This window comes from Carcharhinus amblyrhynchos, chromosome 4, assembly GCF_965287045.1.
Source record: "Carcharhinus amblyrhynchos chromosome 4, sCarAmb.v2.hapA, whole genome shotgun sequence".
NCBI lineage: Eukaryota > Metazoa > Chordata > Chondrichthyes > Carcharhiniformes > Carcharhinidae > Carcharhinus > Carcharhinus amblyrhynchos.
In genome coordinates, this window is record NC_137327.1 from 36,123,183 (window position 1) to 36,195,271 (window position 72,089).

Below are 72,089 nucleotides of genomic sequence, written 5' to 3' on the forward strand. Positions count from 1 at the left end.
CATGTGCATAGATTACAAAAATAGAGTTTAGGTTTCCAGTTCATCTTATTTGGACACAGTAATGGGTCCTATATTGGGAAGGGGGCGAGATCATAAGGCAGAGAGATAATTTAATGCAAAGGGTATTTCAACCTTGTACTGGATTACAATTGCGTTATGTGAATAAGTGCAGCTGTTCCAAACAGAATTTGCTTTCTTGTCTTTTTTCATTTTCTTAGGAAGTGCTCATTTTTAAAAAGGTCATCCAGTAACTGGTAAACTTACACAATAAAGTTTAAACAAAAAACCTAACATTTAAGGCAAAAAAAACAGTGGAAAAATGTTTAAAAAATCCCCACATTTATTATACACACTTTACAGTACAAAATTTCATATAAAATTGTTTGCCACTATTGATTATATCCTTTGAGATGAGACACATTCTTCCTATTTAATAATCTGACATTTCATGTAACAATAGCAACTGGATCTTCACTGAAGCTAATGACTTGTTCAGGCTCTGGCAACTCTGCAATTTCCATCTCCTCCACTGGGTTGTTATTTCTGGATCCTGTTAATAGTAAGTTTATAGTGACTGTTAAAAGCACAGTACGTTGATCTCAAGAAAATAATTCACAGGGAGTGATCAGAGATGAACAGAACTTGTAAATTATCGAACGTGTAGATGATTGCGTCTGGTGGGTGACCTCCATGCTCCTCTCTCACTTTCCTCTCTCCCACACCCCTTGCATGGGTTTCGTGAGCACAAAGGAAACTCTCCCATTCTACAGGAAAATCCACCTTATTGGTTGGTATAAAGACAGTTACTGCCCCCATAGATGGATCATCGTCCTTGTGGCTTATGAACGTGAAGATATGAAAACATTTTGTCTTAGTTTTCTACAGTGAGCAGCGGATAAAGGCAATATTTAATTTAGAAAATTACCCAATCCCTGAAGCAGGAAGATGTGGTAACCCAAAGTTCACTTCACCAGTTAGATAACATTTGATTAGATGATAACTTTGTAGATTTAAACACACAACAATGAGCTCCAGTCGTACTTGGTTCATTTTATTTTTAAAATGGCTTTAGTTGCTGAATGAGCTAAATTAGCCTTGCGAATTCCAATAACGCTCGTGGGCAGAATCTTCCCAAAAAAATTGTCATAAAAGGCTGCAAGTGAAAGTGCTCTACACTGGTCTTTTGGGCGAGTTTGGCACCACAGTCTTCCAGCAGTCAGTTTGCACCAGCATGGGTTGCTGGAGTCAGGACATCAGGACCTTCTCGATGAGTACCCTGACATTTTCCCACCTCCTCTGCCCACTCAAGGCCTCCACTGTGGACATCCCTCATGTCCCTCTCCTGGCATAGCAACCCCCCACCCTCGCCTCCACTGCCGACCATGCTCCTTGCACAACCTCCCTCTGCTGACCCCTCCCCCACCTCACTGCCCCCCCTGCCCCCGCTCCCCCCCACTCCAAAGAGAGCTTGTGAAGATTTAAAGTTTCAAGTTCACTTATTAGTGTCATAAGTGGGCTTACATTAACGCTGCAATAAAGTTACTGTGAAAATCCCCTTCTTGTGAAGGGGCACCATCAATTTGAGTTCCTGCCACTGACAGCATCACTTCCCAAAGAATGAACACGAATCTTGGGCAAAGCTATAAGAGGTTGTGATGCCTACTGTGATCAAATTGCCCGACAGTTGATATGCAAGCCCCCAGATGAAGGAATGTCACTTGGCAAGGGACCACAAAGTCTTCTAGCACCTACCAACTTTACTAGAGCATCAATCAACACTTCCAGTAAAGAAAGGAACAGAGTGCAAGAGGACTTCCACAGCACACACTGCACCCTCCCTCAACAAAATAAATGTAAGCCTTTGAGAGCCAGATGACGATTAATTTAGGATCTCCAATGCTCAGGATATGAAAAATAGGAATAACCTCAATAATAAAGAGAAAAGCTACTCTAGACAGGTGCTTGCCAACGACCCCCATATCCCACTAAAATATTTAGATTGTTTAGAAAACTTATTGCAGACAGGTAGCATCGAAAACAGTTCCTAAAAGGATTGGGCTATTTGCACACTTGTTAACTCTCTGCACTGCAGTTGTATTTACAACTAAACTTTCAATCTCTTTCATTTTATAATTCAGGTTTTAAACTTTACCAATTCATTCCTCCAGAATACTCACCAGATAATGAGTCTGGCAAACAGTTGTCCATCATTTCCGAAGGAATTGTAATTCCCATAGCCTTGCGAATTCCAACAACACTCGTGATGTCTCCGGGGGCTACTTGGCTAGCCAATTCTTTCAGGTTTCCAGTTACCTTTTCAGCTGAACAGACAGAGATTAAAACTTGCTGTTAGTGGCTGCAGGAAGTAGAAAAGTTATGGGCTTAACTGGCTGGATAACCAAACAATTGCAGTGCAGTGGATGCACTGCCACACTGATGTGCAAGTTAACTGAGCAGTTGGTGACAATACTTTATCCCAAGTTTTGCGAGAGGGCAAGATCAACGTTAAAATGTCAATTTAAGTTCAGGTAATTTCACCTTGCAACTTTACAGCTTTTCCCAGATTGAAAACTGTCAGTGAAATTAACAACATTTCACTGTAGTTAAACACAGGGCTCCAGTCTAATAGTAACCAAGACTAAAAATATAAAAGGTCAGTCGTTTACATCAGACTTCCTTCTATGCTTAGTAATCTGAGTGTGGCACGGTAGCACAGTGGTTAGAACTGCTGCCTCACAGCACCAGGGACCGGGTTCAATTCTGGTCTTGGGTGCTCCGGTTTCCTCCCACAGCCCAAAGATGTGCAGAACATACAAAGTCCACAGAAACAGTCACCCAAGGCTGGAATTAAACCCGGGTCCTTGACGCTGTGGGGCAGCAGTGCTAATCACTGTGCCACTGTGCCACCAGTTACTGCTCTCAATGTATCAAATGCATCTTAAAACAATCAACACACACAAAAAAAACTAAACATAGTAAGCATAACTCAATTTAGATTTTGAAACCCAATAACTTTTAAAGAACTTTCAATGCTTTTTCCTCCCAATATGCAACTTTATTTTGCAAAGTCAATTTCAGGCAACAATATTTACTTACTTTATTTAACTAACAGAATTGGACAAGTCACCAATACTTAAAATGAATAATAATTAAATTGTTAAAACCCAAGATATATTCTTTGGAGGAAGGCACATTATATTATTACGGTTACAGACTCAAATCTGGAGCATAGAACAATCAAAGCCAACTGGTAACTCAGGGTGACACAGTGGTTAGCGCTGCTACCTCACAGCGCCAGGGACCCAGGTTCAATTCCAGTCTCGGATCACTATCTGTATGGAGTTTGCACATTCTCGCCACGCCTGCGTGGCTTTCCTCTGGGTGCTCCAGTTTCCTCCAACAGTCCAAAGTTGTGCGGGTTAGGTTGGTTTGCCATGCTGAATTCACCCTAGTGCCAGGGGGAATAGCAGGGTAAGTATGTGGGGTTATGGGAATAGGGCCTGGGTGGGATTGTGGTCAGTGCAGACTCAATGGGCTGAATGGCCTCCTTCTGCACTGTAGGGAATCCATGATGCAGAAAACATGGGAAGAAGACTTCAAAGATATCTCGATTTAACACTAAGAAAGTAAATGTGATGACACTAGCAGGTATGGTCAAATGTTCCTGTAGCTAAAGCAGGGTTTGTGCATTGGTCATAAAAGATATCTAACGTACCGATTAGTAACTCTCGAATAGAAGGTCCCAACAGGCAGAGCATGGCAGATGGGGGTCTGGTGCTGAAACGCTCGTTCTGCGCTTGCTGAAGATCTTGTAATAACTTGGTCGTTTCATCCAGCTTCTTCTGAAACATCCCACACTCTGAAAGCCAGCAAGAGATTTAATAACCGTGATAAATAACGACAACAAATAAACAAACAAACATCACCAGCAGGTCAGCGCTGCCATTATGCTCATTTCTTGCAGCACTACAATAAGACATTTAGGTGATGTGTCTGTCTGCTCTGGTGTGGTTGGCAGTTGGGGTCAAGTCCCACATCAGAGGCCTGAGCAGAAAAACCTCAGCTGACGCTCCAAGGGCAGTGGCAAAGGCTCCAGCTTTCAGAAGTTAAACCTAGTGGAGCTGCTCAGATATTTCTATTTGCTTCATGTTGGGGTTGGTGGGATGGAGGGGATAGATGTGTGTAATTTGCTTCACCGAACACGTCAGCCATTGCATAATTAAGCTGCTATTAAGATATCATTTTTATGCAAGGAAGGGAATAAAGAGGATTCCATTCACTGCCGTACAGCACTTCAGAATGGCAGGAAACAAGTCAGATGTGCTACTTATTATACAACAGTTTAAACTGCATCCTCTAAATTAGTCCTTGATAGTTATCTAAAATTAGGTCACATTCAACTTAAAAAGTTTACTTCATGTAGATATCAGGAGATTTAGGGCAATAGTTATAATATATTAGCCTATAGTTTTCAATTTCAAACAGTAGGTGGCAGAGTGGTTAGCATTGCTGCCTCACAGCTCCAGGAACCTGGGTTCGATTCCTGGCTAGGGTCACTGTCAGTGTGGAGTTTGCATGTTCTCCCTGTGTCTGTGTGGGTTTCCTCCAGGCGCTCCGGTTTCCTCCCACAGTTCAAACATGTGCAGTTTAGGTGCACTGGCCATGCTAAATTGACTCTTAGTGTCCCAGGATGAGTAGGTAGAGGGATTAGTGGGGTAAGTATGTGGGAGTTACAGGGAGAAGGCCCAGGCAAGAATACTGTTGGTGCAGACTCGGTGGTCCAAATGCCTTCCTTCTGAATGGCAGGGATTCTATGATTTCTTAGTTTTAATAAAAGACAAAACAGAACATTCAAGCATCAAACCATACAGTGAGTTCATTTTTAATCTACTTCATTAATTAATAACTGGTTAGAAACAGATTCTAATATTGGTGTTAGTCAAAGACTCATGACAAAGATCAGAGTTTTTAGAATGTCTTATAAGAAATTCATTCATGGGGATGTGGGCGTCGCTGGCTGGGCCAACATTTTATTGCCCATCCCTAATTACTCTTGAACTGAGTGACTTGTTGGGCCATTTCAGAGGGGCAATTAAGACCAGTTAGTAAACCAGATGTAGTTTTACGACAATCGACAATGGTTTCATGGTCATCATTGTACTGATTATTGTTCCAGTTTTCACTGGATTCAAATTTCACCATCTGCCTTGCTGGGATTTTAACCCAAGTCCCCAGAGCATTACCCCTGGTCTCTAGAATGCTAGTCCAGTGACACTACCACTACGCTATAGCCTCCCCTTTGTGAAGTCAGACACCAGATAGAAAATGGATCAAAAGACAGCTCCAAAACAAGGAAGAAGGAATGAGTTGAGGAAAATTTCTCAGATGGATAGAAAGTGGAAAACGCAGACCTGAGTTCCGATCACTGTTTGTTCACCTTATACATAAATAATTTGGTGGCATGGTGTGATAGCGTATGATCACAAATTTAGCGCAACTTTGGGGGTATGGTTAATAATGTGGAGGTTTGAACTAAAATACAGGAAGACAAAACAGGCTTATAGGATAAGCAGTTAAGTGGCAAATGTAATTCAAATAGCAAAGCCTGATGTGCAGGTTAGGTGAAATGGCCATGCTAAATTGCCCCTTCATGTCAGGGGGACTAGCTAGGGCAAATGAATGAGGTTATGGGGATAGGGCCTGGATGGGCTGAATGGCCTCCTCCTGCGCTGTACATTTTAAGGAGAAAACTTTTTTTTTAAAAACTAAATGGTACAAAGTAAAGAAATAGGGCTGACATGGAGAACCTTTTTTCACTTGGACAGTAGTCCTGTGTAACTGGATGTAATTATAAGATAAACAACAAAGAATTAGAAATCATTCTATTACATACAGGGGTGTGGGATGTGGAGTTTATTGTCATGCAGAGTGCTTGAAGCAGATGGCATTGATGCATTTAAAGGGAGATGTTACCTACATAGGAAAGAGAAGGCAACAGAGGCAGAGTGGGAGAAGACTTGTGTACAGTATAAACACTGCCATAGACAAACAAGCTGAATGTCTTGAATTTTTGCTGTAGTTTCAGTCTAACTATAAAGCAGTTCTCAGAGGCTCCATACCTTCTGATTCTGGTTCCCCATTTATTACCGACTGCAGAGAAGCAAAACTGTCAATACGACAAAACCCTGATTCTAAAGGCCGAGGAGACTCAGCTGGGGCAACCTGGATGAAAGAAATGGAAATGTGACACCAAATAAATTCTGCCTGCATTTCATTCTTAGTATGGAGTTAACTGCGCATAAAATACTACAATTGGTGGCAGTTGACCTTAAATTAGTCCCAGAATCAGCTTTTTACAAACAAATGTGAAAATGCATTTTCATGACTCCACTTTGCAGTTCTTAATTTCAATACAGCAGACAATACTGGAGGAGGACAGCCTGGATGTCACTTCCCATCCAGCTTTTCAGTGCACTCTGTGTTTAGGGTCCCCATTCAAATCAGCCAGTCATTAATACGTTTCACTGAACACACACACAGTCTCCCAACTTGCACTGTAACCATCACATCTCTTTGACTGGATCTTCCAGTCAGAGACATGGCTACTCATTTAAAAGTACGATAGAAAAGGGGATCTTTAAAATTCTCAGGCCTATAAATGCTCAAGTGCAACGTACAATCTTTCTCCCTAAATGGTGAAGCTGGACTGCTCCGTACATTGGGCCTCTGTTGCCATGGGACTGGTAAACTGTGTTGACAAGTGAGGCCTACTGGGCTGGGAAGGGTGGGCCAATAGGCCAAGAAGTGCCAGCGGCTAGGGTCGCGCTAGAATTCTTGAGGATCTTTACGCCGGTCAACTCCACATTGCACCGTGTGAATGAAACACCGTGCAAGTTCAGTACTTGGATTCATTCAAAATGGGTCTTGCAGAACCTTAATTAAAATATATATGTATTCTGTCCTTTAAGGTTTTATTATTCATTCGTAGGACATGGGTGTTGCTGGAAAGGCCAGTATTTGCTTCCTATCCATAATTGCTCATTAAACTGAGTGGCTTGCTAGCCATTGCAGGGCATTTAAGAGTCAACCATGTTGCTGTGGGTCTGGAGTCACATGTAGGCCAGGCCGAGTAAGGACAGCAATTTCCTTCTCTAAAGGACATCCAGATGGGTTTTTCCAACAATCAATAGTGGTTTCATGGTCATCAGCCGATTCTTAATTCCAGATATATTGTATTGAATTCAAATTCCACCATCTGCCACAGCAGGATTCGAACCCGGAACATTAACTGAATTTTCTTGATTAATAGTCTAGCAATAATACCACTGGGCCATCGCCTCCCCAGGAGCCAAAGTGTGCTCCTGATGGCAGTGTCAGGCAATGCACCCCTGGCTGGAATCTGTGAAAGTCTCCTCTCGGCCATGTGGGGGCTCGGAAAGCTGGCTAGCTGGAATGAATTTTTAGATAGCCATTTCAGTTGTACTTTTCCAAACACCAGCAGAGCTGTTGAACAGATTCAGCATGTGCAAAGCTGAGGAACTGTGAACCTTGCTGCAGAGCAGGAATGTTTGTGATGCAGCTATCCTGCATTGAGACATTACTGCTCCTTATTTCAGCAGCTAAAAGATGTCAGGCGTTATATGAACGCCAAATATTACAAGATGATCAAAGCCTCCTTAAACCTGTGTTCTGGCACCGTGGCTCCATGTTAACAAGGAAACTGCGCAACTATTCAACTTTCATTGATTGGGATTTACAGGTTAACATTACACTTTAAGAGGATACTTTATGAGCAAATATCATCAGAGTTACCTGTACATCTTCAGAGGTTTTAAGAATATTCAGTTCATCTTCATTGTTAAGTGTGGTCTGCAAGATTTGATTGTGAAAATAAATACTAAATACCAACAAACTGATTTGCAAAATACTTCCAACTACTACTATTGCACAAATGCATGTCATAATTAGTTTAAATTGGAGTGACAGACACATACACTGATACTTGTTATTGTGCCACACAATAGTGCAGCTTCGAGTCGAAACAAAATGCAGGACAGCGTGCTGATTGCAGTCATACAGTGAATGTGGCTGAAACAAGTGATCTCAGCATTGCTGTGGGCAATGAATAAATTGAACTGTAATCTGCTCAACAAATAGCACTGTCATAGGATTAAAATATATAATCTCTATCCTCCCATGCAAAAATTGCTAGCCGCTGATTCAAAATCCTGAAAAGTCTAAACAAAAAGATCTCAGTCATTTCCTCCTCCTCCTCCACTTCTGTGCTCATTTGCCACCCCTATCTCTCCTCTGCCTGCACTTCTGTCTCTCTTGGTGTCCTCTTTCTGCTGGCGCTCCCCACTTCTTGCCTTTGTTGCCCTTCATTTCTCATCAAACAAGAGTCCACTCTAGCAGGGCTGGACAGGTTAGCAAGCTGGTGGCAGACAGCTGAGCTAGGTGGGCAGATAGCTGAGCGTTAGAGAAAGAATCTTAGCTCAGAAAATTAGCACCCCAGGCTGAAATCTGTAAAAGTCTCCTCTCGGCCACATGGAGGTTAGGAACAACATGGATCAGAAAATGCTGATGGACATATTCTATTGGTCCCCTAACAGTAGTTATACAATTGGACAGAACATTAAACAATACATTATTGGAGCATGTAACAAAAGCAATGAATTACTTAGGGACTTTAATCTTCATATAGGCTGGACCAATTAATATGGCAAAGATGATTAGGGAGTTTACAGAATGCTTTTGTGTCAGAGTCATAGAGGTTTACAGCATAGAAACAGGCCCTTCGGCCCAACTTGTCCATGCCGCCCTTTTTTTAAAAACCCCTAAGCTAATCCCAATTGCCACATTTGGTTGGGATCTCTCTATGCCCATCGTAGCCATGTGACCATCTAAATGCTTTTTAAAAGACAAAACTGTACCCGCCTCTGCTACTACCTCTGGCAGCTTGCTCCAGACACTCACCACCCTGTGTGAGAAAAAATTGCCCCTCTGGACACTTTTGTATCTCTCCCCTCTTACCTTAAACCTTTATCCTCTAGTTTTAAACTCCCCTACCTTTGGGAAAAGCTACTGACTATCTAGCTGATCTATGCACCTCATTATTTTATAGACCTCTATAAGATCACCCCTCAGCCTCCTACGCTCCAGAGGAAAAAAGTCCCAGTCTATCCAGTCTCTCCTTATAACCCAAACTATCCAGTCCTGGTAGCATCCTAGTAAATCATTCCTGCACTCTTTCTAGTTTAATTATATCCTTTCTATAATAGGGTGTCCAGAATTGCATACAGCATTCCAAGTGTGGCCTTAGCAGAGTCTTGTACAACTTCAACAAGACATTCCAACTCCTGTATTCAATGTTCTGACCGATGAAACCAAGCATGCCAAATGCGTTCTTCATCACTCGGTCCACCTGTGACTCCACTATCAAGGAGCTATGAACATATACCCCTAGATCTCTTTGTACTGTAACTCTCCCCAGTGCCCTACCATTAACTGAGTAAGTCTTGTCCTGGTTCAACCTACCAAAATTACCTGGAACAATATGCTGTGGAACCAACTAGAGATTCAAACTACTTTAGATCTAGCATTGTGCAAGGATTAATTAGCAAATTTCACAGTAAAGAATTTACTGGCAAATAGTGAACATAATACAATTGAGTTCCTCGCTGAGTTTGAAAATGACACACTTCAATCACAAACCTGAATCTTGAACTCAACCCACATCTAATTACATTGGTTTGATGAGAAAGTTGGCAACGGTTGAATAGGTAAATAGATTAAACGCTATTGTGGTAACTAAACATTGGGAAACACTTAAAGGAGGAATTCAAAATATTCATCAAACATATCCTACTGAAGAATAAAATCTTAGCAAGAAAGATCCATCCATACTATACAAACCAGTTTAACTATAGTATTGTTAAGAAGGAGTAAATCTGATGATTAGGAGTGGTTGCGAAACCACAAAGGGCCACCAGGAAGTTGGTAAAAGGAGAAAAAATGGAATATGAGAGCAAACTAGGAATATAAAACTGGCAAACAAAGTGGAAGAGAGTAGCTAAAGTAAATTTTGGCCTTTCAGAATGAGTCAGAAGAAATTATCAAGGGGAGTGAGAAAAAGCAGAGACACTGAAGGAATATTTTGTGTCCTGTCTTCACAGTAGATAAGACAAGTTTTGTATCAGAAATAGAGGGTAAGCAAAGGCTAATAAAAGTGAAAAGTTAAGGTAATTTCAGTCTTGCTGAAAGAAGAGACATGTTGAAGCTCCCAGCAAATGGCTGTCACTTATTTTGCTTAGCTAAAACAGCTACTATGTGTTTAAATGCCACACATCCTAAAGACTGGCAGGTCGCACCAAACAGCATGTCCCTGCCAATGTTTGCAATGGGCAAGGTACAGATTGTAACCAACCAGTCAGTGCGCGCAAAACTCAAAACACAGCGTGCTAAGAATTACACAGACAAGCAAGACGGTCGGACATTTGCATGCACTGAAAGCTACAAAGACAGGGCTTGTTCTTTGAAGACAGAAAGAACAGGTTCACGTATTTCACCTGTTTCAGCTAAATAAAAGTGTCAGCCATTCGTGGATTCACTTCTCAGGGCATTTCCTTACCCAATTAGGGTCAAGCTACCTGGTATAAATTTCAAACAATGCTTAGCAGTTAACTGTCAGTCACCTGGTACACTCCCCATAGCAATGCCTCCACCAGAGTCTACTTGCCAACCAATCAGCCCTTTCTTGTCGCACAACATAAATTGTCATTTACCCCCGTATCAATATTCTTGCAAATTATTTTGACGAGTGCAAGATGAATAACTTTGACATGTTCCTTTTTTCAGAAGTACTCAAGTTCTGTACTACCAAACAACTATTATTCTTACTAATACTAAAATATTGCAGTTTCTCATTTATACGAGTCCCTTGACTCTCCATTACTTCTGGGAACATTTTAATATTTCCTTCCATGAAGACAGACACAAAGTACTTATATAGTTTTTCTACCTTTTTTTAATCCCCATTATAAAATCTCCTGACACTATTGGTAATGGACCCATATTTGTTTTTGCTAATCTTTTCCTTTTTACATAGCTTACATCTTTATACTTCCTGTTCGCTTATTCTATTTCCCATTATTAATCTTTTTTTTTGGTCCTTCTTAGCTAAAATGCTCCCAGTTATCGGGAATACTATTCTTGTGGCAACGTTGCACACCTCTTCCATTGATGTAATGCAATCCTTGATGTCTTTTCTTGGTCTTGGTTGGGACACTTTCCTTGCTTTTTTTTGTGGACTAAAGCAATATATTTTTGTTGTAAATTATGAGTTGGTTCTTTAAGTGTTTTAGCCTTTGCCTTTCTAACATTATACCTTTTAACAGTTTGCTTAACAGTTTGCCAATTTACCATAGTCATTTTGCTACAGCCAATTTGCCCCTCATACCGTCTTGGTTTCCTTTGTTTAGAATAAAAACCCTTGTTTCTGATTGAACGACATCACTTTTAAATTTAATGTAAAATTCTATCATATTATAGTCACTCTTTCCTAAAGAGGCTACTTTACAACAAGATGATCAATTATCCCTTTTTCTTTGCACAAACCCAGATCTAAAATAGCCCATTCTCTAGTTAGTTAATCAACAAAATGCTCTAGAAAACAATCCTGTGTTAATTTCAAGAGTTCATCCTCCACAAGATTAGTACTGATTAAGTTTACTGATTGTATATGTAGGCTGAAATCTCTTGCGATTACTGTATTACACTTAGTACATGCATCTCTAATTTCCCGATTTATGCTGTGATTTAAGTTACTACTGCCTTTTGTGGCTAGCAAAGAACTCCCACTAATGTTTTCTGCCCCTTGCCATTTCACCGTCTTGATCTTTAAATCTAAGTTAATCTCTCACTATAGTACATTACTCCCTTTCCAGATTTCAGTAAGATTTGTAAAAAATGATCAGAAACATGGATTCTTAGAGCCAGACTTTTAGCAGAGAATAGCACACTTACTATTTCCATCTCTTTCAGTGCTTTAGAATGTTCACCGTTTGTCAGGGAATCGAGTAAATTATCAACCATGTTCACACTGTAGTCTTCATTGCTTGCCAAGAACTGCTGAACACTGGGAACAAACATTCCGAGATGCTTTGATTTTTGGCTGCCTTATTTATAGGTAATTTTATACAGCCATTCGGTCCCACAAATATTAAGTTAATTGAACTACACACAGGTTTGATCACAAGATATTCTCATTTTTTTAACAAAAAGACAATTGTGCTATAGTTCATTTCATCAACTCACCTAGCATTGAAAGAGAGAGTTCTCATGTTATACACCTGAAGAGTGTACTTCTTGGCAGCCCATTTCTATTTTAAATATTTATCTAAAGTAGACACAGCTAATTATGGGAAGCAACAATATTTAGTTTGTCCCATGTTGGCTTATTTCACAATCAGATAACTATCCAGTGCTATGAACTGTGTTAGCCATCTGAATGAACGCATTATACACAGGAGCACAACTGTCAAGTCTAACAACACTGCTCTGATGATGAGTGCAGAAGTACACAAGCCAGTTTTCACTTAGGTTTCTTTATAGAATCAGTGTTAGAACTCACCTGAAGGAGCCGGAGAGGCCTGACTCATCACCGTATGTTGAATACACCAGGTCAGAATCCTCTTTGCTGAGATTAGCACAGGTAGAATCATAAACTGGAGCATAAGAACTGAATGGTCCATAATTCAAGTACGTCACTGCAGCAAAATATAACAGTATGAAAAGTAAAAACAGATCACTTACAATGAAAACCTCTACATCAAAGCAAGAAGCTGGGGTCATGTGAACAGGCCTCAGTCTAACAACTGAATGTTTTATTTAATTCTTCTATCATTTGTTAAAGAAATACTAGTTTAAATATTGAAAATCAGTTCCCACTTCAATTTCAGTTACATCCACAAGTTAAATGTAGGCATTAATAGGCTGTTGCTCTCTCTGTCATCCTCAGCTTTGGAGAAGCTCTGTCGAACAGCTAATGGATGCTATGGAGTACCCAACCCTGCTGGAATTAATACATTTGCAACACTGACCTGGAATGACTTTATTACGTTTGTCCTCCTTAAATCCTTGAAGGGTATTGATTCCAGACTGTAATCTGCCAGTTATCATACCAAGCTTCACCTGACAGTAATTTGGGTCTGCAAAAAAGCAACAGCATGGTTTACAAATACTGCACTAACTGAGCTGAAAAAACATTCACTCAGAGGATGGTGAACCTGTGGAATTCTCTACCACAGAAGGTCGTGGAGGGCAGTCAAGTCACTGAATATAGTTAAGGTAATCGACTCAAGAACAGCTTCTTCCCCACTGCCAGACTTTTGAATGGACCTACCTTGCCCTAAGTTGATCTTTCTCTACACCCTAACTATGACTGTAACACTTCATTCTCACTCTCTCCTTCCCTTCTCTATAAACGTTACGCTTTGTCCCTATAGCATGCAAGAAACAATGTTTTTCATTGTAAAACAATACATGCCTTTTACAGATGCACCATAGAAAGCATTCTTTCTGGTTGTATCTGGTTGGTGTGCCCAAGGAACTACAAAAGGCATCACACAAACCAGCCTCCCATCCATTGATTCTGTCTACACTTCCCGCTGTCTCCGCAAAGCTGCCAGCATAATTAAAGGACCCCACATACCCTGGATATTCTGTCTTCCACCTTCTTCCATCAGGAAAAAGTTACAAAAGTCTGAGGTTATGTACCAACTGACTCACGAACAGCTTCTTCCCAGCTGCTGTGAGACTTCTGAATGGACTTACCTTGCATTAATTTGATCTTTTTCTACACCCTAGCTATGACTGTAATAGTACATACTGCACTCTCGTTTCCTTCTCTATAAACGGTATGTTTTGTCCGTATAGCGCAAGAAACAATACTTTTCACTGTATGTTAATACATGTGACAATAATAAATCAGATCAAATGTCATAATAATAAATCAAATCAAAAGGAAATAGATATATTTCTAAGGTGTCATGGGGTATAGGAAAGAACACAGGATTATGTGTTGAGATAGAGGAACAGCAATGATCATGTTGAACCCCAGAACAGGCTCAAGGGGCCAAATGTTCTATTCTTGCTCCTGTTTTCTATGATCAAATCAAGTGAAATGACAATGATGGAACAGTGAATGGTAAAATTGCCCTCATTTTTAGGACTAGCTTTTGAATACATTCAAAAAAGAGTAGTCTCATTTGGCTACCAACTTGAGGGGTATTAGCAGGTTCTGCAGTTCCAACCCAACTGCGAATAAGCTCACGTCCACGGCACAAAAACACTCACAACTCCACACAAATTGTCCATTCCTCTGACAGATCACCATATGCTTGGCTAAACCAAAATGTCAATGTATACCAGTTAGGATGCTCCTCTAAAGCTGGGGCCAAGAGTTTAAAGTTTATTTACTAGTGTCACAAGTAGGCTTACATTAACGCTGCAACAAAACTACTGTGAAAATCCCCTCATTGCCGCACTCCGATGCCTGTTTGGGTACATGGAGGGAGAATTGAGCACGGCCAATGCACCTAACCAGCGTGTCTTTGGACTGAGAGAATGCTGACTATAAACAATGTCTAACCTGTGGTCTGTGAGCTGGAACGGATAGATGCCATAACGATGAGGAAAAATACTGAACTATGGCGAACATCAATTCCTTACCCGGATGAAAAGTTACTTAACCTCACAAACATCTAACATTGATAAACCCAAGAATAAGCAACCAGTTGTGAAGGGCAGAAGAAAAGATGCCTGATGTGTTGGGCTTGAAGAGCACCATGCAACAGGAGTTTAAAGTCTGCATCACACATTTAAGTTCCTATTGCAGTCAGACTGCAGGAGCTGATGTATGCTGAAAGATTGTGACACCAGTGTGACTGCCTTTCACATTCTCCTCTTACCTCCCAGGTCAGGTTCCACTGGATTAAGAATTCCAAGGGTAGTCGTGCCATCAACTTTTCTTCTCTGGAATTCAAACTAAAAACAAAAGTAAAAAAAAAAGACAACTTTAAGCCTTTGAATTTTTCCCCCTCTTCCTTTTTCTACTACACTGGAGGGAGGATATTTTTCCAAAGGAACTGGAAACGCACTGAAACCTTACCCTGTGCTTCAATAGGTCAGTGACTGTTATTAAAGGAAAAGTCACTTTTTGTCAAAAAGGCTGAAGAAACCCTCAAGCAGCACAAAAATCCAACATGTTGACACATTATTTCAACAAAAAAAGGAAGCTGCATTTACCTTGCTGTCTATTTTACGCCGAGTGAGTTTTCCAGAAGATTCCTCAATAACACGATCAACCTTTTCCAGTTCCCTGTCAATCACATGATTGGCACTGCCGGCTGCATCCTCACCAAAATCCTTTTCCAGCCTGTGTAAATCATTCCCATCGGAAAATAATTAATGAGCACGCAGCCTATTCACCGTCTCCTTGACATTATTGAGACACAGCCTCATATTTAACTTTGATTCGTACTAGAAATTAAAATGGGCAACTATCATTCCCTCAGGCTTCTAATAAGAGCAACACATCCATGATAAATCTGTTACGGCTGGAGGAGTTTTTAATATTTTTAAATGTTTTAATATGTTAATTTCTCGGCATTAAACCAAGGCCACATCTGCTGGGATTTAAAAAAATCCTGGCCGGAATTCTCTGGTCTCGCATGCCCTGCTGTCACTGCCAGCGGGAATGGAGAACTTGGCACTCAGCTAAATCTCCATTCACAGTAGTGAGTTCTGAGAATCCCAGCTGCGAGCGAGGTCGGAGAATTATGGTCGCCTGTGGCACTATTTCAAAGAACAAGGGAAGTTAGTCCCAGTACCGTGGCCAATATTCATCCTTCGGTCAGCATCATAATAATAATTTATCGGGCATTATCACACTATTGTTTGTGTGGGGGAGCTTGCTGTGTGCAAATTGGCTGACATTTGTGGCTTGCTCAGATGTGGCCTTGGTTTAATGTCCAAAAATTAACATATTAAAACATTTAAAAATATTTAAAACTCTCAACAGATTTATCGCGGATGAGTTGCTCTTATTGTGGCTACACAAATGTCGTCATTGGCTAGAAAGCTCTTTGGGGTGCTCCATGATTGTGAAAGCTGCTATATAAATGCAAGTCCTTTTCTCATTTTACACAAAGCAAATTACGTACTGGAATTCTCCAACCATTCCCGCTGGCATGTCCCACCGAGGGCAAACCCTTGCCTTGGGTTCCCCAGTGGTGGTGGGGGAACTAGAAATCCCATTGACAGCGATGGAACCAGAAAATCCCACCGCCAGCCAACAGTAGGCTGCCTCTGCCGACGCAAAGCATGCCACGGGGTGTACGGAAAATCCTGCCCAGGGCTTGAACACTTCCCTCAGACTTTAAACAACATTTGGTACAAGTTTAAAATTAAGATTTACAGTAATCATTGATGTACACAGTCTTTCCATCAGCCTTCCTTCTCTAACTTGTCCTTGGATTCATTTCTCCTTGCCTTCAGTATTGCGATTCAGTTTCGCAGACGCAGGTAACTCCACCCAGTACCTCACCTAAGTGGCCAGGTATTGTATAGGAAAAACAGTGAGTTTTCTCAGCCTAATTAACGTGTGGATGGGGGAGGGGTGGTGGTGATGTAATAATGTAATAATTAAGTCACTTGCCCCAATCTCCAATAATCCTCTGCTGCATAAGCAGCAGATCCAAGCATTTAATTCATAGAATCCCTACAGTGCAGGAGGCCATTCAACCCATCGAGCCTGCACCGACAACGATCCTACCCAGGCCCTATCCCTGTTAACCCACATATTGACCCTGCTAGTCCCCCTGAACATTCCCATAACACTAAGAAGCAATTTAGCATGGCCAATCAACCTAATCTGCCCATTTTTGGACTGTGGGAGGAAACCCACGCAGACACGGGGAGAATGTGCAAACTCCACACAGACAGTGACCCATGCCGGGAATCAAACCCGGGTCAATGGTGCTGTGAGGCAGCAGTGCTAACCACTGCATCACCGTTATCACCTAAAAATGCTGAAAATGGATTGCAAGTGTCAGTGTGATCAGGTTTTAAGCTCTCTAAATTCTGAGGAAATGCTGGTGCGGTATTACTGGAGCAAAGGTGCAAGGGAGGTTTACGTTAACATACCTGCATCAAACTGCACCTTTTCACAAACTATTGGCAGTTGTGTAATGAAAGGCCTTAAAGGAATATCTCCCCCTTGTTAAAGATGTGAAATGTTCCCAATGTGAAGCTCATTGTTTGAATCAGCTCTTTGCCCAGTAGCAATGTTCAATTCCATTCCACTCAAACCCACAGAAATGAATGGTTAGTCACTGTGAGGAAGTTTCATGTGGGAAGGAGCAGCACTGAGCTGTGTTCACAACACTGTACCTTTGGTCTTCATTCTTCTGGTCAGCTGATCTCTCCCCTTCCTCAGTTTGCATTGGTTCCCACCTAGAATCCACCTCATCTTTCCTGCGTTCCCCATTGCAGTCTCCTGTTCGTAGCTTCTCCCCTTGCTTATGGGATTTCTCCAGATCCTGCATGAAATCTATACTTTGCTTCAGACTCTGGATTTTCTCCTAAGAAAACAATGATACAATGAATGAGTCTTCTGTACAGAATACTCAATGCCACTGTCAAACAGCTGTGATGAAGAACTGATTCATAAGTAAGGGATGAGGACTGCATTTGGATATATGCCAGTGCCAATTCAGCACTTGGAAAAACGTAATTCATTTTGACATGTGTTGAAAATACTCACAAGGATCTTAAATCATAGAATCATAAGCGCAGAAGAGGCCCTTTGGCCCATCAAATCTGCACTGACACATTAGAAACACCTGTAGTCCCACCTAATCCCATCTACCAGAACTTGGCCATTTTCTTGTCCAAAACAAGCTTTAATTGTACCCTGTCGTGATCGCTATCATTAAAATGCTCCCCCACCACCACCTGTCTGGCTTAATTCCCCAGAATCAGGTCTAGCACAGCTCCGTCTCTTGTTGGGCCCTCCACATACTGATTTAAAAAGTTCTTCTGTACACATTTCAAGAAATCTACTTCATTCAAGCCCTTAACACTATGTATAGCCCAGTTAATAAACAGCTAACAATATGGCTGTCCCTTTCTTATTCCTAAGCTCTACCCACAAAACTTAATTTGTTGGCCCAAGATATCATCTCTCCTTACTGCAGTAACTCTCTCCATAACTAATAATGGAATGCCTCCCCCTCTTTTACCTCCTCTCCTGAAGATTCTACATCCCGGAATGTTGAGTTACCAATCATGTCCTTCCTTCAAGCATGTCTCTGTGATGGCAATTATGTCACACTGCCACGTGTCAATCATTGCCCTCAACTCATCCGTTTGACCTACTGGAATTAAAGTACAGACAATCCAGCCTGGCCTTACTTCCTCGAAACTGAATAGCTGCATTCCCTCTGACTTATTTGTTCGGCTATATGATTCTGTGCCCTTATTCTGCCAACAGACAGTGCCCCCACCAAACTAGTTTAAACTCCTCCAAACAGCACTAGCAAAATGTCCCACAAGGATGTTAGTCCCATTCTAGTTCAGATATAGGCCATCCTGTTTGTACAGGTCCCACCTTCCCCAGAAAGGTCCCAGTGATCTGGGAATCTAAAATCCTCTCTCCTGCACCAACTCTTAAGCTACGCATTCATCTGCACTATCCTCCTATTTCTGTGCTCACTAGCATGTGGCACTGGGAGTGATCCCGAGATTACAACCTGAGAGATCTTGCTTTTTAGTCTACTGCCTAACTCCCTGAATTATTGATGCAAAACCTCATCCTTCTTTCTGTCTATATCATTGGTACCAACATGTACCACGACCTCTGCCTTATCACCCTTCCCCTTCAGAACAGATGTTTTATTTTGTGCATTTTCAGTGCTTACTTACATTCCCAGAATTTACTTTGGATGAGTGGAATACAGAAAAATCTCTTGTACAATTCTCTATAGAGCAGTTAAGACTGATAGCACTGTCAATTTCAGCTAAAGTGATAGGTGTGTGTAGATCTCTGCTGGGCTTAGAGGCTCAGCACTTAATAGCTGCCATCAAATAAAAAGAAACACTCAAAGCTTCAAAAATGTTATTTTCAAGGTAAAGCTTCAAAAATGTTGTTGGGAGTGAATTATGTTTGTAGCTATATTGTGTAAAATGACTTGTTGAAAAACCTGGAGGGCTTAGTCAATTGTAATCAGAAAGTAAAGGTAGGGAAAGGTGCCATAGTCCCAGATTGCCATTGGCTGCTCTCTGCCTCAAAGAGAGAGAGAGAGGGCTGAGTGGTGCTGATTTAACCCAAGATCACCACACCTTAGGTAAGGGGCAAGGTTGAGAGGGCAGGCTTTCAGGGTTAGCCTCAGCCTGTACAGGAATTGAACCCATGCTGTTGGCATCAATCTGCATCAAAAACCAGCCGTCCAGGCAAATAAGCTAACTGTCTCCCATAAATCACCGAACCCCAGCCTTACCCAGTCTGTGGTAAGACTACAAAAGTTCTATTAAAGTAACAGAAATTGAAGTTTTGTTTCTTGGCAAAATGGAAGTGAACATAGAGACTGAATAAAGTATATTCTTCACCATATCAGTATTAAACTGTGCTTTGGGAAATCACATCTTTCCCATGACAATGGGCTCCTGTTGAACTTTTCAAACAAGACATTCTGCATGCACAGACAATAGTTTCCCTACCTTGTTTCTTGTTTTTGTGGAAAGTGTGCTAAGTTTGAAACTTGTTTAGTTTCATTTATTACTCATTTTTCCCCAGGCCTCATGGCTTCTGTGGGCGACCCAGCAATCGAGCCCATTTGAAAAACAACCCTACTCTACTGAACACTATGACCTGATGAACCAGAGAGGTACCATAACCCTCTCTAACATCTACAGCCAAAGGCTCAGTGGAATAACAACCTATTGATCAGAACATGTCAAGGCCATGCTATTTCTTACATGTACTGAATAGGAAAAGGGCATTTTCAGCATGTTACCCATTATCATTGCCAATCTTATTTTGTTTCCATTCACAAGTTTTCTCAAAAGAATTGCCAGTGGTCAACCATATTTTACTTTTCATTCATTAAAACAATTCTGGACACAAAGGTAGACTTTGGTACTTCAAAGTACATAAATGGCAAACAAATATCAAATCCACCCCCATAACAAGATTGCTTACAAAATCAATTAAAATAGATAGCTAGCGATTTACCTGGCTGAGAATTTTTACTCCGGAGTGCAACAGCTTCCTTGCAGCCTTGTAGTAAATGGTGTCGGGCCTGTTATAGGTCATGGCATTCTCACACATCATTTTAAAATCTCCCTGCAAATAAAAGGTGAAAGACCTATTTCAAAGTGTTGATTACAATATTAAAACCAACTAGATTATTTTGCTACCAGCGATGACCTGATACATATTTCTATATCTTCGGTAACATCACATGATGAATTGATGGTATACTCTTTCATAAGGATCACAAGACACCATCTAATACAGCTTGCATTATCGTAAGGTGAAATGGTGTCACTTTAAGGACACAAAGATTGATTACAGTTCAGTAGACAATGGCTGGAGTCGGAGCTTACTCTTCCAAGTTGCAGGACATTGGCCATCTCTTAGATTAATCAGAGGTTACAGAAATCCCAACTCAGGCTGCCTTTGACTTTTCAGACTGTACTCCTTTTGAAGAGTTGCATGGAAACTTGAATGAGCCAGCAAAATACAATAGACAGTTAAAGTACGCTGGACGTAGTGATTTCACGTTATTTTCTTCACAAGTAGAGAAATTTCCCACAAGCAGTGGCTAATATTGCTGCCTCACAGCACCAGGGACCCGGGTTTGATTCGCGACTTGGGTGACTGTCTATATGGAATTTGCACATTCTCCCCATGTCTGTGTGGGTTTCCTCTGGGTGCTCCGGTTTCCTCCCACAGTCCAAAGATGTGCAAGTCAGGTTGATTGGGGATGCTAAATTGCCCCCTAGTGTCGGGGGACTTGCAGGGTAAATATGTGGGGCTAAGGGGATAGGGGCTGGGTGGGATTGTGGTTGGTGCAGATGCGATGGGCTGAATGGCCTCCTTCGGCACTGTAGGGATTCTATGAACACTTCTCAAAGACAGACAATGAGGATAGAAACACTACACCAGGTAAGGCTACAAATTCTAACTAATACTAAGCAACATTGGATAACATATTGGTTAACAGGCTGGAAATTTTTGGAGCTGATTTTCTCTTTACGCAGTGAGGAGGAGCTGGGAGTAGCCTTTGGCCGCCTGTTATACATCTGCCCGATTTTCCTTTCTAAAGAAGTTAATATGCATGAAGGGCTGTCAATCAGCTACACCCCCCATATTCCAGCCCTGCTGAAAATGAAATTTACCCAGACTGTAATTGTAAGAATTTAATTACGCGTAACATCTTTGGAGACAAATGAAACTTTATGTAGGAGTACATTTGCAACCATCATTTCACATACACCCAAAATTTAAAGACCATGAGCTTCAGAAAGAAAAAAAGCAAAATACTGTGGATGCTGGAATCTGAAACAAAAACAAAAAATCTTGGAAAAACTCAGCAGGTCTAGCAGCATCTATGGACAAAGAAAATAGTTAACATTTCAAGTCCATACGACCTATTTGGAGCTCTGAAGGCTATGCTTTAAAAACGTACTTTAGTAAAATATGTTGCAGCTACACAGCTTAAACAATAGGTAAGAAAGCATGTTTGCGGAATTGCTGGGAATGGGTATTAAAGCATTATTTTGAGTTGCTTGAAAACTGGTTTACTACTGCAGAATGTATTAAAAGTTTTACACTTGTACATCGGTGTAACACATTTTAGGAATTCTGCAAAGTGCTTCACCTACAGTGAATTATCGAAGCTCAGTGACTAACTTCAGTAAAAGCAGCTTGGTGACTCCTATGCCATCCTACATCCAATTTAAATGTTAAGCAAGTCTGCTTTCTAAGGCTGTACAATCTTACCACTTGCTGATATAATCTACAATACTTAGAAGCAGTCATAACATATGCAACACTGAAACAAAGCTACAGAGGCAGCACGGTGGCACAGTAGTTAGCACCATTAACAGCACCAGGGACCCAAGTTCAATTCCCGGCTTTGGTCACTGTCTGTGTGGAATCTGCATGTTCTCCCCATGTCTGAGTGGGTTTCCAGCGAGTGCTCCACAGTCTGAAACATGTGCTGGTTAGGTGTATTGGCCACGCTAAATTCTCCCACATCGTACCCAAACAGGCATCAGAGTGTAGCAACTAGGGGATTGTCACAGTAACTTCATTGCAGTGTTAACGTAAGCCTACTTGTGGCACTAATAAATGAACAAACTTTAGATTTGCCTATAAAGTGATCACATTTTGCTGATACCATTTTCACAACCCAGAAAATCAATCTTGCCAACTCTGCATTGAATCCCAGAGACTAGACACAATCCCAGGAACAAGCGTGTATACAGATTCAAAAGGGGGACAGAGTGGTTCGAGTTTCTTAAGAGAAACAAACTGCCGCTGATCTTCCAAAACCTTTTGACCAAGTTTTCAATATTTAAAGCTAGATGGGGATCATGCAGAGCTAGTATTTCAATTACTCTACCTTTAATTCCTCCAGATCTTGATATTCATTCTTCTTCACCTTCTCTTTCATTGAACTGAAGTCCATTGGGTGTTTGATGATCAGAGAGTATCCAGGAGCGATAAAATCGGTCACCGGGAATGAGAAAAATGCGTTGGGATCTTTCCTGTAAGAATGTAGAAGGAAGGGTGAAAATCTGGAAGAAGATTTCAGCGAAACAACCTCTTGCTAGCGTATGTGAGCGGCACAGAGATTTCAAAACTGAATTTCACCTCAAGATAACTTAGTTTGAAGGTCCCACAAATCGAATGTTGTCCAAAAAAATCTCAGACAGCGAGTCAAAAGAGAAAACACATGCCAATGTGAACCAAGCAATGGTCATCTAGACTTGAAGCATTGGCTCTATTCTCTCTCCACAGATGCTGTCAGACCTGCTGAGATGTTCCAGCATTTTCTGTTTTTATGTTTATAAATTTGATTCTTTCCTGATGCCAACCTTGTACATTTGTGCTCAAAATTAGTCCCAGATTTATTGCAGAACTTGTCAAAATCCCAATAAAACATATCGCATTTCAAATTAAAATGGCTTGCTCACTATTTGAATTTACTATTCAAATTCTAGACAAGGAGAAAGGCCCTCAATATCAGACCTCATCAAAGTTGAGCAAATACTACCAGACAAATCAAGATGCAAACTTGCCTACTTGTTTTCTAACTGGAGTCAGTCCCTCCAAAAAAGGATTTAAAATAACGTGGCAGGGAGGAGTGGGAAACAGGATATCGTATTAGGAAGAATGAAAAAAGTGCACAGAGAACTAACAGGACAAAGAGGCAATGGTTCAGGTACAGTTGAGGGATATTCCCACCAGGGGAAAGGTAGAATAAACAATACGTGACTCTCTGTGCCATGCCGAGCAATCCACAGCTTTCTGCTCCCAATCAGTGGTGATAATGTCTCCACGCTTTACAGCAGCCTTGAGCACATCCTTATACCTTTCCCTCTGGCTGGCCCAGAGCATTGGCCAAGGGAGAACTGGGAGAAGAGGAGCTCACACAAACTGGGAGGGCTGAATGGTCTCCTCCATTGCTACAGCTGGTCTAGGATTCACTACTCAAAATGCCAGGTGTCTGCCATGTACAACTAATTACATTTACAACAGGTTCAAAAATGCAGCAAACAGTTTCAGCCTCTCAAAGTGCAAATGTTTAACAATGCACTGAAACAGTTTTTGTCTTAGCCACGCAAGAACCCCTCCATCCATCCCATAACTTCTTTCAGCCACTTTTACTTGCCTCTGAAGCTGTCGCAAAAGTTGATACTGCAATTCTTGAAAGGGTGTTTGATGTTCTTCAGCATGACAAAGAAAAAAAAACAAAATTAGCAAGAAATATTGACTAATTCTTTTAGTCAATAGAATTGACTAAAATTCAATGCAGAACGATGAAGATAGGTCAGAGACCTCTTAAATTTCTGATTTAAAATATGAACTCCATGCCTAACTTGCAACTAGAGGTCACAGAGCTCAAATCATTGATAAAAGATCTACAGGGAACATGAGGAGGAATCGTTCCACAAAGAGAGTTATCGGGAATTGGAAAACACTCATAGTGAAAGCCAATTCCATAAATAATTTTACAAAGGAGTTGGACAGTTACTTGAGGATGAGAAACTGACAATGTTATGGACAAAGACCGGGAATGTGGGATGAAGCAAGATCTCCTTTCAAAGAGTCATCTCAGACACGACAGGCTGAATGGTCTCCTTCTGTGCTCTAAGTTTCTATGATTCTATACATGATCAGGGAGAAGTTTGATGCAGATACTGGATGTGCAGAGCGAGGAAACAATCCACTGCCACCTTATATCATAACAAGCACAAAAGATCACCCACAAAAAGGTTCAACGTTAGTCTCTATGAAAAACTCATTTAACCTTGAAACAATAATTGCTGAAGTTAAACTGAAAAACTGAAAGTTTTGGTTAAATATCAAGTGGGTCGCATGGTGGCACATTGGTTAGCACTGCTGTCTCATAATGTCAAGGACCCGGGTTCGATTCCCGGCTTGGGTCACTGTCTGTGTGGAGTCTACACAGTGTCCCCATGTCTGCGTGGGTTTCTTCCGGGTGCTCTAATTTCCTCCCAAAGATGGGCTAGTTAGGTGCACTGGCCATGCTAAATTCTCCCTCAGTGTACCCGAACAGGCGCCAAAGTGTGGCGACTAGGGGATTTTCTCACTAAGTTCATTGCAATGTTAACGTAAGCCTACTTGTGACACTAATATATAGACTTGAAACTTGAAGCACTCACCCTCCACTTTTATTAAAGGGGAAGCCAAGTGTCTTTCTGGTGGCATTTCAAACCTCGCAGGAGATCGACTTCTTTCCTCCTCTTCCCGTTCACTCGCAGGTGGCTCTTTCTCCCGCTTTTTCTTTTCATCCTAAAAGGAGTGGAAATCGTTTAGATAACATTAACTTTTGTGTGGATCGATCTAATAATCAAAAATTAAGTTACAGAATTATTGAATGTGAAGGCAAAAAGAAGTCGACAGCCTGGAATTTCTAGTTGAGAGTAACACCTGAAGCTAACAACACTCACCTTTACTGCGCAATAGGTGACCCTCCACTGGCATTTGAACACAGAAATCAGACAATCCAAGTTTAATTCCCAAGAAGCTTCACTATACATCATCTTGTCAAGATGCATTTAAATGCATGGAGTGGGGTGAAGTTCCATCACTTAACCACTTGATACACATCAAACATGCCAGAAAAATTTACTGTAGGTTTTGTCCATTCAAGTGTAAGATTATTTTTAATTGGCATAATAATTGCCAAAGCACCTCTGTAGGACTGAAACTTTATTTTGAAAAGTGTGAAGTCTTATCCTTCAAAATTTAATTATTGCTGGGAATTCTTAAAATTATATTTTTTCTCTTTCTTTTCTCTCTCCTAATCTCATCTTTATTTCCCTCTCTATCTGTGATTTGCCATTGAATTAAATATTCTAACTTTTATTTTTCATTAGTGTCACAAATAGGCTTACATTAACACTGCAATGAAGTTACTGTAAAAATTCCCTAGTCATTACCCTCTGGTACCTGTCCAGATGCATGGAGGGAGAATTTAGGATGACCAATGCATCTAACCAGCATGTCTTTCAGATTGTGAGAGGAAACCGCAGCACTCGGAGGAAACCCATGCAGATACAGGGAGAACGTGCAGACTCCTCACTGACAGTGACTCAAGCTGGGAAGTGAACCTCGTCCCTGGTGCTGTGAGGCAGCAGTGCTAACCAACTGTGTCACCGTCTTGGTTTAGACTCTGCACTCCTCAGTAAGGATTCTTCAGTCTGAATAGTTAAAGAGGATTGTTGCTTTACCCATACAGGGCACCACTACACAGCTTTGGTCCTTTAACGAGAGCAAGCTTCAGTGCAGAAGCACACACACATTCTGTAGCTGAGCACAAGTGTAATGGGCTATTTCGTGATTATACACATTAACTCAGAATTTATCCCAATTGGTTTTACTGCTTTGGAAAATTCGAAGGTTTGAAAAGCACTGTACAATTTCAAGTTCTTATTTTGTTTGGATAAGGTTCTGCATTTGCATAAATTCTTTACAATGCAACTTATACCTTTCTTCTTTTCCGTTCTTCTGGGGTTGCACGCTTCTCCTTTTCAGTTTTCTTTTTCTTTTTTTTCTTTTTCTCTTTGTGCTTGTCATGATCACATTTGTCTTCAGTTAAACTGGATTCATGCCCCAGGCTTGCTGTTGACAATTCCGTTATTTCACTGCCACCCACTTTAAGCACCAGCTTTAGGGGCTTATCTGGGTATTCTGCAAAAACAGAAGGACAGCTTGCTGTTGTGTCGAGTGTACTCATTATCCACACACAAGAGTGTCTACCCGTTGGAAAGTGAGAATTGATCAAGAGAGTGAAAGCAGTCAAATTAGTTAATTCTTCAAAACTGTAACATTTCAAGTCAACACATATTTACTCACATTTTTCAATGAGTTGGGTGAAACTTTACATTTCAGAAAAACACATTTACTTGTGCTTTAATTAACAAATTGCAATTTTGTATGAGGACAAGTTACCTTGCATTAGCAAGCAGACACACTGATGATAGTTGCAGTATTTCATCATCCAGGAACCTGAGCTACTTTTAAAACAACATTTCTTTGCTGACAGACTTCAAATCAACAGCCACATTTTGTACCAAAATAATGTTCAGAGAGACCAATCCTGTGTACTCCCACCCTGCCCCAAAATCTAAGTCCTCCTGAATGTGGATCAACTCAACTGGTTTATTTTAAATGAAATGCAAATATGCAACCGAAAACATCAAAGAAAAAAGATTTACAGCTTTCTGCGTCAAGGTACCTTCATAATCAAACAGCTCAAAACATTATCCAGTGAGATTTTGGGGGTAACTTGAGGGACAAACTTAATCTTACTGCAAAGCACTGGAATCTAACCTAGAGCTGCTGCTATCTAACTAATCAAAAGGCAGATCAGTAACTTGGACTAGAGTTTCCACTTGGGCTACAATCAGCAATCTGGAGCAAATCATATTCATTTTGAGAATTGTTAATTTTCATAGAATCATAGAATAGAATCCCTACAGAACAGGAGGCCATTTGGCCCATTGAGCCTGCACCGTTAACAATCCCACCCAGACCCTATCCCATAATCTCATATATTTACTCTATTAGGGGTGGCACAGTGGTTAGCATTGCTGCCTCATAGCGCCAGAGTCTTGGGATTGATTCCTGTGCAAAGTCTGCTTCTGAGTGGGTTTCCTCCAAATGCTCCAGTTTCCCCCCTCAGTTTGAAAGACATGCTGGTTAGGTGTATTAGCCAGGCTAAATTTTCCCTCAGTGTACCTGAACAGGCGGGCAGAATGAGGCCACTAGCGGATTTTCACAGTACCTTCATTGCAGTGTTAATGTAAGCCTACTTGTGACACTAATAATTAAACTTTAAACTTAAACTTTAACTGTTAGTCCCCCTGACACAAATGGACAATTTAGCATGGCCAAGCAACCTAACCCGTATAGCTTTGGACAGTGGGAGGAAACTGGAGCATCCAGAGGAAACCCATGCAGACACGGGGAGAACGTGCAAACTCCACACAGTCCTCAAATTTCCATTGAAATATATTTACAAATCACCACTTGTAAACTCTGCCATGAACCAGCATCATCAGGCAGCAGTTTAGAAAATAATCTTTAAACAAATGTTATATTTTTGCATTTCTTGAAACATTTAAAAAGTGACTTGCATTTATATAGTGCTTTTCATGACCACTGACTTTCTCAGAAGTGCTTTACTAAAGTCAATGAAATACTACGTGTAATGCTTTGAAATGTTGCCATGTAGGAAACATAGCAGCCAATTACAGACAGCAAATTCCCAGAAACAACAATATAACCACCGGATCAGCTGTTCTGGTGATGTTAAATATTGGCCAGTACACAGGGGAAAGATAAATCATAGAATCCCTACAATGCAGAAAGAGGCCATTGAGCCTACACTGACAACAATCCCACCCAGACCCTAGCCCCATAACCCCACGTATTCACCCTTCTAATTCCCCTGACACTAAGGGACAACTGAGCATGACCAATCAGCCTAACCCACGCATTCCCTGGCTCTTCTTCAATATAGTGCCATGGTATCATTTACATCCCCGAGTGGGCAGATGGGGCTTCGGCTTAATGTCACATCAGAAAGAAGATCCTTCCATACCGCACTAGAGCGTCAGTCTTGATTTCTGTCCTCAAGTCCTGGGGTGGGACTTAAATACGGTAAGAAGTCTCACAACACCAGGTTAAAGTCCAATAAGTTTATTTGGTAGCAAAAGCCACTAGCTTTCGGTGCGCTGCCCCTTCGCCAGGTGAGAACATAAGAACATAAGAAATAGGAGGAGTAGGCCAACTAGCCCTTCGAGCCTGCCCCGCCATTCAATAAGATCATGGCTGATCTGTCGTGGCTCAGTTCCACATTCCCGCCCTCTCCCCATAACCCTTAATCCCCTCTCTTATCAAAAACCCATCAACCCGCGTCTTAAAAATATTTAGCGAGGTAGCCTCCACCACCTCAACGGGCAGAGAATTCCAGAGATTCACCACCCTTTGAGTGAAGAAGTTCCTCCTCAACTCCGTTCTAAACCGCACCCCCCCCTTTATCTTGAGGCTGTGCCCCCTAGTCCTACTATTCTTTCTGAACGGGAAGAGTCTCTCCACCTCTATCCTATCCATCCCATTCATCATCTTATACGTCTCAATGAGATCTCCCCTCATTCTTCTAAACTCAACAAGTACAAGCCTTATTTTTTCAGCGTCTCCTCATAGCTCAACCCCCTCAACTCCGGCATCATCCTAGTAAACCTCCTCTGCACTCCCTCCAAGGCCAAAATATCCTTGCGTAAGTACGGCGCCCAAAACTGCACACAGTACTCCAGCTGTGGCCTCACCAATGCCCTATACAGCTGCAGCAAGACCTCCCTACTTTTATATTCAATCCCCCTCGCTATGAAGGCCAGCATCCCATTCGCCTTCCTGACCACCTGCTGCACCTGCAAGTTGGGTTTTTGTGACTCATGCACAAGGACCCCGAGGTCCTTCTGCACCGTCGCCAGCTGCAGTTTTTCTCCACGCAAGTAATAATCCTTCCTACCATTATTCCTACCAAAGTGGACCACCACGCACTTGCCAACATTAAATTCCATTTGCCATTTCCTGGCCCATTCGCCCAGCCTATCTAGATCCTTCTGTAGACTCTCCACACCCTCCGCACAATTTGCCGTTCCACCAATCTTGGTGTCATCAGCAAATTTCGACACCCTACACTCGGTTCCCTCCTCCAGATCATCTATATAAATGGTAAATAGCTGAGGCCCCAGCACCGACCCCTGGGGCACTCCACTAGTCACCATCTGCCAATCCGAATCCAATCCGAATGAGTGGGAGTTCTATTCACAAACAGGGACTTAAATCCAGCACCTTATGAATCAGGAGTGTGCTATCAACTGACACAAAGTTTAGTATATTAATAAAGCACCTAGTATATTAATACAGTACCACCTGTATGTAACCTGATTTTAAACAGCTGGAAATGACTAAAATAAAAACTACACAGAACCATCTGTTAGCTGCATTAGTGTACAGTATTAATTTTTTAAAAAATTATAAAAAGCTTTTAAAATGTGGTCACTCATGTCCATGTGCCCGTAAACAGCTTAATTTTAAGAGGTTCTTTGAAACAGGTGTCTCGAATTGGTGATTTATTCAATCTGGGAGTGTTATAATTTTCTGGACAGGGCCAGTTTCCAGTGGAAACTCGATTTGCTCTGTAACTTGCACTGAAAATTCCTCAACCTCCTGCCCTGCTTTCGCTGATTGCAGGCAGTCGAGTGGGAACTGTACCCAACTTCTGGTTAGAAAGTCTCCAGGTGTTTTACAGAGAGGTAGGAAAATCTCAGTAAAAGGAATGAACGAGCAGAAGCTGAATCGTTGCAAGTTTGTATGTTGGTTAGAAAGGGGAGCAATGGTGGCCCAATGGTTAGCACTGCTGTCTCACAGCGCCACACACTGCCAGGCATCCGGGTTCAATTCCGGCCTTGGGTCACTGTCTATGTGGAGTTTGCATGTTCTGTGTCTGCATGGGTTTCCTCCAGATGCTCTGGTTTCCTCCCACAGTCCAAAGATATGCAGGTTAACATAGAAATGAGAAGAAGGAGCAGGCTATTCTGCCCTTCGAGCTTGCTCCGCCATTCATCTTGATCATGGCTGATCGAATTCAATATCCTGATTTTCCCCTTCCCCCATATCCCTTGATTCCTTTAGCACCAAGAGCTATATCAGATTTCTTCTTGAAATCAGACAATGTTTTGGCCTCAACTACTTTGTGGGAGTGAATTCCACACATTCATTATTCTCTGGGGTGAAGAAATTTCTCCTCATCTTAGTTCTAAAGGGTTACTCCTTATCCTCAAACTATGACCCCTAGTTCTGGATTCCCCCATCACTGAGTCCATTCTTTCTGAAATCTATTCTGTCTGACCCTGTTAGAATTTTATAAGTTTCCATGAGATCCATGATGAGGTTAGGTGGATTGGCCATGCTAAATTGTGCATTAGCGTCCCAAATTGTGTAGATTAGATGGATTAGCCATAATAAACGTGTGGGATTACAGGGACAAGAAGAAGTCTGGGCCGGATACTCTGTCAGAGAGTTGGTACAGACTTGATAGGCCAAATGGTCTCATTCTGCACTGCGGGGATTCTATTCTATGATTCTAGGTCAATCATTAATAAATGGGCTTTGAGAAGGTGGAGACAGACATGCAGCAGGAATATTTAGCAAGGGAATTCTATAGAGAAGAGCTGAGGCAGCTGAAACTCCCTTCGGAACATACAAAAGGGCCAGAGTCAGAGGGCTGGAGCAACATGCAGACAATGGGTGGGACAAGATCAGACAGGAAATTGAGAATGAGGGTTTTTAAGTTTAGTACCCTGGGGGACACACAATGATGCAGGCCCACGAAGACGGAGTGATGAGTGAGCTGGATTTTAAAGCAAGACAGGAGAAGGAGGCTCAAAAGTTGGGGAGCAACAACATATCTGATGAGGACCTTCGAGAGAAGAATGGTTAAAGATGAGGCAGTGGTCAGAAAATATATTTTGGAGATCAGGATTTTATAGCTCCTGGTGGTGATTTTATGATCAAAATATATTTAGACATAAAACTGTTGGCAGCAAATTTTATTGCTCAATAACAGCAAGAAATCTTTATAAAACAAACAAGGGTGACTGATGTTCTGTGCCAGATTGATAGTGTTCTTCAACAATTACAGCCCCTTTAATGGCTGAAGTGACAGATCCTAAGGCACTTGACTGGAGTGTAATCAGCCAAAAACTGACACAGCCAGACAAGGTGATATTAGGGCGATTAAGCAACACACAGTCAAAGGGGTAGGTTTTAAGCAGTATCTTAAATAGTAGAGAGATGGAGAGAAGAAATTTGTGAATGGGAGCTTAGGGTTTAGACAGCCAATGTTGGAGCATAGGGAGAGGAAGATGACCAAAGGACCAGAGTTGGTGGAGTACAGAGACCTCCGGGGGCTGGAGGGGATGACAGAAATTTGGGACCTTGCTGAATAAGCAGTTATTGTTGGCCAATGAGCATAGAGATGATGAGTGAAGAGGAATTGGTGCGAGTTAAGTGAAGGGTAGAAAATCTTTGAGGATGGAAGATGACAAGCTGGTCAGATCACTGGAATTGTCGAGTCTGGAGGTAACATTAGCACAGAAGAGGGTTTCAACAGCAGATGGGCTTAGACCGGAGCTGAGATAGGCAGTATGGAGAATATCGGTAAATATCGCTTTTGGCAATGGGAAGGTTGGAATATCAGCTCTGAGACAAACAGGTCAGTGAATTTGCAACTAGCCTGGCTCAGCTTCAGACAATGTACCAGAAGGTTTTTCTTCAAAAAGTGAGGAATTTAATAAACCCATTTTAGTGCCTTTGTGGAGCCCAATTCCATTCCAGTTAAAATTTTCTATACATGTATCTCTAAAGAAAACTTTGGAAAGTTACATGATTATTCCAGTTGCAGAGCTTCTTAAAATATCCTGGAAATCACAGAGCTTCCTGATATAATGCAGCACAAACTGCTTCACATTAGTCCAGTTTAGAATACAAAGATCATTGCTGAACTAATTATATATTGTATGGCTTTGTTAAGTTGTTGATTAGAGCATTACTTAGGCATAAGACAATTTATAGCCTTGTAGACTATGGTTCAGCGGTGGCATTTGCCTCTTAGTCACAAGGATTTGGATCTAAGTCGCACTCCAAGATCCAAGCACAAAAATTCAAGGCTGACACTCGAGCAGTATGGGAGTGCTGCACTGATGAAGATGTTGCCTTTTAAACTGAGGGCCCATTTGCCCTCTCAGATCTTGTAGCACTACTTCAAAGAAAAGCAGTGGAGTTATTTCCAGTGTCCTCTGGCCAATATTTATCCGTCAATCACCATCACAAAAACAGATTATCTGGTCATTATCATGTTCCTGTTTGTGGGAGCTTGCTTTGCACAAATTGGTTACCGGGTTTCCTACATAGCGACAGTAATCATACTTCAAATGTTTTTCGCTGGCTGTAGAGCGCTTTGAGAGGTCTGGTGGTTCTGAAAGGTGCTATATAAATGCAAATCTCCCCTTTTTTAAAATCAAACTTGTTAATTAATCACAAAACAGTAAAAACAATGGGAGTGTTTTAGTCAACTGAGCAGTCTGGCCACAAAACCCATTACCCCATATCTTTGGTACATCCATGCTTCAGCCCTCACAGTAAAGCAGTTGGGCATTTGCAATGTAAACACACAGAGTCAATTTTCAAGTGGCTCTCTCCTGGAATTCAAACTATCAAAGTACCAACTTTAATCAGGCTGACCTTATTTGACCTATTAGCCAATTCAAAGCCTACTGTATAACAATTCAAAATCTTAAAGCTTAAAATTTATAAAATTTTAAATTATAAATAGACAAAAGTGGCTTTACAGATGGTAGAAGGGTCATTTCATGATACAAGAAATAGAAACATAGACGATAGGAGCAGGAGGAGGCCATTTGGCCCTTTGGGCCTGCTCCGTCATTCATTGATCATCTAACTCAATAACCTAATCTAGTTTTTTTCCCCATAACCTTTGATCCCATTCGCTCCAAGTGCTATATTCAGCTGCCTCTTGAATACACATCTCCTTTTTCATAAATCATATTCTGGATCATGTTACCTATTGTCACTGGTCAGCTAAGACCGCTTCACAAAAACAGATCTTTTTGAAGCTTGAGCTGATTTTAGGGTGATATTTGCATTTACATTGATTCTTCAACGTACAAAATCCCCTGATCTGCTTCCAGAAGAGAAAATGATGGGTGAATGGTAATAGAATTGGGGAAGAGATCCGACACCAAGTTGAAAGGTGTTGAGAATGAGGATAGGGAAAGGGCAAAAGTGTTTAAGAGGGAGTGTTCAAGGATGTTGAGCTATAACAATGGGAAACAAAAACAGAAAATGCTGGAAAATCTCAGCAGGTCTGACAGTATCTAGAGAAGGAGAATAGAGCCCACACTTTGAGTCTGGATGACATTGGAAAGTTGTGTTACTGAAGGTGGATATGTAGCAGTGGCAAAAGTTGGAATAATCAGTAGAGGTGCAGGGCTACAGAGGATTGCAAAGATACAGCGAGGATCTTTATTAATTAGGACAAGGTTTTTGAATTCGATGCTTGGTTGCTGACAAAACCGTGAGGTCAACAAGGATGTAGATGATAGAAAAATGGGATTAGCATAGGGTGAGGTGTGGGCAATGGCTGAAGCCCCAGACACATGCCTCAAGTACTAGAATCCATATGATCAAATGGTCAACCCTTGGTTACTTGCATCATTACTAGGGGCTGAAGACCTGTTACCAACCTGTGATTCTGCCCATTTGATTTTAGATAAACTAGCTATATTAGAGTGGAGTGAGTCAAGAGGCGCACCAGAAAGCCTATCAATGCCCTGACAATGGGCAGATCTAGCTGCTTTATGCTATAACAGTATCCTGTTTATCTTTTGCGGTCCCTGAACCTTAGCTGATACCAAACAACACCTGAAGTCGATTGCTTGTTGTTTTTGTGTGTTAGGCGGAGTATATGCTCTGACAGAATGTGTGCGCAAACCCAGACTGGGTGAAGAAGAGACTACTTGCGTGCATCTTTCAGTCACTGGGTTTGGAGTTCTGCAGCTGACCACATCCTCTACAAACATTTTGTTTAAGATCTGCCCCCTGTCACCCATGCACCCTACCTACCCCAACTCACCCAGTCCCCCCCATGCACCACCATCCCCATCTACACATCTCCCCCAACCCTCCACTTTATATTGTGCACTTGGGATATTTTTGTGAATGACAGGATAACACTCAGAAGGACTCCACTGTGTTGCGTGAATCCTGAACCTCCCGATGGAACGCTGAGACAAGAGCCGGCGTTCTAGAACACCCATGCAAGAGCCGGCGTTCTAGAACACCCATGCAAGAGCCGGCGTTCTAGAACGCCGTGTATCCTTTTACACTGCTAACAAATTCGCAACAAAATATTCATTCACTCCTGCTGCTCCCAGGCTGAAGAATTAGACCTTATAGCAAAGTACAGCAAAGGCAACGACTGGAATGTGTGTGTTGGGGGACCATTAGCGCTGCCTTCAAAGGTGCATTTTGCTGATTGTGCAGCACAACTCCAGATTCTGATAGTCACGAAGATATGGAGCTTTTCTCCTCGAACCCCAATAGCTACACTTCATGTTGGGAAAGTGGCAGCCGAATCTGCGCAAAGAGCACCAACTGTGCCTTCCTTCACCCACCACCACCCCCGTATCCTGCAGGATTACCTCCAAGTTGCCATAAGCAAGTCCAATAAAAAAAAGACCCTTTCACGGAGTAACCCAGCGGCTCAAACCTTTTCAAAACCTCTTTCCAAATTGGCCAGTGCAGCCTCAGGCCCGGCTGTGGGAGCCGGGGATCAGCGGCTCAGGCCCGGGTGAGTCTGGCCTGTCGACCTGATCGAGCGGAGAAGCCGGCTCCCCGATTAGCAGAGGAAACAGTCACGGATAGCTCCACTCTTCCGCCCGGTTTATTCTCTCCCCGCCCGTGTGTTGCTCTTACCCTCGGCTGCGTGCTTATCCGCCTTGTGCTTCTTATGTTTCCTGCCCATTGTGTGCGCCCGTGACACGGACAATGGAAGCAACGACAGCCCCCAGGCAGGGCAAGCAGGCTGTCACCCGGCAGGAGGAGTAAGCAAACACCGACACATCGATCGACAGGCTCCAGAGTTACACACACATCGATCACATCATATCATCTCCTCGCCCTCAACATAAACACTGTCTTGGCAGAATGGAGAGCCAAAGGAGGTTAAAATCACAATGGTCAGTGTCTCAATAATATAAATAAAGAGGGATGGCTAAAAAAGAATTGTTATTCCCAATAAGTATCATGGTAGAGAAAACCTTTATGATCAAAATCTCTGCCACAAACCCACTTTATCCACAAGATTGACCCAGAGAAAAGAATACAGACAGTTGGCAATTAGTGCTGCAGCAACAGATTTGACCCTTTATATTCAAAATCATGGTCTCATAACCCTGCATGCCCAGTTCACGCCTGGTTTCTTGCTATTCGAGATACTACTGGCAGTGCAAAGCTGGCGTGATTAGCCGTGCACCCTGGAGGGGCATGAAGCTGATGATAATATTTAAATCAAAATGTAAATATTATTAGTGAGCCTGGGCTCACTTGCCTTAATGACCTCACTGGTGAAGCTCCTTATTGGTGAGGATCACGTATGGTCCCTAGCAATGGGAACCAGACGTATGGCCTCACTGAGGCTCCCCGGGTGGTTGGGGGCAGGAGGGTCAGTGTTGCCTTCGCAGTGCCAGCCTGGCATCCTGTCACTGCTAGCCTGGTACTGCCCACCAGGCATGGGCAGTGCTAAGGGTCAGGGACTAAGAGAAGGGACAGGCCTGAAGAGGACAGATGGGGCCTGAAGGGTGTGTGGCCTAAGAGGAGGTGGAGGCTGTGCATTCTGCAATCGGGGATCACTGGGATTGTGATCGAATGGAGGGTGGGATGGTACGGTAACAGGGTAGCGGTAGGCCGGGGGTGGGGTGGGTATTGTGATCAGGGTGGGGGGCTGCGATTGGATGGGATGGGGGTGTGATTCTGGAGGGTCAAGGGAGTGAGATATCTCCCAGTGCATTAACCGTGTACTCTTGTAAACAGCAGGTGCAATGGTGCACTCTAGCTAACAGTAGCTGGCTTCTGGCAAGAATAGATTCTGCACACTCCCTCTACTGGCGTGAATCACACTTTGCCTTTTTTTGCGCTCTGGCATCAGCTCATATCTGAAATTTCACCCAAAAAATGGGTGCAATTCATGCTTGTTTCGCACTTATAATGTTTTTGGTAAGATCACCCCCTAATATGTTGGAGGTGGCGCAGTAGCAGAGTGGTTAGCACTGCTGCTTCACAGTCCCAAGGACCTGGGTACAATTCACAGCTTGGGTCACTGTCTGTGTGGAGTTCACACATTCTCCCAGTTCTGTGTGGGTTTCCTTCAGGTGCTCTGGTTCTCTCACACATTCTGAAAGATGTGCTGGTTAGGTGCATTGACCATGCTAAATTCTCCCTCAGTGTACCCGAACAGGCACCTAGGGGAATTTCACAGTAACTTCTTTGCAGTGTTAATACAAGCCTTACTTGTGGCTGATCAATAAACTTAACACTTATCAATTGTTCTATCACCCTATCCTGCCACCTTCAATGACATGCACATATACACCCAGATTCCTCTGCTTCTGTTCCCCCTTTAGAATTGAACCTTTATTTTGTATTCCTTCCATGGTCTTCCAAGAAAATGATCCATTTCACATTTTTCAGCATTGACCTTCATCTGCCACTTTTCCATGCATTTCATCAACTTGTCAATTTTTTTTGCAGTTCTACAACTTCACATTATACAACTAAAGTTAGAAATCAGAATGTTTCTAGCACCAGAATAGTTGCTTCAACTACCTGATAAGAGCACTTCTGCACAACAACATAAGTAAGTCTGCTGTTTGTTTCTGGTTGGAACTTCCCACACTGCTTGGAGAGGCATCAAGAACATTTTGAGCAGAGATCCAGGCTAGTTGACCTTGCTTATGATACAACATGATAGTGCACCAGTATACACTCATTAGAAGAGTGCAATAATTAAGAAAGTTACACAGATGCTGCCAAAAATATGATTTTTTTTTGCTTATGTTATTGACCATTCCCTCTCTTTGTGACTGTGATCATTGCTACCGTGATTATTGGGCTATAATTTCCTCAGGAATTGAAAATCAGTACTGACTTAGCTGCACTAAAATTCTTAAGCGCTTGTCTTGGTTGATCTTTCTGACTGGGGCCAGGTGAGATTCAAACAGTGCAGCATGTTCCCGGCTCCAGTATCAAAACATTCTCGGCCTTTTGGCTAAGATCAAGTGTAGTATTGACATGCTGTGCTTGGTTGAAGTCATTAGCTTACATTTCAGCTTCATTTGAAGCAATTTTTAAAAACGGCATCTTGGCCTTTTGGCCAAGATGCAAATGAGATCGAGCCTTGGAGGAGGAGCTCCGCCTACTCCAATCAGCTTGGATCATGTAGATCAAGCTCAAGACGGGAGGTGAGAGCCCTGTCTTGTCAGCTGGGATCAGGAATGTCTCAACTTGTTGACACTCTGAATTGGACTTGATTTGATTGAATTGGAATAAAAACAAAACAAAAAAAAAATGGAGAAGTAACAGAGCAAAGGAGGCCATGCCCTTTTTTAAATTACACTAGCTGCTGTAAAGCAGATGAGTTTAAATATCCCATTTAAAAAGCAGGCCAGGGAGAAGATAAGTGTCTAAGTTAAGTGAACAGGATGTGAGGGTGGGAGGGTCAGGCATTGGGTGGCATCTTGGACTTGGTGGGGGGACGTGCGTTGGACATCCAAAGAGGGCCAGACATCAGAGATGGGTCGTACATCTGGGGGGTGTGGGAGTTAAATCGGAAATCCGGAGTTGGGGGTGGGGGGGTGGTGGGACATGGGGGAGAGGATGGGTAAGAGGGGAAGTGTTAGTTGTTGGGGGAATGTGAGTGTTTCCTGGGGGAATGGGGTTGTTCTTGTGTATTTAAAACAGTTACTCTAAAGTTAGAAATGATTTTATTTCTACTAACTCTTTCAGAATAACTATTAACGTATCACTCGCAAAACCATTCCAAGTTAGTCATTTCAATTGCTTTGTTGAATGGTTGCCAGTACAGCACAAATATCCAGAACTAATTGAAGTTTCTGGACAATTGCTGGGTAAACACTTACCTGGAAACCTCTATGAAGGATTCCCCAGCTTACTTCTGGGGCACTCCCCAAATCCAACAATGGGGAGCCAGGAAGTTATGGGCCATAACATTGGCTGGCTGTCTCTCTCATATTAAGTTGTGAATGAATCAACCATTTTTCAGCTTTGCATTCTGCTCAGTTCTTGTTAGCAAACACCCATCCTAGCTTTATTTCATTCGCCTGTATGAATCCTTACGTAGGTTGAACTTAATAGCTTGACACTTTGTTGCCCTATTGGACCTTAAACTGGACTATAGCTATCTATTTACTGGCTCAGTAAGAAGTCTCGTATCACCAGGTTAAAGTCCAACAGGTTTATTTGGAATCATGAGTTTTCAGAACGCTGCTCCTTCATCAGGTGAGTGGGTTGATATATGTGATCTTTTTGGAGATCCTCTCCATTCTGGGCCGGTGGTTTGTGGTAGCCATGATGTTGAGATGCTGGTTTTGGACTGGGGTAGGCATAGTAAAAGTCTTGCAACATCATGTTAAAGTCTAACAGATTAATTTGGAATCACAAGCTTTCAGAGAGTTTCTCCTTCATCAGGTGAGTGAAGGAGCAGTGCTCCAAAAGCTTGTGATTGCAAGTAAACCTGTTGGGCTTTAACCTGATGTTGTGAGACTTCTTACTATGCCCACCCCAGTCCACTGCCGGCATCTCTATATCATATCTACTGGCTGTACACCTTTCAGATGGAATGCTGTATTTGGGTGATGCAAATCTCAGTTTATCCATACGGCTTGTAATTTAAAGATTGAAACTGTGCAATCAGAGCTGTGATTTGCTCTATGACATATTTCATGTTCCATCCATTTCCTCAACATGAATGATTGAGAATTTAATAAATCGTACAGCTTGGGTGGTTAAGGTTGGCCATTCTGTCCTCCTCCCCATTTTTATTTCATGGCTCAGCAGTCAGAACGGTTGGTCTGATATTAATTCAGGAATCCGCTGGGAGTTTTAAAAAAATATACTTCTTTGAAGCTTTTTCATTTTTTACAAATAACAGAACACACTTTCAAAGATATGTACAGTACAGCAAGATCATTTTCAAACAAGTATGTGTAGAAAAATTCAGAAAAAAAACTAACACAGTTGGGTTGGATTATTTATTGCATCCAATTCTTCCCATCGTACAGGAAAGAAAAGGATATATTAAAGGATAAGGGGATAGCAGGATCACAGGATACTGGGACAATTGGCTCACCAGCGCACAGCCAAGCTTACAGGGTAACAGTGAAAGAACTACAGAATGCAAAACAAATCTTTAAAGTAGCTACTGCCATTGCCTATTTAACCATAAAAAATACAGGATATTAGCACAGGTTAAATGGTGGTTAAACCACCTAGCATTTTCATGTCACACTTTGGCATGCACCAAAGGACAGCTCTCCCATCCGCAGCCACCTTGGGAGTGCCAATGATATAATTCAACATCTTTTCCCAGGATATATCATCTGTCTGTACCATAACAGGAGTTTATTAACTATCCTATAACTCTGAAACAACTGAAATACAAAAAATACACAAGCCCATAAGTTCTGGAGGGTTTTCCTCACTGGCTGTGAGGATTTGTAGAGCCCTACCCACTACCTCCATATTAAACCACTTGCCCACCTTCCTGCAATGGCGCTATTCATTTTAACCATAATGGAAATAAAAGATGTCAGGTAAAAAAGGCCACCACTATCTATGCCAGGATTACAAGATGAGAAGATGGATAAAAATCACACAGCTCGAGTACCATACTCCCTACACAACACACTCTCAGAAACGAGAAGTACATTGCAGGATGCATTCCACTGAAGATAAATGAATGTCCCTGGATTCATCAAGATAACAGGATAACAAGTGAAAATTCACAACCATACTCACTCACAAGATTACCCCATTAAGGTGATGAATTACGTAAGAGGATCCATTAAGAGATGAAATTACAGGGGATAAGGATAAATGGATGTGCTTGGACTCACCAGGATATCAGGATAACGGGATAACAGGTGAAAATTCGCTACCACGCTCACTGACAGAATTGCTCCTATTAATGTAATAAACCAGGTAACAGGATCAAATAAGAGATGGAATTACAGATGATACATTCAAGGATTAACAAGGATTAACGAAGAACTGCAAGAATACGACTCTTAACAAGATGATCAGCAACATTTGCCTCAGAGCTCAGTTACAGGATTGCCCTCATCAATATGACAAAAAACACAGTGCAGGATCAACACAAGGATATAATTACAGAGGGTAGAGGTTAGGACTAACAAATCCTGATTTTTGAACTGTAACAGGATAACAGGCAACAAACACCTCTATGCTCATATATCATACACCCTTGTCAGTATAAGAGACAATGGCTGGGATTCTCCACAAAAAAAAGCTAAGTGCCCAACAGGTGGGAAAATGGGAAATTTTCCCCTCCGATTTTTGGATGTACTTAGTTTCATGAATCTCTGACACTCGGTGCTCCATACTATGCCTCAAGGGGATTCATGCTGGGAAGTGGGGGACGGGGCCTTATCCTGCTGTGGAGGCTGACATCAGTGCGTTGAATGGGCCACTGTGTATATGCCGATCTGTAACTGGGGAGAGTGGTGTATGCGCACTGCCCCTTCCCCAACACTGACTTTCCGATCGCTGGTGTACCAGTTGTTTCTCAATCTTCCCTGATCGCTGGCCGCCCTGATAGCCCCCTCCACCCCCCGATTGCCGGCCTATGCAACACCACCCCTGGGCCAGCCCCAATCACTAGCCCCCCCCATGGCCAGCCCCAACTTCCCCTCCTCACATTTCCAGCTCCTGTCTTCCTTTTCCCACCAATCCCATTGCAGAGTATGCACTGCGTTCCCCTCATCGCCAATGATCACCTCCCCAGCAGACCCCAACTCCCAGCAGGCCTTGCGCCTCTCTGGCCTGCCCCATTAGCACTGTCCACTGCCTAGTGGGCAGTGCCAGGGTGCCAGGCTGGCACTGACAGGCTGGCACTGCCTAAAAGGCACCCCCTCACCTGTCCTCGACCTGCTAAAGGGGCCTTAATGGTCTCTGTGCCCATCAGTAGGGTGAGGATGTCTGTTCCCCTTAGTGTGGAGCAGTTGTAAACCCCACTGGTGGACACCTCTCCCAGCAGTGGGGGGAGACATTAGTGGGCCTGGGAGAATATCATTCTAGGCTCGCTAATCATATAGAAATGATGATTTCCATAAGGTAATCAGTCCTGCGCCGATTTGTGGCACTGGGCTAATTAAATGGAGAAATATAGCCTGTGAGACTTACGTTTAGTTGGACACCAGTTGCTACAGGCTGGTGTCTCCTGGCCTACTACACCACTCGAGCAGTGCAGTGGGCTGGGAGAATCCTGGCCAATATCATGGGGTACAACCACAAGGGAATGGAATTCAGGATTAATGATGAACTGCAGGATAATATAACCATCCATGGAGCTTGGAAAGGCTAAAGCCATGGCTGATCATTGAGCAACATTCAGGATCCATCTGCCTTTGCACTTCTGCCATATCATTATCCCGAAGCCCGATAAATAAAAACCTAGGCTCCGTAGGGCGATGAAGACCTGTTGCATCCAGCCACCTCCAGCCCTTCTCAACAAACACCAAAGACAAGACAGTAAAACACCAGTGGTTAGATGCATTGACTGACCCCAGACCTCGAAGACTGGGTACAATAAGCTCCATCAAACTCGAAATGTCGAGCCCTCAAACCTTGATTGTGAAAGCAAGTTCTCAAATGCAGCCAGGAATTCATCCCCCCCTTGGGAGACTGGATACTCCTCCTCTGGCTCCATGTCCCCGAATCAACCAAAATGTTTGATGTACCATGCAGCAGGATTTCCAAGGACTGAAGGCGAATATCCACTGAGGAATCTGCCCTCTCAAATAACAGGATTCTCTTCTTCGCTTCATCCATTTTCTTTAGGATATCTCGCAGTTCATCAATGTGGGTATCAATAATCTGAGGAGGTGAGACTGTTATCCACAACTTCACTCCTAATAACAGTCATCATCTCGATGCCAAAGGCACTGCCGAAGTTTAGGCTCACTCACCAGTGAAACCGTCACTGGCCCCATCCCACCCTCTCTGACTGCCTCAATCAACAAAGATTTTCTTGACTTAACTCAGCTTTCTTCACCAAATTTAGTCAGGATCTTCCAGGAACATAGCATAGATCATACAGCTCCTCACACAATATTAATTTTGGGCTGGCAACAGTTGTGTGACAGTGGACTTGATAAGAACTCACATGAAGCAATTTGAACTTCAGTATTTAAAGATCCAATTCAAAGGTGTAATTTGGGGTTGGAAGCAAGCGATGTGCCAATGGATTCAAGATATTCAAAGGCTGAATCCAGATTTAGCGAACTCCAGTAATCAATTTCTAGGACAGGGAGGACCCAGTGAGGAATATCCCTCTCCAACAATGGGAGGGAAACAGCTCTTCCACACAGAAGGCATGACTGGAAATGGCTGAAGAAGACAGCAGTGCCATATTCCTGCATTCAGTGCAGGAAGTTCTCCAATGACCTAACCTGGTCAGGAAAAGTAAATACAGTTGCATATTTGAGTACGTCCTGCTATGTACCTCATCCTACCCCCTTACTCTGCCTTAAGCTTACTCCATCATATCACTCCTCACACCTACTCATTTGGGAAGTGTCACAATTGTGGTTGTGTCGTTGGAGGTGGCCCAGGAGGTCAGCAGCAGCAGCCTCGTTCTTTGCTCCTGGATCTACTCTCTGTGGCTTTAGCAGAGCTAGAATCAGGCTTCTCAGATGCCTGCTCTAACTGCCAAAATGTTCTTGGCCGATAATTTGGAGTGAGGAGTAGTGATGGGAAGTAGGAGATGGGTGAAGAATGGAAGTATTTTGTGTGGTGTCTCCCTTTCCATGTTCCCTTTCTCCATCATCCCCCTCATGGGCCAGATGCACCTAACTGTTGCCACTTTACTGGAGAGCAGGGTGGTGCAGTGAAGTATTTGATTTGATGTCAGCAACAAATGGAGTAGGATGAAGTTCATCATTATAAGATGAAACATTCATATTTCATACCTCCTAACACTAATTTATACTTTTTCTCTCTTGCCACATGTGGAAAGTTTATTTATTAGTGTCACTAGTAGGCTTACATTAACATAGCAATGAAGTTACTGTGAAAATCCTCTAGGTGCCACACTCCAACGCCAATTGAAATACACTGAAGGAGAATTTAGCATGGTCAATGCACCTAACCAGCACGTCTTTCAGACTGTGGGAGGAAACCAGAGCACCTGGAGGAAACCCATGCAGACACAGAGAGAATGTGCAGACTCCACACAGACAGTGATCCAAGCCGGGAATTGAGCCTGGGTTCCTGGTGCTGTGAGGCAGCAGTGCTAACCAGTGTGCCATCATGCCGCCCTACTTGACTTAACAGATGGTGAATTTTCATTAATGACCTTTCTTCCATGATAAAGTTGGAATTGGGGATGTTTCCTCGTGTTTGCACAACGTTCACTACCATTTGCAACTCCTCAGATGCTGAAACATTCCCTGTTCTTCTGCGGCAAAACCTGAACAACATTCAGGTTTGGGCTGGTAATTGGCAAGTTACATCCAGACCACACAAGTGCCAAGCAATAACCATCTCCAACCAGGGAGAATCCAAACATCCCTCCTTCACATTCAATGACATTACCATTGCTGAATTTCACTCTATCAACATTCTGGGGTTTGCCATTGACCAGAAGCTGAATTGGATTAGTCAAATAAATACTCTGGCTACAAAAGCAGGTCAGAGGCTAGGAATTCTGCAGAGAATATCTCACCTTCTCATTCCCCAAAGCCTGTTCACCATCTACAAGACATAAGCCCAAGAGTGTAATGGAACACTTGCCTGGATGAGGGCACCTGCAGCTCAAAAGAAGCATGACACCACCCAGGACAAAGCAGCCCTGCTTTGGCATCCCATCCGCCATCTTAAACATTCACTTGCTGTACCACTGACACACAGTGGCACAGTGTGCACTGTCTACAAGGTGAACTGCAACAAATCACCAAAGCTCCTTTGACAACATCCTCCTGGGGCCTCCTCTATCTTTGCCAGTTCAGATTTTAAAATGTATTCTGTATGCTTCAATTCTGGCTTCCAGCTCTTTTTAAAGCTTGTTTATTTCTCACTGAGTCCACAGCCAGGCTTACCCAGTCAAAGGGAGGCGGTGGCATAGTGGTATTGTTGTTGGTCTAGTAATTTAGAGACCCATGGTAATGCTCTGGGTGTCCAGGTTTGAATCCTACCATGTCAGATGGTGACATTTGCGTTGAATAAAAATCCGGAATTAGAAGTCTAATGATGACCATGAAACCATTGTTGATTGTCGTAAAACCTATCTGGTTCCGCAGTGTCCTTTGGGAAGGAAATCTGCTGTCCTTACCTAGTCTGGTGCACGTGTGACTCCAGAGCCACAGCAATGTGGTTGGCTCTTAAAATGCCTTCAAAGATGGGCAATAAATGGTCCAACCAGCGAAGCTCAGATCTCACAAACAAATAAAAAAGAGCACTGGGAGTGTCAATAGTCAACAGACCATCATAATCAAACACAGAACAGCTGAACACTATCCGTGGAACCTTTCTGTTCCGTCCACCTTGATTCCTTGGAAAATGCAGAGGTCTGTTGACCAACACCGCCGCGCCCCCCCCCCCCTCCCCCCCCGGGCTCCCGACACACACACACACCCAGCCCGCTGCAAGCACAGCTTACACAGCTCCCCTTCCAACCAGTTTGTCAACACGGTTCTCATGTCCCCAAGAATTTGTCAGTTTGATCATTGCTGCCCTGTAATAGCCCAGCATTAGTGTTACTCCAGGCTTTGTATAACCAAAGCATAATGGAACCATAACTTCTGCCCCCTTGCATTCTTTTTTTGATTATCTTCTATATTTTTTCTTGATATTTTAATGATCTGTGTTATTGAATTAAGAGTTCAAAGATAAACTCTTAATCTTTGAATCCGTATCATTCTAGTAAATCTGCAGTCCCTCCAAGGCTAATATATCCTTCGTAAGGCTTAGTTGGCCAGGGCATTGAGTTTAAAAATTGGCAAGTCATGTTGCAGCTTTATAGGCCGCACTTGGAATATAGCGTTCAATTCTGGTCACCACACGAACAGAAAGATGTGGAGGCTTTGAAGAGAGTATGGAAAAGATTTACCAGGATGTTGCCACGGAGGGCGTTAGCTATGAGGAGAGCTTGGAGAAACTTGATTTGTTCTCACTGGAATGACAGCCTGGGGGGCAACTTGAAAAAAAGTCTACAAGATTATGAGAGGCATGGACAGAGTGGATAGTCAGAAGCTTTTTCCCAGGGTGGAAGAATCAATTACTAGGGAGCATAGGTTTAAGATGCGAAGGGCAAGAGTTAAAGGAGATGTACGATGCAAGTTTTTTTCAGAGGGTGGTGAATGCCTGGAACTCGCTGTCGGGGAAGGTAGTGGAAGCAGATATGATAGTGAGTTTTAAGGGACGTTTTGACAAGTAAGCAAATAGGATAGGAATAGAGGGATATGGTATCCAGAAGAATAGGGGGTTTTAATTAAGTCGGGCAGCATGGTCGGTGCAGATTTGGAGGGCCGAAGGGCCTGTTCCTGTGCTGTAATTTTCTTTGTTCTTAGTGCCCAGAACTGCTCACAGTATGTCAGGGCCAGAAGTTTATGGGACCCCGGGAGCATGCTAAGATGGGTGAGGTCATGTCTATCACTTTTCCGAAGGCAGTGTCATATTACCAAAAGCAGGCAAGGTAGCAGGCTCCTCTGTCACCCTCGTGCTAGTTGAATCCCTTAAGTGGAACTCCATAGTTCCTAGCCTTTCATTTTTTACAAAGTTCTCTGTTCTATCATTTCCACATTGTAGATCGAGTGATCATGTGGATGCAGGGACTTAAGGGGGTCAGATATCGTGAGTATGGAGTTCTCCTTTGAGCACTTGGAGACACACAGCATGCAAGAACTTCTCGCAGTATTCAATAAATCTTCATTGTCTACATTCATGGTCATCAGTCATTGCAAACCAATATTTCTAAACACTCCTTGCCATTTCTCAGCTTTCCATTTATGGATGATGAATAGGAATTAATTAAAGAAGATCAATGGGGAGCTATGCAATAGTTGCTTGATTGTTTGCTGCTCTGCTTTGTGTCAGTAGCTTTGGTGGAGGGGAAGAATTATTGCGTGCCGTTCGGACAATGGTTTACTAATCCAACCTAATGACCCATACAATAGTAAGGCATCTGGATTGGGAGATACTGAGATGCCTCTGGCAGGATCCAATAAGGATTCAGGGGCAACTAAGTTGCGAGTGGTTGTCACTTACACAGTCACTAGTAAGACAAGGCCATTAGGTCCAGCAGAGACCGAGGGGGCGATTCTCCCAGCCTGCTGCCGTGAGCCATCAATGGGGGCTGTTTCACGGACTTCCCGCTGGGCGCCATGGTCTCAGTGTGCCTCTGCGATAATGTTTTTCAGTGTAATCAGATCTGAAAATCATCACGGAGCTGATTACAATTTGCTAATCGGTGTATACATTTCATTAGCGAGTCTGGGACTGAAGTCTCTGGGCCCACTAGCATCTCCTCCTCTGCTGGGCGTGATTCACACTCTGTGCATCTCAAAATGCCCTAATGGGATTCCCTCTGCAAAGCAGGGGGCAGGGCCTGTTCCTGCCTGAGTGGCTGGAGCATCGTGTTGAGCAGACAACTGCACATGCGCTGATCTGTCAGCACATGTGCAGTACCAGTACCAGGACTGCGATTTACACAGGCTGGTGCTACCAGCATCCCAATCGCTGGCCAATCCTCCATCACCCCCCAGCCCCTCTGAGCCGTGACCCCCCCCAATCGCTTGACCCTTGAACCTCCCCAGCCAGCTCCAAATTCCCCAACCTGCTTCCACGCCCACTCCCCTCCTCCCCAACCCCCCCACCTGGAGTTTACAACAGCTTCCCACTAAAGGGGAACAGGTGGCCTGACCCTGCTGGAGGGAACAGAGGCTATCTAGGCCCCCCCCAGAAGGTCAGGGGTAAGAAGGGGTGCCCCTGGGCAGTGCCAGTCTAGCAGTCCAGCCTGGCCGACTTGCACTGCCTGAGGGGCAAACTGGCAATGCCCAAGGGGTACTTTGGCACTGCCCATTGGGTAGTGGGCGGTGCCAAGGGAGCCGGGCCAGAAAGGGACAGGGCCTCTTCGGGGATGATCAGTGGGGTCGGGCGTCCTGCTGTCATTCTGCATTGGGATCGGTGGCAGAGGGAGGGAGGACAGCAATCATAGTTGGCCATCCAGGTGAGGGGAGGTGGGCGCAGCTGTCAGGGCATTGGAACTGTTGGGGGAAGTGGGGGTTGGGACTGTCAGGGGGAAGTGGGGATTGGGGGATCGGGAGATCGGAGCTAGCTGGGAGGGGGGGTTGGGGAGAGAGGGCAGGGTGGGTGGGGTGGATTGGGGACTTTGGAGCTGGCTGGGGAGGTCCAAGAGTCCAGCGATTGGAGGGGTCAGAGGAGCAGTAAAGGGGGAATTTTAGGGTTAGCCAGCGATTGGAAGGCTGGTAATACCAGCCTGTGTAAATCACAGTGCTGGTACTGCGCATATGCTGACAGGTTGGTGCATGTGTAGTTGCCTGCTCAGTGCTATGGTGTTGGCCACTTGGGCGGGAACAGACCCTACCCCCTGCTTTGCAGAGGAAATCCCATTAGGGCATTTTGTAACACACAGAGCGTGAGAGATTCATTCTGAAAATTGCACTGAAAAAGTGATGGGATTATTCCCTTCTTCAAGCGAATTTGGGATTTAGAATTGTTTTGGGAGAATTCTGGCCCATGTCTTCTTCTAAGGGCTGCAGATGACTGCCATCACCTGATGTGGCAACCTGACCCTCTGGAAGTGCTCCTGTTCTGCTAAGCGAAGGAAGTTTAGCCTCTAACTGTGCACCCTGTTTTACGGCTAGTGTCTCCCTTGAACTGCACCTCTCTTCTGCTCTCCTATCTCCTGCTGCAGGCCTGTCAACTGTTGCTGCTTCTGACTTCTAGAGACAATCACATTCTTGTTGAATCTAACTATGCCACCACCCAACAATATCCCCTGAACCACCCCAACACCCACTATGCCTAATCCACTCACTCTTCCATTTTAAAAATCATCATCACTGCCTGCTAATCTTTATTAGTTAATATATTTAAGTTAATATCTAACAATCAAACATTTTGACATTATTAGTATTTTAACAAAAGCAATAAAAGAAATAATGCTCATTTACGATAATATCCTATGGAATACCCACAAATAAAATATAATTATGTCGCTGGTTCCATTCATTAATCAGCAATACAGAAGAACAAGGTTCCGTTGAAGCTATTTTTTAAAATCAGGTTTATTCAAATTATCAAGCATTGAATCAAGTGAAGGACAGAAATGTTCCCATTTCATCACAGGGGCAAAAACTGACTCAATCATCAAGCTAGATTGGTGTAAAGTAAACCAGATTGGAAAAATGCATGTGAGCAAATAGGAAGAATGCAACACTGGGCCACTGCTGCTCTCAGGATTGTATCACAGCACGAGCCACTGGCTACTGGAGAGATAGAATAAGGGGCATCAGCTGGGGAAGAAATAAGAAGAGCATTTCTGTAATTCCGCTGAAATCAAGTAGAAATATGCACCTCTTGGCTTTTCATCCCAGAAGTGAATACAGTTTTAGAACATAGAACATAGAACATAGAACATAGAACACTACAGCACAAACAGGCCCTTCGGCCCACGAGTTGCGCCGATCACATCAACTCCTATCTATAACCCCCAATCCCATAAAACCCCATATACTCATCCAGAAGTCTTTTAAAAAACCCCAGCGAGTTCGCCTCCACCACCACTGACGGCAGCCGATTCCATTCACTCACCACCCTCTGAGTGAAAACCTTACCCCTAACATCACTTCTGTACTTGCCTCCCCGCACCTTAAACCTGTGTCCTCTCGTAGCGACCATTTCAACCCGGGGAAATAGCCTCTGAGAATCCACCCTATCTATTCCTCTCAACGTGAGGATTGCATCTGGAAATAAAGTGAAGGTGATTTCAAAATGTTAATTTTGGTAATGGCAGCCTCCAGTCTCGTAAAACCATATGTCGTGGTGGTCAACCCTGTATTAAGCATTGCCTGGGGTTGCTCAGGAGCCTCTCTCTGACATGTAGTATCAGTCACACTTGCTGCAGAGGGAGACAGTGGGCTGAGAACGTGTAGGATTTGTTGACCTCTGTTTGCTCTGGACCTACTTCTCCACCAGCTGAGCTTTTTGTTCCTGCTTGTCTCTCCCAATGCCTCTCTTAGCAGTCGGCCTCCAGAGGTCAGGCCTGTGAGTGACTGTCTGCAAGTTGGTAGCATCAATGTCTGCCACTCCATACCTCACTTGCAGGTGTCCTTGACACAGAGTTCGGACATCCAAGACATTGTGATCCAGTAGCCAGTTCACCATATAGAAGGATTTTAGGTATGTAGTCATATAAATTAACTTTATGGATAGCAATATTGATCAAACGTAAAGCTACAATATTTCTGCACATGCTTGAAATTGAGCCCAGGATCTTCCTGATATGAAGTCAAAACTCACACACTGGACAGGACTTTCCATTCCCGCCCGCCTTAAGACGGAAATTCCTGACTGAATTCAACAGACCTTTTGCAATCTGTCAAATAATCCATCCCACCTGCAACAATTCCTGCAGTGTGTCGGACTGGAAGATTTAAGCCACTGAATAAATTTACTGATATTCAAGGAAAGCATGGAAAAATGTTTTGAGGAGTGTGCATTTATCTAATAATAATGGGTGGCACAGTAGCACAATGGTTAGCACTGTTGCCTCACAGCACCAGGAACCTGGGTTTGATTCCCGGCTCGGGTCACTATCTGTGTGGAGTTTGCATGTCCTCCCTGTGCCTGCATGGGTTTCCTCCAGGTGCTCCAGTTTCCTCCCAATTTCTGAAAGACGTGCTGGTTAGGTGCATTGACTCGAACAGGCACTGGACTGTGGCAACTAGGGAAACTTCACAGTAACTTCATTGCAGCGTTAATGTAAGCCTTATTTGTGACTAATGAATAAACTTTACTTTATCTTGGGGTTTCCAGGTCACTGTCAAACTTTGCAAAGCTGAGTACTCAGTTGGAATGTCCAGTGTTATTTATATTAACTCATGCTCCCCAACAGTCTAATTCAGTGATCACTTCATTCTGAACTAGACTATTTAATCTTTTGCACATGGATAGTGTTTCAATTTATTGAAAACTTAATGCACAGTATGTACAATCATGTTACTCTCACCAGTGTGTTACTCTTTTTATTCTCATTACTGGATCCTTAGGGAGGTAAACTAAGCAATTAAGTGAAAAAGAAGATTGTCCGCAACCGTTGAACAGTCTTTTGTTCACACCAATCTGTTTTAATTGATTGTTAAAAGTCAGCTTCTTCTGTATGTCTGTGTCTTCCCCTCATGGTGGAGCTGTGAGACAATTGTACAGTGACCTGCTTCGAAATAAATTTAGTCAGCTCTGGATCCCTACAGATACGACAAACGAGAATGTACTAAAATCAAAGAAGGAAAGATCACAGGAGTCAAATTAAATGAAATTTGGATAATCCGGCCTGATGGAGCCTGTCTTATTCTTAAAAATGGTAAAAAGTAAACTTGGTAATTGGCTGAAAACAATTGCAAAAGCGTGGTATTACTTTAAAACAAAGGCAAAAAGAAATACCTGCTGTTTAATAATCATCAAAAACAATGTTTTTCCTTTTTTTATCCTTTTCTAATTAGCTGCCTTCAACGTGCTGACTCATGTTTGTTTTGTGGTCCAAGAACACCAGCAGCCCTCCTATGGCATGGTGACACAGTGGTTAGCATTGCTGCCTCACAATGCCAGGAACCCGGGTTTAATTCCCGGCTTGGGTCACTGTCTGTGCAGAGTCTGCACATTCTCCCCATGTCTGTGTGGGTTTCCTCCCACAATCTGAAGGATGTACTGGTTAGGTGCATCGGCTAAATTCTCCCTCAATGTACCCGTACAGGTGCCGCAGTGTGGTGATTAGGGGATTTTCACAATAACTTCATTGCAGGTTTAATGTAAGCCTACTTGTGACACTAATAAATAAACTAAACATTCTCCCATGCACAATCCTGCATTGGAATAATCATCCCTCTTGATCGAGCTTTTAACATTAATGCTAATTTTGTTGTAAAATTGTAAATTAATGTTAAAGATTTAAACGCTGTTTATTGTGCATCTCAGCGACATGGGATTTTCTTCATGTTTCCCTAGAAGTGAGTATTGGAAACTTATTTGACCATGAGGGGCGTTAATCCTGTTACTATCCTTATTTGATTTCAAAGCAAGGATTGCTGGACAGCGGTTCACAGTAAAACCCCCTTCTGATTTCTCCTATCCTAACACATTAAAGCTGAGGAATTGTATTTCCATCACGACAGATATAGTTGAAATCAGCCAACTGAACACAATAAAAAATTTTCTCATCTGGGCGAGCTGGTATCGTAAATAGCATATCTGTTCATTGCCCCTTTGAGTAGCTCTACAGTTATCCACCATCCGCATTACTTTTTAAAATATTAAATAATATGAATAAGACAAATATGTTTTTCTACTATTAGTTGTAACTTTTAAAAGAGATCAAACATAAGAAAATCAAAGCAAAATACAACATTCAAAACAGCCTGTTGGACTGATGAAGAATATAATGAGGTTTACTCCACATGATTCATCTGGTCTAATCCAAATCTCCTGCTTGCTCTGTTTGCTCTTTGATATTACTCTGCTTTTAACACTAAACATATTCCATCAATGCAAGTTATTGTGTATCAAACAACTACCCAAATCTCTTTGAAAATATTTTATGGAATTTAGTTTCCAGGTTGCAACTTTCTTTTGCACAAAGAATTATTTATCCAAACTTCCTCTTTCATTTATTTATTTTTACCTTACATTTGTACTCTTTGAGTACAATTCCCTTGAGCAGTGGGAATAATTCATTATTACATTCATAAACTTTATTGGAACGTCTGTTAGCAACCTCAGCTCTTGTGAACATCTTAAGGCCCTTTCTATATGTATAATTCCATCATTCTTGGTAGCAGTGCAATTTTAATTTTTCTGTTAAATGTTCTTTTGTATTACATGCTACCTGAAGATGTAGTTTTGATTTTGATTTGATTTGATTTATTATTGTCACATGCATTGGTACAATGAAAAGTATTGTTTCTTGCTATATAGACAAAGAAACCATTCATAGAGAAGGAAAGGAGTGAGTGCAGAATGTCGTGTTCCATTCACAGCTAGGGTATAGAGAAAGATCAACTAAATATGAGGTAGGTCCATTCAGAAGTCTGATGGCAGCAGGGAAAAAACTGTTCTTAAGTCAGTTGGTCTGTGATCTCAGATTTTTGTCTCTTTTTCACAACGGAAGAAGGTGGAAGAGAGAATGCCTGGGGTGCATGGGGTCATTAATTATGCTGGCTGCTTTTCCAAGGCATTGGAAAGTGTAGACAGTGTCAATGGGTGGGAGGCAGGTTTGTGTGATGGACTGGGCTACATTTGTGAACCTTTGTAGTTTCTTACAGTTTTGGTCAAAGCAGGAGCCATACTATCCAGAAAGGGTGCTTTCTATGGTGCATCTGCACACCAGTTTGAAATTAATGATTTCAATAGGAACCATTGCCAACCAAACTACAGGATGGAAACTGGGAATTCAAATCAATCCTTTGGGCGGGACTTTTCAACCCCCACCATGGCGTGTTTTCTGTCAGTACAAACAGCTAATCATTGGCCACTGCTGGGATCTCTTCGTCCCACTGATGCCTCCGGTGTTTTCACCGGGGAACCCATGATGAGAAGGCAGGGGAGGTGGGTTGCCTTCAGTGGGACTGGAAGATCCCAGCGGCGGCAAAGACTGGCAAATTCAGTCCAATATTGTCTTTTGTGGTTGCTCTCTCTCAGTTACAAATGTATAGCATGAAGACCTCCATCGGAATGAGCTATTGAACTGGCCAAGAAGTTCAGTTTTCAGAAAAGGAAAGATATTTTAATTGTGCTACATTTTCCAGTGGCAGAGATGGATTGCCATTGGCCAGCGGTGGGATCTTACGGCCCAGCTGAAGGTAACGGCATTTTCCATTGCTGCACTGCCAGAGAAACCTGTCGTAAGGGTGGGTGGAGGATCTGGAAATCCTGCCCATTGCTTTGGCTACTCTTGAAGTAACTCCTTTTTGTGACATACAGGTTTTCATGTTATTAACCAGATTTATTCTTGAAACTACAATTTACAGTAAGAAACTGTTGTGACACAGCAAAACATATTGATTCACGGTAATTAAGGGTATAGGCAGTCACACTATATGTTTATTGTTAGTGTAAAGTGGTTTTAGCTTTGCACTAACCACTAACTCTGTTTAATAAAAGACAGGTGTTAAGGCCCCGCTATGAGGGAGTATCATTTTACTTCATTTCAGTGTCAGGTAGCAGTACTGATACTGGATCCAGAAAGTCTCACTGAACTCATTCTTCCATTGTCACGCCCTGAGATCAGATTCACATTGACATGACTCTTATAGTTCATATATATACTTAAAAGTTTAATTATGATATTATTCAAAGTAGCTCACACCAATCATTATTCATGCTATGTCATCTTGTAATGTGCATAGGAACATGTGTAGGTTGGATTGATATAAAAAAAAAGACGCAGTGAGAGATGGGGTTCATTGAATCCCTACAGTGCAGAAGCAGGCCATTCGGCCCATCGAGTCTTCACCAACCACAATCCTGCCCAGCCCCCATCCCTACTTATTTATCCTGGTAGTCCCCTGAAACTAAGGAGAAATTAAGCATGGCCAATCAATCTAACCCTCACATCTTTGGACTGTGGGATGAAACCGGAGTATTCCGGGGGAAACCCACACAGACACAGGGAGAATGTGCAAACTCCACAGACAGTGACCCACGCTGGGAATCTAACCTGGGTCCCTGGCTCTGTGAGGTAGCAGTGCTAACCAGTGTGCCACTGTGCCACCCTGATATATCAGTGTGGTGTCAAACTCAGTGAGGATTAGGTTCAATCTTTGCTATGCACTGGAGCTGTAATGGATGTGCTATATTTGGTCTCTATCCCAGAATAATGAGAGGGAATATCTTGGATCCACTTGCTTTCCAGTGTCTTGCTAGTAGTTCTTTTTGTATAAAACAGGTGAGGACATGACTATACATGACAATGTGACCCAGAAATTCAACAGCATCCATTTCTGAACATCTCATTTGCAGAGTTCAGGCAGCCTAGACTCAAATCAGGAGATCTAGGGAGTCTAGAAATTTGAATCTCCCTTGATTCACTCAACAGTAAGGTTTGTATGTCTGGGGCAGGCAAGTGAGTAATATTGTAATGTAAGGGGGGGGTAGATGGGCCTCAGAGGGGGATGCTGGAAGTTGGGAATGAACACTGTGGAAGTTTGCTATTTAACTTGACTATGACTGGGGTGTGGAGGGGGTGGGGTGTGTGGCACAGGTGCTTGGAGTGTAAAGCTGGAGCCCAGGTCGATAGGGGCAGCGGTCCTGGAGATCGGAACTTGAGAATATGGCCAGAGATTTCAGAATTGAGAGTGGCGAGGATTAAGGTGAGTACCAACAAAGGGAACAGAAGCAAGAGTTGAACTGCTTGCTTGCATTTGTTAATGGCCCAACACCTGCTTCTGACATGGGGAAAGGTCTTCCTTGACATTAACCAAAATGGCATCTACCGCAGCCTGTAGCTGAATTGTGCACACGTGGTATAGGCACCATTTGGACATAAAACCCATAGCATCGAAAGCCAGTATGTTACAGAGCCAATCTTCTTGTCATGATTTATTATTGTCACATGTATTAGTATGCATTGAAAGTATTGTTTCTTTCATGCTATACAGATAAGGCATACCATTCATAGAGAAGGAAAGGAGAGAGTGCAGAATGTAATGTTACAGTCATAGCTGGGGTGTAAGGAAAGATCAAGAAGTGCGAGGCTGTGTGAGGACATTATCAATATCCTGGAAATAGAGAGTTGCTGGACGTTCTGTAGCTTCGCTGCTTTGGCTGAGCTCCAATTCATTCACCTTGCTGACACTGCTACTTGTGGGGGATTGACCAGCTGCCGTGTTGCTGAGGCAGAGGAGGGCTGCTGTGGTTTTGATCTAGAGAACCCTGCACAGTGATGCCATTTTCTACATTTGTTGCAACTTTTACAATATGGAAAACAAACTGTTCTGTTGGGAGGGTGCTAGTCACTGCAGTTGGAGCAAGTGCCCCCTGTACTGCGAATGCTTCTGCTTCCCACTTAAAATCTCTGTTTCTTTCTTCTGATTGTTCATTTAATGTCCAGGCATTAATGTTTGCTTGTAATGTTGGATTTTTCTCTTGCAGCAGTTGCTTGTGGACCAAATCATTGTAAATTCCACAAACAATTCGATCTCTAATTAGGTCATCAGTGAATGTTCCAAATGCACATTTCTTTGCCAGTGTTTTCAGGGTGGCCCTGTAAATTTGTATTGATTAGTCTTCTCTTTTGTTTGTTGAATTAAATGCAAGTCTATTATGTTTTTTACTGGGAGACAGATATTCTCAAATTGTTTTAGGATTATTTCAGGGTCCTCTTTCTTCTCCTCTGTGTGGAAACACAGACAACTCAAATTTTTAGATGGCCTTAGGGTGTGATATGTTTAATAAGAATATGAGCCTGTACCTTTCGTGACCTGTCAGGCGATGCAGTACTGCAGTAAGTATGCCACTCCTTTTTGATTTTTCCCCCAGCTATTTGCAATATTTTCACCAAAGATGAATAAAGTGATGCGGTGCAGTCCTTGTGGCATACAACCAATTACTGGCACTATGTGAATGTGTTGGGTTCTCGAATTGTAGACGGCAAGGACTTTCAACAAATTAAAGTTTATTTGCTAGCTTAGCAGCTACTTCAACACTTGTGATCTGCCCTCGTTCCCGGAGTAACTCCCATATTCCCATCACGTGACCTCTTTTGTAACCACGTCACCACATTCTCATGTGACTACATGGTCTACACAGTTAAAATTTAATAATATTCAACAGCAATACTTTAATGCTTGTACTCCTTTTTGATCTGCAGTACACATTGACATCTGCCTCATTTATAACTGTTGCTGTCATATTGTAATTTTCAAAGACATGTTCACTAATGCTTCCATAGCTAGTTCAAAAACTAAATGCATTTTTATTTTAAAAGGTTTGTTGTCAGGATATTCAAAGAACTTACATGGAATTTTGCTGTCATAATTATTGCACAGCAGAGTGTTGTGACAGACTTGTCAGTTTTAGCTGAATAAGCACAAAGATAACACAACCTTCACTTTGAATACTTTCCAAAATGGTTCATAAGGGCTGTGAAATAGAACTCAGAAATAGGAAACATGATTACAATACTATGCACGTTGGAAAGTACTGCCAGTCACAGGCAACACTCTAATCAAAAAGAACACTGTAGGGTTCCTCCATAACTTAGATTCAACAGGACTGCCAAACCTGATCCTAAACATAAACTTGTGGAAGATATATGATAGTTCAGACCTTGGCATGTCATAAAACCATACATTAGGTAGAAAATATCTATTGGTAAATTAATAAAGGATGTACAATGCTTTTCTGAAGGTAACAGTGAATTTAAGATGATGATATGGATTCGTGAGGTGAGAAAGATGTTTAGGATTAGAGTGGAGGATTTTGACACTATGTTTTGAGCATTAGTGAAGCTTCACAACACTGGCGAGTTGCAACAACAGCAACTTGCATTTGTATAGCACCATTGACACAAGCAAACTGTTCCCAAAACATTTCACAGGATCAGACAACCACACAAGAAGATATTTGGGGAGGAGATCTCAGGCTTGTCAGACTAAAGGAGCTAATATAAGATTGAAATCCCTGCCTTGCGACTATCCTCGCCTCAGCTGTGCTGTGCAATGATTCAGGCAGCAGAGGCCTGAACTCAAGGGACTATTCTCAAGTATCTTTTGCCAGCTGGCCAACAGCAGTATCTGCACAGCTGCACAAACCTTCTCACCTGTATGTAATATAAGTAAGATAAGGCTACACTGAGCTCAGGAAAAGGACTGTTGATGTTCTCAGAGTTATTTGGGTTATAGTGAACCACATTTATCACACTTTGGTTGAGATGTACCATTAAAAGTTAAAGGGACATTGAAAAGCAGGATCAACTGAACTGCAAAAACTACAAAACCTTCATATAACTTGTTTTAATTGTCATAAATTATATATATATATATCTCATTTGAGACTCATTTGTGCAGGCTTGTGTAAATCCCTTTGTGTGCCCTAGCTTTTATTCATTTCTTTATCTAGTTATCTAAATTCCCTCTCCATCCTATTAACTCAAGCTGGGATACGTTCCAGCACCTAGTCCAATGCAGGACTTCTCATGTGAGCCTAGATAGGAACAACAGGAGATTATGTAAATACTGGGGCCTGTGTACAAGCTTTTTCTCACCATATCTTCATATATATACTTGCAACAAGGGTTACTGGATAGTGACAAGAAGCAGAAGAAACACAATTATTTTTTCTCCTTCCTCATTTAGAAATTGATGGAGTAAATCATACAGCATCTCTGCTATCCCAACTGATTAATTTTACAGAGCCACAGAATCTCATAGCACAGCAGGAAGCTTTGAAAGGGCTGACCGCGCCTTTTTTTACCCTCATGTCCCTGCAATTGGTCCTCTTCAGGTACACTCAGTGGTATTTTTTAAGTTAGTACGTTCATGTAGTGTTAGTTACTGAATGTTTGAACTTTGAAAGTGTCCACTAATCCAAGGATTTCGAGAATGGGAATCAATGTTTTGTGTTAACTTGACTTTGACAATATAATACGTAAGAAATAAAACTAAAAACAAAATGCTGGAAATACTCAGCAGACCATCTTTGGGGCGAAACATGTCAGTGACCCTTTTGGCAGCAGGAAGGAAGGAAAGTTGAGGTGGACACAAAAGTTGGATTGAGTGCACTGTCTAAGAAATCAGTACACAAACAGCACAGGGATGGGGGTGATTTTATTTTCAGTATTCTTATCATCGATGGATAGATGGCCTGTACTATAACCTGTGATATGAGTAGTCAACCAGAATGTAAAAGTATGCTGTTTCTTTTTGCACCCTCGTTTACATATATTATGCTGGTCTTTCCAACTCTAACCCTGTGATTCCAGCTAATTTTTCAGCAGAGCTGAAGCTGGTGGGAGGGGAAAGCATCTCCCCAGAAAGCACGTTTCCACACCCCTGTCTTTGTGCTGTTTTTGTAGCAATCTTCTTTGCAGCAGATGTTAACCCCTGCTTATAAAACATGCAAGAAAGAAACCAAAGCCTCCCGTCAGTTAAATTACAGGAATGGGGGGTGAGGGGGGTTGGGGGGGAAGGTGGAAGGGGGAGGTGGAGGGGTGGGTGGGTATCAGTAATATGTAAGGAACCACATTCCAACATGAATTAGCACGGTTAGGTCAGATGGAGTAACAGGTAAAAATCTGATTTAAGATTGGAGAAGAAAATAAACAAATAATACCTATTCACCAGTCAGAGGTTCAAGCAACAAATATCTGCAGATACTAGGAAAGCAGACACAATGAAATACCTTTGCCGACGAATTTCTCTCAAAGTCACACATGATTTTGATTTGGAAATCAATTGCCGTTCCTTCAATGTCACTGGATCAAAAATCTGTAACTCCCTTCCTAATACCACTGTGAGTCTATCGACATCACATGGACTGTAATGATTCAAGATGATGGGTTACCCCCACCTTCTCAAGGGCAATTGTGGATAGGAAATGAAAGGAAAGACTTGCATTTATATAGTACTTTTCACAACCCATCAAACATCTCTGAGTGTGCCTATGAAGTACTTTTGAAGTGTATTGTTGTAACGTAGGAAACATTGCAGCTAATTAGCAAGCATATATCTCCTATTAACAACAGTATGATAATGACCAAATAATATGTTTTTGTGATGTTGATTGAGGGATGAATATTGGCCCAGGACAGTAACTCCCTTGCTCTTCCTTGGAATAGTGCATGGGAACTTTTATGTCTACGTGAGAGGACCATCATAGTCTTGGTTTTAAAGTCTCATCTGAAAGATGGCACCTCCAACAGTGTAATATTATGGTCATGCTTCACTGGATTGTCAGCATTGATTTTGTGCTCAGGCCCTGGAGCGAGACCTTAACCTAGAACCTTGTGATCCAGATATGAATGTACCACCAACTGAGCCAAATGGACAATAAATAATGAACCTAGACTGGATCTAAGGCCCAACATGGGACCACCAGAGCAGCTCATGCCCCCAAGCAAAGCATGCCCTTCCGCCACCTGCTATGGTCCCATGTTAAGCTCTGCAGCTCCACCTATTCCCCATGACCCTTCATACCCTAAAGTCAAACTATGGAACTTCCATGCCCAACATGTCTGGGGTAGCTGGAAGTGTCTGCAGAAGCAAGAGCCAAGCCCAAAACATTTTACTTGTTTATTTTTCCAAAACAATTTGAAAGAAAACAAAGAAAACTTCCCTTATTGAGTCATACAGATCAAGCAGATTCTAGGTTGAATTTGATTTCCTCTTGTTTGGTGATGGGAGCACTTATATTGATCTTTCAATCCCTGAGCTAAAGCATTTAAAACTTGGCCAGCGATCCCAATACTTCATTGGTTTCAGATAGATCAGGCTTGGCCTACATGGTTGAGTAGCTTAGTGACGTTCTCTGCCTGCATTCACTGATAAAGCATGCCAGTTTGTATGAAGGCCACAGATATTCATACTTTAGTAGGCCGTGCTGCTGGGGCAGCCTGACCCAGCTGGTTTAGTGGTAGCAGAATAAGCATTGATTAAAGGGATGGTGTGGGTACAGACATATTGACCTGAATTTTCATCCTTAAAGTGGGTAATGGAAATCAGGAAAATCCCAGGCTTGGTCTGTGCCTCGGGGTAAAGTGTCAACAAAGGTGGGATCTTCATTGTTGTGGGGGGGGTGGGGGGAAGTAGATGCTCCTGGAGTCAGCTTACCTACCTGGGAAAATGTTCAGAGGCAGCAGCAGGGGTTGTTGGATGCAGAGATGGGCTCTTAAAAGGCCTGCCTCAATGCCAGTTAAATTAAAACACAACGGCCCTTTAGTCCTCACTCCTCATATCACCTCATCCTCCACACGCACTGCGTATGCCCCATCCATCCCACTCCATGCCCATCCACTACCCCCCCCATCCGCCCTGCCCCCCACAAGCTATGCCATTCTAATTACTCACTTTTCCCCTGGTTTCAAGTTACGTCCTTACATGGATCCTCATAACAGCTCATTGCCCCAAGACAAACTATGCCCTTCCATTCACCCCTATGTGCCTTCATGGTCCCATGCTAATCTCCGCACTTCCACCTTCTCCCCATGGCCTCTTATACCACTAAAGCCAAACTATTGAACTTCCATGCCCATTGACCTACTGACACTAAATAGAACTAATGAACTCTATAGGATGTATTTTAAAAGATTTAAAAAATAATTCATTTATAACTTTCTACCATGTTTAAAATATAATTTAACTTAGAGGGCAATAAAAGTGTCAATCATTCAGAACTTTGAAAGTATCAATAACAAAAATCACAAGCCTTTGAACCCACTTAACAAAAATAAGCACTGTGAAATTGACAGTAGAGATCAGAGAGTCTGGGCTGTCAATCAAGAATATTTTCAGTAAGAGTTTATTTGGTGCTGTGTTGTCTGTCACTGAGGATATCTGAACTATTGTGACCTGAATCTACTTGTGAGCCCAAATCCAACAAATGTCCACACCTACAGGTCTTACCAATGCGTTGTTCACATTCTAGCTTGATTAACAGGACAACTGGGGAGGCAGAGGCATAGTGGTATTGTCACTGGACTAGTAATCCAGGGCAAGATCTGATGACCCGGGTTTGAATCCCACCACAGCAAATGGTGAAATTTGAATTCAATAAACATCTGGAATTAAGAATCTCATAATGACCATGAAATGATTGTCATAAACACCCATCTGGTTCATTGATGTCCTCTAGGGAAGGAAATCTTCCATCTTTACCGAGTCTGGTCTAAGTGTGACTCCAGATCCACAATAATGCTATGAAATGGCAGGCAATTAGGGATGGATAATAGATGCTGGCCCAGCCAGTGACACCCACATCCTGAGAAAGAACAGAATCTATTTTGAGGGGTGAGATGGTAATTTTAAAGAGATAAAATGGTACTCAGTCCAAGGAGATGCCAGTGAATTAGTGTAAGGTTTGCTGCAATGACAGGCTGTTTCTTGCCGTACAAGTCACACTGCACAATGAGCATGAGATGTATTTTCAGTGTATTGGCCTGGATATTGCATCAGATGAGGGAACCGGAAGCAGACAGAACATAGCCATCCTTATAGACACCAGAGGAGGCTATTTTACTGTGTTTTGTCCGGTTTGTGTTGACTTAAACCAATTTGCAGAAGGCTCCAACCTAAAGGAAATTTGAACTCCTTGCTATTTGGCTGATGTTGACTTAAATACAATTAGTCACAGGGGAAATTAGAAAGATAGACTGTCCCAGCATTTTCCTGTTGGAAATTACACCAAAGAAACCTCCTGGTAAATGCTGAAGGAGAAGAGAATGAAATATTTCACATTTCCAAAACCCCGAGTGAACTATAAAGAGATTTCATTACGAGTTTTGTTTGGGCACAAGCAAAGAATATAAATAAGCCTTTCAAGGTAATGGGAATTTAAGTTTAATTATGTCCAGTTCATATAGTAAACTTGGAGCATTGGACCTCTATACTAAACAAAGGTAATATTTATCCAATCAGTCAACACCAAATCCAAACCTAGATCTTTGTAGTTTTAACATGTTGTGCAATTCTGTCCCTCATTTCAGATTCCAATCCAAAATATTGAACAGATATAGAGATGTGGTTCTATTTAATTATCTTTACAGATCATGGAGCCAACAGCACAGAACTTTCATGGAAGGATTACGTTAAATGGGTGGGTTAGAGCCCACGATTGGATTGTTTGAACATGTTCAGAAAAGAAGCAAGATAGTGCGATAGCACGGTCTTGTTTCCATACAGGTAAGTTTAAAATAAACATTCGCATGTGAAAAACCTTTCACTCTGCCCTGATTTTTGACTTGGGAAACCCAGAGCAAGACATGGCCACACACTGGTTTATTCTGCATTTTGTTTTTGTCTATGCGAGACAATGGAAACACTGAATGAGAAGTTGGCACTTCTTTGTAAATGTGAAATCTGATGAAATTACATTGCATACGGGCAAACTGGGTAAGATGGGGCTTTATCTGAATAGTGGACTGTTCTTCTCAAAGATATTGAGCTACCCATACTCTGCATTTGATACAGTTGGACCAGTTTTTAAATTCCTTTTTGGTTTGGCATTCATCCTTCCTTTCAGCACAAATAATTCTATAATTGATGAGTTATTCCTACAGTGAACCCACCCAGACACAACAGGTCGAATGGCCTCTTTCTGTGCTGTAACATTGCTGTGATTCTGAGATGATTTAATCCGGGTGCATGATCAGTTTTGTGGGTGGGCGGATTGACTTCCAGTGTAATACATTTCAAACCTGCGCAAAAGATCGCGAGGCCTCGATTTGCACTGAAAATAACTTGCGCTCCAAAATCCGTGTTCTTTTGCACAGGTTTGACTGATTCTGGGTGAATTGTGCCAGTACAATCTGGCAGAAATTCTACCCCAGGATCTTTATATAATTGGCATATACAGAAAAACATTGTATTCAAGATAAATAATAACCAATTGCATCTGTAATGGTAGAAAGTGTGCATGATTTCTAGCAGTGTCAGTCTGCTTGAATTCCTTATGTCAGTGTCTGTTAGACTTGTGGTACCAATGTAGTTACGCATGAGTTGTGTTTTTGAATAACTATACTTAACCAACGTAAATAAGCCAGACCAGGTTCAAACTATCTGACTGAACTAAACTTTTATAAAAACGTAGATTGAACATGTTATTTAATTTAATCTGACAGGTCATTAAAATTCTTTTTCATTAATCATTTATACAATGGTTCTTTTGTCCGTATTAATTATAGAACATCCACTTTGCAAAGCTATGTTTGTTTTTACGTAACGGTAATGGGGTAAAATTGAATTGGTATTCTCATATTTGATGTAAAGTTTGCCACAGTTTTACAGTGGAAACGTCACTTCTAAAGTTGTAAAATTTGTGCCATGTTTAATTACAAAGGAAAATAAATACATCTATAAAAGCAGAACTATTGGAAGTAATCAGCTTGGCAAGCAGCATATGTGGAGGGAGACGTAGAGCTGACAATACCAGGTTGATAACCTTTCATCAGAATATTTTATTGCATGTTTATACATTAAGAATTCATTTTATTTTATTCAACCTTCTATTTAGTCGGGTAAGTCAATTAAGAAACAATTCTCATTTACAATAACAACCTGGCAACATAAATTACTCAATAAAATTTGTTTAAACACTAAAAAACAATAAAATACAAATTAGCAGTGGAAGAGAATCAACAGTCATTATTGTAAATGTAACAATGCCTTTGAAATATAGGGCAGAATTTTACATGATCCTGTCAAAAGATTTGCAGAAGGAGTCAGGTGAGATTCGGTTGGGGGTGGGTGGATGGGGGTGACTATAAAATCCACCTGCCTCACACCCATTTTGACTTTTTACGATGGGACGGGTGAGGCCTAGGCCCTTGCTCTAATTGAGGCCCTTGAATGGCCAATTAATGACCACTTAAGGATAATATCCAGGTGGGAAGAGTTCAGGAGTGAGGGGAAACCCAGAAAGTGACTCTGTACAAGTCCTGGGCAGGAAGATGGTTATGGGGGGAGGGAGGAACATTTCCATCAATGGTTTCCTTACAGGATCTTCGCCCTGTGAGTACCCTCTTCCCCTGATCTCTGCACCAACAGCCCCACTCCTGCCCGCACCCTCCAGGAATTGTCTTCCCTCCCCATTCTACTCTTCCCACATTAGCCGATCCTGGCCTTTCAGACTTGGCTTTGGGAGCTGCTTGCAGTCCCAGTCCTGTCCACTGCAGTTTCTGGCATGGCTAGGTCAACACAATAAAAAGTCTGACAACACCAGGTTTTAGTCCAACCTATTTATTTGATAATATTCTCACAAGCTTTCGAGGGGACAGCCTCTTCGTCAGGTGAATGGAGAGTTCTGGCCTCAGACAGAGCATATAAAGCACAGACAGTTTAGAGATTACTGATTAAAATGCGAATCCTTACACCTAACCTGCTGTTCAAGACCTGAAGTGGCTGACAATGTGAGTGGTAGGAGCACTGATCACAGTTTAAAGAGATGTGTATTGTCTCCAGACAGTACAGTAAGTGAGGTTTTGCAAACCCAGGCAAGTCACGGGGGTTACAGATAGTGCGACATGAACCCAAGATCCCTGTTGAGACCGTCCTCATGTGTGCGGAACTTGGCTATCAGTCTCTGCTCAGCGACTCTGCGCTGTCGTGTGTTGTGAAGGCCGCCTTGGAAAACCTGGTGTTGTCAGACTTTTTACTGTGTTTACGCCAGTCCAACGCCGGCATACCCACATCATGGCTAGGTCAAGCCAGCTGCCTACCAATCAGATTGGCCAACAGCTCCCTGATGTGGGACTTCCGTCCAAGTAAGGGGCAAAAATCTAATTTCCAGCCAATGGCCTTGGCAATTTTCTCCACTAACAGTTCAGATGGCAAACCGACCATCTGAAAACTCCTGCTCTAGGACAATTAGGACTGGCTCAAGAACCGGTTAATTATACTACCAGAAGGTGACCCTATACAGAGCAAAAAGCATGTGTAACCATGAAGAAGATAGGGATGAATTTAGAAAGTGCCTACAAGATTCCAGGAACCTTCACAAAGCCAGAGCTTCATCTGGTAACTGTGTACCTCTGGGAGGTATGTCACCAGAAGGGAAGAAACAACAAAAGAAAGAAGGAAAAAAGGAAAAGGTGAAGACTTGTATTTTTTAACTCCTTTCACAATCTTAGATGTCCAAAAATGCTTTATAACCAATGAATCGCTCTTGAAGTGTACTCACTGTTGTACTGCAAGGCAGAGATGGGCAGCACAGTGGCACAGTGGTTAGCACTGCTGCCACACAGTGTCAGGACCTGGGTTCAATTCCGGTCTTGGGTCACTGTTTGTGTGGAGTTTGTAAGTTCTCCCCATGTTTGCATAGGTTTCCTTCTGGTACTCCGATTTCCTCCCACAGTCCAAAGATGTGCAGATTAGGTTGATTGCCCATGCAAATTGCCACTTAGTATCAGGGCACTAGCAGGGTAAATACATGGGGTTACAAACATAGCATCTGGGATTATTGTCAGTGCAGGCTTGATGAGCCAAATGGCCTCTTTCTGCACTGTAGGGATTCTGTAGATATACAATATACTGCAAGCAGGCTTCCAGTTAAAGTCCACTGCATCTGTAGCACTTCTAGTAGTTTCTAAAAGGATAACCTCTCCCAACCTTGATTATTCCCACAAAAGTAAATTGGAGGGGGATCCTGGGCAATCCCCTCTAGCCAATGCTCATGACAGCTCTATGTAATTCCAGGGTACCAGTAACGACCAGACATAATAAAGCAAATGGCTTCATAAGAGTTATCATTGATGATACTGTTGAGGACTAACTTCAGGAGCCTGGATTGATCTGTAATATCCTGCGGTACAGCCTGATGAGAATGTCCAGGGTTGTTGCAATATGTTGCATGCTATGTTACCCTGAAAACAATGAAGACCAAAGTGGTAATAAAGGAGGAAGAAGAGTAGTGGATATTTATCTTCTAAGAACTTGTATGATATCCCAAATTGGCATTGTAAATAAAAGCAGAAAGTGCCAAAAATGGACAAACACGTCAATCCTTTTTTGTAAGTTTCCTAGTGTAACATTCGAAGATGCTGTTAAAGGAATTCTGATAAAAGGACATTGACCTGAAGATGAGTTTTTCGCTCTCCACTTTTTGAGTATTTACAGCTTTTCTTGTCCTTGTTTTAGGTTTCCAGTTTCTACAGTTTTTTTTAAAGGGATACTTGTAGCTGCTTCCTGTTTGGGCAAGTCCTGCAACACAGAATAAAATGACATTGGGACCCTAACCAAAGATCCATCTGCATCATAGAATTCAGATAGATATGGTATAATGAGACTGCTCCTGTTTCTGGCAGGGAATGTTGACCTCCTATATTTGGAAATATCATTTGCTGATATGTAAAACCATCAATGAAGATGCCACAATTGGAGACTTAAGGCTTTGCTTTCAGCATTAAATGGAAAATGCAGGGGAAGTATTAGACTGAGCGGAAAGTAGGTCAGCTTGTGTTTTTCGTGACCTGTTGATTTTTTTCTGTTTAGTATACCTCAAACATAACATTTCTCACAATAGGCTAAGTGGGAATATCCAAGGAAAGCTAGCTTTTGGAAAATTATATTTTGCTCTACTGTGATAGGAGAGAATTTTCATTTGTGTTTAAAGTTTAAGTTTATTTATTATTGTTACAAGTATGCTTACATTAACACTGCAATGAAGTTACTGTGAAAATCCCATAGTCACCACACTCTGGCACCTATTTGGGTATACTGAGGGAGAATTTGGCATGGCTGATGCACCTAACCAGCACGTTTTTTGGACTGTGTGAGGAAACCAGAGCACCCGGAGGAAACCCAAACAGACAAGGGGAGAAACAGTTACACAAACTGGGAATTGAACCTGACTCCCTGGCACTGTGAGACCATGCTGCCCATGATGGGGGAGGTGAGAAAAGTTTTGTATGTACTACGATTGGTACAAAAACTAACCAATTAAAAAGGAGAAATGAGGAAATAAATCTCAGGATGAAACAAACTGGTTGCAAGCATGGGGAGGGATTTTTGTGCCCTTCCTGTCGATGGGATTTTTCAATCTTGTCAAAGGTGACCCAGCCATGGAGGGTTCTTCAGTAGCGGGATGGGCGAGCCATGTAAAATGGTGTGGACATTGGCGGGACTGGAAGATGCCATCAGCAGCCAAGGATGAGCCTCCTCTGCCATCATAAACCATGCTGTGGGACAGCAGGAAAATCTCACCCATGGTGTGCTGGGCTGAGCATCTGAAACCATATTCTCTCTATCTCACAAACTCTCTACTTTCACTCTGGTAACATTGCCTGCTTCCACTATTGAATCAACTAATCTTATAGTGAATTTCTCATTCTGGCCTTTGACATATTCAGTCTCAATTACTTCTTTTCTCTCCTGGTGAATCTTTCATTCTTTACCCTCTTTCGTCTCAGCATATCTAAAATGACATTGTTGGTATCCTATCCCTCAGTAAGTGCCACTCACTCATCGTCCATGTACTTGTTGACCTAAATTGACACCTGGTTCCCCCCGTCAGTCAATTTTGAAACTCTCATGTTTAAATTTCTCCATGGTCTTGCTACATTCAGTGCTACATCCACCTTTCCTGACCTCTCCATTCCACTGACTTTTAAGTGCATCACCTCAATTCTTCACCTCACTATTGACGTATCATCAGCTTTGTAGCCCACACATTGGGTGGCACGGTGGCACAGTGGTTAGCAGTGCTGCCTCACAGTGCCAGGAGCCCGGGTTCAATTCCCAGCTCACGTTACTGTCTGTGTGGAGTTTGCACATTCCCCCTGTGTCTGTGTGGGTTTCCTCCAGGTGCTCCGGTTTTCTCCCACATTCTGAAAGACATGCTGATTAGGTGAATCAACTCGAGCAGGCGCTGGATAGTGGCAACTAGGGGAATTTCACAATTACTTCATTGCAGTGTTAATGTAAGCTTACTTGTGATTAATAAATATACTTTACACTGGGATTGCCTCCTTAAATTAGTTTGCATATTCATTAAGACCATTCTTGAATCTTATCTCTTTGACTAATATCTTTTTCTTTTAGTTCTGTCTTCAGTTCTTTTGTTACAACTCTGTGAAGCATCTTGGAAACTTTTCATTCCGTGTTAATGGCAATATATAAAAGCAAGTTGTTTTGAGACACAACCAATGACAAATGATTAACAGGGACTACAGCCTCAACAGTCACCAGGAAATAATACATTTGCTGGATGGATGGATTTGCTACATATTGTTTAGGTTCAACTTTCTTACTGTGTTCCCAAAGAAGGATTTCATTTTGGAAGGGTCAGAGCCGACACAGTAACACAGTAAGGGATGGGGAAGAAGGCTGTCAACAGATTAATAGGAAACTTGGCTTCAGATTTCTTTGGCATTTTTGGGATTGTGTTGTCAGTCCTGTGAGTGCAGCTCCATCAACTTCAATCAGCACATTAATACAATCACTGACAGATGTTTTCTCTATGGAATTGAGATATATAAGCACATTCTGGTTTAAAAATTGCTAACTTGTAAAACTGTTCCATTTCATTTGGAACCATCAGGCTGAATTTTCTTGTTTTAAAATAAAATGATTGAATGTTAACTTTAAATTACAGTGATGCCCTGTAACATTTATTTGGTGGTCAGTGGATTGATGAGCAACACCAAAGGAAGATTAACAATGTTTTCATCTTGTAGCTGGAGACAGAAAACACTCCTACATTTCAAGATATTACAAAGCACCGCTTGATCCTTTGCACTTCACATTAAAAAGGAAGCCCCCTTTCTCTACAAATCCTGCCAAATTCCTTCTTGTCTCCTCCTCCTCTCAATGTTTCCCAGATCTGTCAACTTTCCAACTCCCTATCTTCCACATCCTTCCATTTCATCCATTGTCCTCCCAATTTCCCATTCATCTAGTGTTTCTTTTCACTCGCACTCTTCATGTTCACACTCTGAGGTTTTGGAGCAGAGTTAGTCCCAACATTTATTAAAGCTTTGTGTCATTGTATGATTTTCATATTTTAACATAAAAGGTAGAACTGTCAAATATTCAGAATATCGCAAGGCACATCGAACAAATCATTTTGAACATTGGAAATAAGAGCAGGAATGGGCTACTGGCCCCTCAAGCCTGTTCAAAATGTTGTTAATTAACTAATATAACAGACAATTAAGGACCCACAACAGCAACTATGATGAACGAGTTCATCTATGTTTAGTGGTGTTAGTTTAAGTGGAAGAGCCAGAAAACCAGGAGAAAAATCCCCCTCATTTGAACAATGCCTCTGTGTCTATCTGAGCAGCTAGATGGGACCATAGCTTAATGTTCTGTTTAAAAGGTAGCATTACCTCAGAAACATTTAGAGATTTTCATTAGGGGAGATTGGCAGGCATGTCACATTAATCGTATGTTTTATAATGTCTGTTATAATTTACATAAATTGCTTGTATGGTTGTGAAATTGGGTAGAGTAATTGTAGAATGGGAGGTAGGAATTTAGAATTTGGTGTTTGCAAAATTATAAAAACTGTAAAATGCTAGGAGGGAAAAGCATTGCATGGTTCCATTAAAAGGTGATGCTTTTTCTGTGCTTAGAGATTTAAAAATGCAAGTACACAGAGAGCCCAAACTGAAACATTTGCAATGAAGGGTCAAGCAGTTTTAGCAAGACAACAGGCCTCTGAACTTTTTGAACTTAGCCAATAAATTTGAATCAGGCACTTAGTTATCAAAAACCTATTACATTTAAACCTGATGGTTTTGATAGCCCAAGGCCAATCCTAATGAGGGAAATATTGAGATGTCATCACGGGTATAAAAGAAGGGGGCACTGGGACGAAGAGAATAGAGCAACCACCACCTGCCAGAGCTAACACCTCTCAGCTCTCAAGTCTCTCTCTCAAGAGAGAGAGTCACTGGCTTTCATGTCTTTATCTTTGTCTTAGAGAAAACACCATCTTGGTAACAAAGATACCAAGAAAGAAGTTCCAGACTGAAGAATCAACAAAGAAAACCTAGAATATTCCAGACGTCACAGAAACCTGGTTGTAATTTAGAGAGTGACTAAATTCTATTTTGTTAATGACTGGGAATTGTATTTACTTAGACAACATACAATTAGAATTTTGTTTTTTTCAGGAATAGTTAATAGAAGGGATTTATTCAGTTTGTTAATTGTTTAGTTAATTTGCTCACTGTTGGATAAATAAATTGTTACGTGTTGATTTTAAAGAATGTCAGGGATTGATTTTTATTCAACTACTGGAAGTTGCTGAAGTTCAGGTCGCACCATTTCACATACACTTTTGACAGATTATAAATAGGGCGAGATACTCCTCTTTAAGTCTTTCAACGTTAGTTCTTAGAGGGGGGATCAGCCTCCACTTTATAACAATACATAATGGATAGAATTTATGACGGGTCTAGAAAATGTGGCAAGCCTTTCAAACTGCCATTGACTTTGGCAAGACTGGAACCTATTGCAGGTGAGAGGGGTTGTAAAATTCCACCCAATGATTCTGCACAAGTCCTTTGTAATTTACATAACAGTAATACAAACTCTTAATGAATAAATACATGTTAATACTTCTGAAACTCCCATCTGCTATCTTTACAGAGTAAGAATAAGGCAAATAGTTTTAGTGTTGAGCTGGAAAGAACCAGAATAGAAACTTACCCCACACCATTGATTCAGATACAAGGTGAGAGTTAGTAGTGTGAATGAAGGGAGGGAAACATTGTGCACGAGTGATGAAGAGGAAATATTGATGGAGATCACTGAAGGGGTCGTAGGCATTGGGCAGAGATCGGATATGCAGACTGTACCAACTGCGTTTTCTATGGATACCCTAGTGAGCTTACCTCAGATAGATGTTAATAACATGCTCCATATACCCATAGATACAAAGTGGTACATCTAGGTTAGACCAACAGCTATAGTAGTGCTTTTAAGATTGCAGGCCATAGGTACAGATAGTACGGTATGATGCATGATCAAAATAATACATGTTCCTGAGGAATGCTCAGTCATGTGGAACTTCCTAAACCTTCTCATCATATTGACAACACCACTTTGTATCTGGGTAAAGTAAATATTTTGTTAACGATGACCACTGCGGTCAGGGCAACAATTATTTTGTTTCCTAGCTTCAGTCTAATTCTACATCTAATTCCTCTTCACTAAATATTTAAATTAAAGCTTAATGTAAAAACAAAATCCATAATATTTGAATTTTTAATAGTTCATTTGCAGGATGTGGGCATCGCTGAGTAGAACAGCATTTATTGCCTATCTCTTAGCGTAGAGAAAGATCGCACTTCAATTCTGAAACTGAGTTAGGATTTAATAGCCTCAAATGTTGTCCGTATCGGATGGTGGCGTTTTGCAGAGTCAGGTGGGACCAGCAAGTTGCTGTGCCTTGTGCATTCCTCAGAGGCATCTATGAC

At 42.2% G+C, this 72,089-nt stretch overlaps 1 protein-coding gene and 1 non-coding gene across 2 annotated transcripts; one reads left to right on the forward strand and one right to left on the reverse strand.

Moving 5' to 3' along the window:
• Positions 1 to 322: 322 nt before the first annotated feature.
• On the reverse strand, positions 323 to 35,506 carry brd7 (bromodomain containing 7). The gene is made up of 17 exons (XM_080186976.1): positions 35,387 to 35,506; positions 26,307 to 26,509; positions 24,979 to 25,108; positions 23,964 to 24,018; positions 22,692 to 22,836; positions 20,294 to 20,404; positions 17,452 to 17,642; positions 15,307 to 15,436; positions 14,970 to 15,045; positions 13,101 to 13,208; positions 12,632 to 12,767; positions 12,025 to 12,136; positions 7,813 to 7,869; positions 6,120 to 6,222; positions 3,716 to 3,859; positions 2,178 to 2,321; positions 323 to 550 (listed from the first exon to the last, which is right to left on the reverse strand). Exons 1-17 carry the CDS (start codon positions 35,433 to 35,435, stop codon positions 447 to 449), a joined length of 1,998 nt encoding a protein of 665 aa, XP_080043102.1. The 5' UTR covers positions 35,436 to 35,506; the 3' UTR covers positions 323 to 446.
• A 2,210-nt stretch (positions 35,507 to 37,716) lies between these two features.
• On the forward strand, positions 37,717 to 37,915 carry LOC145342798 (U2 spliceosomal RNA). The gene has a single exon (XR_013886642.1). It is a non-coding gene; the product is annotated as a U2 spliceosomal RNA (small nuclear RNA).
• The last annotated feature ends 34,174 nt before the right edge of the window (positions 37,916 to 72,089 follow it).

Excerpts from the sequence above, each read along its gene's own strand:
- brd7 (XM_080186976.1), bottom strand. The coding sequence starts at position 35,435 with ATGGGCAGGAAACATAAGAAGCACAAGGCGGATAAGCACGCAGCCGAG. Across the intron at positions 25,109-26,306 it reads AAGAACGGAAAAGAAGAAAG|GATGAAAAGAAAAAGCGGGA; the intron begins GTATAAGTTGCA and ends CACTCCTTTTAG. Across the intron at positions 2,322-3,715 it reads TATTCGAGAGTTACTAATCG|CTGAAAAGGTAACTGGAAAC; the intron begins GTACGTTAGATA and ends CTGTCTGTTCAG.